This window comes from Phocoena phocoena, chromosome 16, assembly GCF_963924675.1.
Source record: "Phocoena phocoena chromosome 16, mPhoPho1.1, whole genome shotgun sequence".
In the NCBI taxonomy this organism is placed as follows: Eukaryota; Metazoa; Chordata; class Mammalia; order Artiodactyla; family Phocoenidae; genus Phocoena; species Phocoena phocoena.
In genome coordinates this window covers 44,146,539-44,218,627 of record NC_089234.1, presented here as the reverse complement: position 1 = coordinate 44,218,627, position 72,089 = coordinate 44,146,539, and the positions used below count along the sequence as shown (strand labels likewise).

The 72,089-nt window shown below is 38.9% G+C and overlaps 2 protein-coding genes across 2 annotated transcripts; both read right to left on the bottom strand.

Moving 5' to 3' along the window:
- Positions 1-6,582: 6,582 nt before the first annotated feature.
- TFAM (transcription factor A, mitochondrial) lies at positions 6,583-20,763 on the bottom strand. The gene is made up of 7 exons (XM_065894360.1): positions 20,531-20,763; positions 19,841-19,959; positions 18,492-18,562; positions 17,924-18,073; positions 14,359-14,454; positions 8,901-8,957; positions 6,583-7,417 (listed from the first exon to the last, which is right to left on the bottom strand). Exons 1-7 carry the CDS (start codon positions 20,629-20,631, stop codon positions 7,289-7,291), a joined length of 723 nt encoding a protein of 240 aa, XP_065750432.1. The 5' UTR covers positions 20,632-20,763; the 3' UTR covers positions 6,583-7,288.
- Positions 20,764-34,312: 13,549 nt separating this feature from the next.
- UBE2D1 (ubiquitin conjugating enzyme E2 D1) lies at positions 34,313-69,146 on the bottom strand. The gene is made up of 7 exons (XM_065894121.1): positions 68,869-69,146; positions 43,087-43,150; positions 42,962-42,993; positions 40,587-40,664; positions 39,424-39,529; positions 35,944-36,037; positions 34,313-35,193 (listed from the first exon to the last, which is right to left on the bottom strand). Exons 1-7 carry the CDS (start codon positions 68,890-68,892, stop codon positions 35,148-35,150), a joined length of 444 nt encoding a protein of 147 aa, XP_065750193.1. The 5' UTR covers positions 68,893-69,146; the 3' UTR covers positions 34,313-35,147.
- Between the last annotated feature and the right edge of the window lie 2,943 nt (positions 69,147-72,089).

Sequence of the window (72,089 nt, the reverse complement as noted above, 5' to 3'; positions counted from 1 at the left end):
TGCCATGTCAGTAAACAAAGGAGGTCATAGTCATCAACGATTGCAGCCACCTCCGAGGGTGAGCCGGTGAGCCCTGAGGGAACTTAGAAAGGAAACAATACCTGCCATCTAGCAGCCATCGGACTGCAGCCACTCCCCACAGTGAGACCTGAGGAAACTCGAAAACACAGGATACTGGCCCCAGATCGCTGAGGTGCGTATCAAAGGAATGGTTTCAGTGAGCCCAGACTCTTGCATCTTCCCATACGTAGAAAAGCGCTAAATTCCTTAACTTGAGATACCTAGTTTTTAAAATTGTTATTATTATTAACGATAATCTTTTGTTCCGACTACCTGCCCTTTGTTGCAAAACTCCTATATATCCTGGCTTGCCCCTCGCCTCCTCAGAGCAGTTTTCTCAGGGTTACTTGAGATGCTGCCTCTCCGGCTTGAAGTCCTAAGAATGTCAGCCTCATAAAACATAACTCTCAACTTTTAGGTTGTGCATTCTTTTTCAGTTGACACTTGCAATACACAAAATTGTTAGATGAGTAAAAATACAAACTGAAAAAAACTGGTTATCACACACAGCCTCATCTACCTTAGATAACATACACAACTATTTGACGTTTTACACAAATGGGATATTCAAGCAATATTTCAGTAAACGATATAAACATTTTCTTGGTCAATATATTTCCCAGTTCTTCCTTATCAAAAATTTCAAACAAATAGAAAATTTGAAAGATTCAGTGAGCAGACATATCTAGAGTCAATAGCTGATTCTGCCATATTTGCTTTATCTAGATGTCTTTACTTGTGATGAAACTTCAGCCCTGAGTGTGTCATCATGTATCTTCTAAGAGTAAGGACATTCTCCTACGTAATCACAATACCATTATCACATCTATAAAATTTAACCATAAAAAGCATCTAATATTCAAGTCCATGGACTTCCCTGGTGGCACAGTGGTTAAGAATCTGCCTGCCAATGCAAGGGACACGAGCCCTGGTTTGGGAAGATCCACATGCCGCGGAGCAACTAAGCCCGTGAGCCACAACTACTGAAGCCTGCGCACCCTAGAGCCTGTGCACCACAACTACTGAGCCCATGTGCTGCAACTACTGAGCAAACATGCCACAACTACTGAAGGCCATGCACCTAGAGCCCATGCTCTGCAACAAGAGAAGCCACCACAATGAGAAGCCCGTGCACCACAATGAAGAGTAGACCCCGCTCGCCACAACTAGAGAAAGCCTGCACGCAGCAATAAAGACCCAATGCAGCAAAAATAAAAAAAAAGCATCTTTGTTTTACTCTCGCTGTCTTTAGGATTCTCTAACTTTCAACATTTCAATTATGATGTCTTGGTGTGGATCTCTTTGGATTCATCTTGTTTGGGACTCTGTAATTCCTGTACCTGGACATTTTTTCCTTCTTCAGGTTTGGGAAGTTTTCAGCCATAATTTCATCAAATATATTTTCAACCTCTTTCTCTTCTCCTTCTGCAACCCCTATAATGTGAATGTTTGTATTCTTGATGTTGTCCCAGAGGTCTCTTGAAATATCCTCATTTTAAAAAGTTTTTCTTTTTGCTGTTCTGATTTGATTTCCTGTATTCTATCTTCCAGATTGCTTATGCATTATTCTTTATCACTTAATCTCCTGTTAATTCCTTCTAATGTATTTTTGTTTCAGTTATTCTTCAGTTCTGACTGGTTCTTTTTCATGTTTCATAGTTCTTTGAATTTCTCACTGTGTTCCTCTATTCTTTTCCCAAGTTTTTTGTGTGTGTGTGTGTTTTCTGTTTCGTGTGTGTGTGTGTTTTGTTGTTGTTTTTTGTTTTACTATTGCTTTGAACTCTTTATCAGGTAAATTATGTTTCATTCCCCTGCCCCGGGGTTTTTCCCCCCCCTGTTCATTTGAAATATATAACTCTGTCTTCTCATTTTGACTTTCTCTATTTGTCTCTACGAAATTAGGTGAAACTGTTACCTATTATGGTCTTGTAGGCATGTCCTTCTGTGGGAGCCTCCTTATGCAGTCTGTGTTAGCCCAGTGGCTTTGGTGGGAGCAGTCTTCTCCTGGGGTGTGCTGATGGCAGCTGCTTTGATGGGAGGTATGGCTAGTGTCCAAGGGAATAGAGCAGGAGTCAGATGTGAGCTGGGACTTGTCCCAGGCTTAGTGGTGGTTGTCACCCTATTGGGAAGTGGGACCAAGTCCAAGGGGCTTGAGCAGGAGCCCTAAGGAAGTTAAGTTTCTTCCTGGTATGATGGCAGTCTCTGCCTTGGTTAGGGGTGGTGTTGGGGCTGAGGGGTTGGAACAGCACTTCTGAGCTGGCTTTGCTTTTTCTCCAGTGCACGCACACATGCGTGATGGCAATGGCAGGCTCCACCTTGGTCAGAGGTGGGGTCAGGGCCCAAGGGGTTGGAACCCCACCTCTAGGCTGGCTTGCTCTTTCCCTAGTACATTCGCACACGTGCAATTGTGGTGGCAGTCTTTGCTTTGGTCAGAGGTGAGGTTGCGGCCAAGGTGGAGTTTCACTTCTGAGCTGGCTATCCTTTTTTCCCAGTGCATACATGTGTGTTGGCAATGGCAGTCTCCACCTTAATGGGGAATGGTGCCAGTTCAGGCGGGACTGGAGTGGGATCCTGGTGCAGACTGGAGTGTACCCTGGGGTGTCCTGGCAGGCTGGCCAGAGCACCAGACAGTTTTCAATCTGCTGGCCTGTGCTGCGACTGGGAGCCAATCTGTGTGTGCTCTTCAAGAGTGGAGTCTCAGTTTCTTACAGCCCTCCAGTAAGCCCCAGTGGTTTTCAAACCAACTAAGAGGGCTGTCTTCCTAGTGCCAGACCCCAGGACTGGGATGCTTCATATGGGGTGTGAATTCCTTGCTCCTTAGAAACGATCCCAAGCCTGTGACATCCCAATCTTCTGGATCACCAGCTATGGATGCGGATCCTGGCTAGTATGCTTCTCCTCCCTACCAGACTCTGTGTACAACAGCCTTGGTTGTACAAGAGCTGTTCTGCTAGTCTTCAGGTCTCCTTCACGAAGAATTGCTCTATACATAGTTGTATTTTTGATGTGTTCATTGGGCTAGGTGAGTTCAAGGTCTTCCTACTCCATCTTGATCCCACCCTGTCTCCAGATCAAACAGATAATTTAAATAGAATCTTAGAGTTGGGTATAACCAATCAACTTTTTAATGTGAAGGCTGATGGTTGGTAGTCTCTATAGTAAAAAGTCACTGTGTCAGAACTGTATAATTGACCCTGAACATAATGGGTTTGAACTCTGTGAGTCTAACTTATATGCAGATTTTTTTCAACAGTAAATACTACAGTACTACATAATCAACGGTTGGTTGAATCCACAGATGCAGAACTGCGTATGTAGAGGAACCGTGTATACAGAGGGCCAACTATAAGTTATACATGGATTTTTGACCACATCCCTAACTCCTGCACTGTTCAAAGGTCAACGATACTGCCTTCCTTATTCTCCTCTTATACATGACTTGTGGGGGTGGAGAAATGAAATTGGATAAATCTAAAATTAATACGGGCAAAAAAGTAAATTCAATTATTTTCTTGCACATCACATGTAAATCAGACACCATTATGTAATGATGATTTAAATGAAATTAGGGTGTTTTGGGGTTCTTTTGGCAGTACGCAGGCCTCTCACTGTTGTGGCCTCTCCCGTTGCGGAGCACATGCTCTGGACGCGCAGGCTCAGCAGCCATGGCTCGTGGGCCCAGCCACTCCGCAGCATGTGGGATCTTACTGGACCGGGGCACGAACCCGCGTCCCCTGCGTCGGCAGGCGGACTCTCAACCACTGTGCCACCAGGGAAGCCCTAGGGTGATTTTTAAATGTTTAGCTTATTTAAAATTCTTGTTTAGGGTCAATTTTAAGTATGTAGCTTCTTAGCCAGTAAAAAAAAAATTTTTTTAAGTATTTTTTAATGTGCTAGAAAAGAGTTTGTTTCATGTATTTTCCATTAAATATAATCAATGATTTAATCAATTACCAAAAGTACTTTATTTGTGAACAATGTGAGAGACTGATACTAGCTTTGTATAGTTTTACTTTCTGTTTGGAAAGTTTTACAAATTCAAAGTAATAAATATGTTCATTTCTTATTCTTCCCAAAGGTTCAACTTTTTAAAAAAGTATTTAAAAAACAAAAGTATTACTGCTTTAAAATTTCAAAACATACAGTCTGTGCTTATAACATTTTCAAATTTGTCTGTAAGAGGTTGGAGCTTTGAAAAGAAGAAGGGAGAGGGGCTGTGAGGAGAGGAAAGTTACGAGAGTATTCTTGAGAGAATTCTTATAGTAAAAAGATTGATAAAATTACGAGAAATAATGGACACTTATTACTTAACTATATAAGAACTTCTTGCTGCTTTAGCACAACCTGGTGGTGATTAATTTTAGGTATAGTAAATGTCAGAAAAATCAATAAAGTTTTCTAGTTACTTTAACTCTACTTGTAGTAATATCATTTTAATTCAGAAATTTAAATATACACATTCATAGCCAACTATTTAAAAAAAGAAAGTGGGATTTCCAAAAAAGGAGTTAGCCAAAAGCAACAGCAAAATTATATGATTACAGTAGGCTGCATCTGTATCATAATATCCCTTAAACATCAGAAAGTAAAATAATTACACACATACCCATCATCAATTTATTTCAAAAAATTTAATACTGGTACTCTAATGAACAAAAGTATAAACATCTCTTTATGACCAACTGCTCAGAAAAGCATAAACACTGCTTTCATTTCCTCAGCATCTTTTCCCTGGCACTATTCTTTAGCTCTTACAGCAATTACTTTGTTGGGTCAATTTAAGAGAAGTCTAAAAAGTAAGGTGTTATATGACTGGTCACTGGTTACTGATATAAGCTCTTATTCTTTATAACAATAGAATATTTGTGTATATTGTTAAACTGGATGGCATTTGATATATGGCATGCCAGTCTTCAACAGGTACTGAAGTTTATTAAGAAAGGTGTGAAATCAGATTATCCTAATATTTAAAGTATTAATGATGACATTCTTTTAGAAACAAAAACAAATAAAATGATATCATAAAATGGTTTTGCTCTAGCTCCTTTCACTGTTTCATACTTTTTTTCCCTATATTAAGATGTAAATATTTAAGAACTTACCAGACACTGAACTTCCCAGTATATTCGGGAAGATAAGATTTGAATGTGTTTGGTATAAAATGTTACAGGTAAATGCTAAAAGAGCTCAGAAAGTAATTGCAAAGATGTGTTTTATACTACATTTGTCCTGCAGGTGTTTACATAACTAATTTCTCTACCTCACCCATTCTATAATATTCATTACAAACACTGACTCCTATCTGCTCCCTAGGCTCATCTGACGCACAGAACACAGTAAATTATTTGAGTGATTATTTTCTCCATTCTCCTGAGGATGATACAAAATCAGTACCATTCTAGATGCCATAGGGAATTAGGGCTTAATTCTCTCCTGGAAACCTAATTGAGAAAAGCCTGTGATAGACACTAGCACACGTCCTTTTCTTCCCTAACCCTTACTCCCCAAAATACTCTAGCCTCAGACCCAAGGTGCCTATCTACCTAATGGCAGACTTTGTCCTGTATTCCTATCCACAGGGGAAAGTTGTCTGAATACACTCAGCTTCATATATTTAAATCTTAGGCTTCTCTTAAGCTATATTTTTCTCTACAGTCCCTACCTTTGCCAAATTCGGTATGTAAAAAGTCATTTTTTCATGACTTTTAACTTATTTTCTATCCACAAACTACAAAAATCTCCCTTTGTTTCTGGAGATCTAGAATACACAATTTTTTGGCATAATATTTTGTATAATATAAATTTTGAATTATCTTATTCTTGTGGACTGATGATGACAGAATATTTTGCTCAAAAAGCTGGTGAGGATTTTGAAAACCTTTGCTTGACTCTCTTAAGAGGATAAACAAAGGCTAAAGGATGGTAAGGTTTATATGCTAACTGGAAAATTCTTAAGGATTATTTTACTGAGCCATAGCAAATAATTTAAGAGCATCTCATTCCACACTGTACGGGTCAGTCTTTGCAGGCTATCCATCTCTGTAACAACTAGTCAACTCTGTCACTGTTGCACAAAAGCAGCCATAAACAATGAGTATGGCTGTGTTCCAATAAAACATTATTTATGGACACTGAACTTCATATTAATTTTCATGTGCCTTGAAATATTCTTTTTTTTTAACCATTTAAAATTGTAAACACAATTCTTACCTCACAAGGCCATGAAAAGCAGGCAGTGGGCTGGATTTCACCAACAGGCCAGAGCTGGGTCCCGTACATAGGTTTTTGTATGTTATGCAAAATGTTTAAAAATTACAGGCTCCAAATCTAGAGACAGGAGACTTATGTTTTTTAGATCTCTCATTTTAAAACTTATACCAAATAAGTTCTCTACTTTCTGGATAAATATAATCATATAAGAGAAAAAATAATTCAGAATACAAATTCCTACTTTAAAAAAACAAAAAAAAAAAAACCCCAGAAAGCTGTAAAATGAATGTCTCACCTTAAAACATATAATTAGGAAACACTTAAATTTTTACTCTATGCAATATAAAACAATATGCATAGATATGGTACATAATTTTTTAGTTTTTAATTTAGGAAAAAAGATAATGAGGAAAAGGTTTATAAATTTCTCTATCCCTTTTATAAAAGTTGCAACTGACACCAGAAATCTCTTGCATGTACAACCATCAACTCTGACTACAATATGAATTATACCTAGGATTTGAAATTTGCCAACATGAGTTCTGGACGCTCTATTAAAAACGAACAATTATATCACAGAACATTATGGGTTCTACAAGCGTTGAGACACTTTTGAAAAGGAAGCTCCTGCCTCCATAATATAAGGAAACAAGAATATTCTTTCCATAGTCATAGAGTATAAAAAAACTTCACAGTCTGATTTACCTTTATCAAAGGTAAAATAATTCACGGTTACATTTCATGGATTATTTTGATGCTCAGTGGTTCCTAAACACAAAATACATTCCGCATGAACTCTTATCTGTTTGGGTTTTCCAAAGCAAGACACCAATATAAAATGTATTGAATTGGCTGGCAGAAGTCAACGGGCTAAAGAAAAGAAATTAAATATAAATGTTTACCAACTTTTATCCATTTTAATTTTACAACAGCTTTGGGTATTGAGACCTAATTGGTTTCTTGTGTCTATCCATTATGAACATAATTCAATCTTCTATTTTAATACTTCTCAGGGTCACTATTTTGCTGTGTATTTCACTGACCGTCGTACAAGATCATCTCGTCCAACTTCAACCATTTGTTCTTCCCAAGATTTCATTTCGTTATAATAACGAACTTTATCATCTTTAGCAAGTTGAATATATACCTGAGAAAAAGTATAATCATTAAAATGATTTCTTTAGAGGAATCTTTGCAATTAATTTCTGGAATGCCTTCCTATACATACTCTAGAAATTACCTTACTATTCTACATGTATAAGGGAGGATTGGAAATGAATGTTTTCGTGAGATAAAAATTAGATGAAAAAAGGTAAGAGATAAAGATTTTAAATATTAATGAAGTTGTTACAATTTCAGGGCTTGGAGTATGGAAAAGGAACAGGGGCCAGGTGTGACCACCACTGGATACAGTGACACTAAGTTATGAGTGACACTGATTTAAATACCAATTTTATTTGCAGTAAAAAAACTACCAGGGGGCTTCCCTGGTGGCACAGTGGTTAAGAATCCAGCTGCCAATGCAGGGGACAAGGGTTCGATCCCTAGTCCGGGAAGATCCCACATGCTGCGGAGCAACTAAGCCTGTGTGCCACAACTACTGAGCCTGCACTCTAGACCCCACGAGCCACAACTACTGAGCCCATGCGCCACAACTACTGAAGCCCATGCCCTAGAGCCCCTGCTCTGCAACGAGAGGCCACCGCAATGAGACACCCGCGCACTGCAACAGAGAGTAGCCCCTACTCGCTGCAACTAGAGAAAGCCTGCACAGCAACGAAGACCCAACACAGCCAAAAATAAACAAATTAAAAAAAAAAAAAAAAAACCTACCAGGGACTTCCCTGGTGGCGCAGTGGTTAAGAACCCGCCTGCCAATGCAGGGGACACAGGTTTGAGCCATGGGCCAGGAAGATCCCACATGCCACGGAGCAACTAAGCCCATGCGCCACAACTACTGAGTCTGTGCTCTAGAGCCCATGAGCCGTAACTACTGAGCCTGTGCACCACAACTACTGAAGCCCACGTGCCTAGAGCCCGTGCTCTGCAACGAGAAGCCACCGCAATAAGACACCTGCGCACTGCAACAGAGAGTAGCCCCTGCTCACCACAACTAGAGAAAGCCCATGAGCAGCAACGAAGACCCAATGCAGCCTCAATTTATGTATGTATGTATGTATGTGTGTATTTATTATTTCTATATAAATAAATAAAAGAATCTGCCTTCCAATGCAGGGGACATGGGTTCAATCCGTGGTCAGGGAACTAAGATCCCACATGCCTGCCATGGGGCAACTAAGCCTACGTGCCACAACTAGAGAGAAGCCAGCGCGCCACAAGTAGAGAGAAGCCTGTGCACTGCAATGAAGAGCCCATGCTGCAACGAAAGATCCTGTGTGCCACAACGCAGCCAAAAATAACAAATAAATATTTTTAAAAATAAAATAAAATGAAGCCAATTAAAAAAAAAACTACCAAAAGAGAAAAGCCAAATTGGTTCCAAGAACATGAAAATAATTTAAAAATACTTTGTGTAATATAACATTGTTTTCACATGAATCAAGCCTTGCTCTAACATATTCTCATAGATATTCTAACTAGACACTTGAGACTAAAGCCATACTACTTACTTGCTTTTGAGAACTAGAGAGATTTTTCCAGCTTTCATTTATAGTTTTCAGCTTTACCTGTAAAACAACATATTTTTAAGTACCAGATATAGGGATTTCAATGATTAAAGAAAAATATTTATTATTCATTCCAATAACAAACACTCAGATATCAAGAATCACAAAGATTCATCAATTCTTAACATTTTTTCTAAGTAAAAATTATTAAACTGTTAAAATGTACAAATATTAATGATATGAAGGTATTTAAAAAGGTATCTTTTTAAAATCTGAGATATAATTGACATATAACATTAGTTTCAGGTGTACAACATAACGATTAGGTTTTTGTGTATATTGCAGAATGATCAGAGTAAGTCTAGTTAACATCCATCACCTTACATGGTTACAAATTTTTGTGTGTGATGAGAACTTCTAGGATCTACTCTCTTAGAAACTTTTAAATGTGTAGTACAGTATCTACTACAGTCACCATACTGTACCTTACATTGCCAGGACTTATTTATTTACAACTGGAAGTTTGTACCTTTTGATCTCCTTCACCCATTTTGACCCCCATCCCCACCTGCCAACTCTAGCAAACACCAATCTGTTATCTGTGTCTATGAGCTCTTTTTATAAGATTCCACATATAAATGAGATTATACGTTGTCTTTCTCTGATTTTTTTTCACTTAGCATAATACTCTCAAGGACCATTCATGTTGTCACAGATGGCAGGACTCCCTTATTTATGATGGCTGAATAATATTCTACTGCATATACACATTTTCTTTATCCATTCATCCATCAATGGACACTTAGATTGCTCCCATGTCTTGGCTACTGTAAATAATACTTCAGTGAACATGGGGGTGTATATATCTTTTTGAGTTAGTGTTTTAGCACAAGGGTTCCCGTTTTACCGCGTCCTTATCAACACGTTATTTCCTGGGTTTTTTTGATAATAGCCATTCTAACAGCTATGAGCTGATATCTCATTGTAGTTCTGATTTACATTTCCCTGTTAGTGATGTTGAGCACCTTTTCAGGTACTTGCTAGCCATCTCTATGTCTTTCTTTGGAAAAATGTCTATTCAGATCCTTTGCCCTTTTTTTTTTTGTGGTACACGGGCCTCTCACTGCTGTGGCCTCTCCCGTTGAGGAGCACAGGCTCTGGACACGCAGGCTCAGCGGCCATGGCTCACAGGCCCAGCCGCTCCGCAGCATGTGGGATCCTCCCAGACCAGGGCACGAACCTGTGTCCCCTGCAACGGCAGGCGGACTCTCAACCACTGCGCTACCAGGGAAGCCCCTTTGCCCATTTTTTAATCAGTTTTTTTTTTTTTTTTGCTGAATTGTACGAATTCTTTAAATCATTTGCAAATATCTTCTCCCATTTGGTAGAATGACTTTTCATTTTGTTGATGGTTGCTTTTCCTGTGCAGATATTTATCTTTTTGGATTCAGAAACATTAATATTCAAGTATAAACTACATTCTGTCACAGACTAACTTCAAAGACTAAGTGTTTTATTTCCTCTCTGTAGCTTAAAGTTTTCTTCTAAAATTTGTGCCAACATGTTTAGGTGTAGTCATAGGAAAAATACAACACCAGTTCTTATTCTACTTAGCTGAACTTAACTATGTGACTTGGAAAAAGTCATATTACCTCCCTTAGGCTTGGTTCTTCATCTATAAAATTAAAGGGATGCAGGGATCCCATAGCGGGAGGAGAGGCAGAGAGGAGAGTGAGTATGCTTCACACAGCTTGCGCTGTTGCTACCAGAGAGCAAAGACTGAAGGGAAAAATGGGTGGGTGGAGAATAAGGGGCAGAGAAGAGACAGAGGGATAGGAGAAGGAGAATGTGAGAGAAAGAGGGATGTGGTTTGAAAAGTACCTGTTTAAAGCTAGGAGAATATCATTAGTGATTTTAAGGAGAAGTAGAGTTAAAACAATGAACTTTACTATTCTGACCAGAACTTTGACTGAATTTTATTTTCCTATTAAGAAAAAATGAGGTACCAGATAGTATCCGAGCCTATGTTTTGAATATTTTAAACTTACCTTTATAAACACATTTAGTATATTCAGGGACGGTTACTAAATAACTGTTCTCTTAGCTTCGGAAAGAATTGCTTTAATGTTCTCAATTCTTTCATAACATATCTTTTTCCTTATATTTAATCCATAGGGACTTCCCTGGTGACACAGTGGTTAAGAATCCGCCTGCCAATGCAGGAGACACGGGTTTGATCCCTGCTCCGGGAAGATCCCAAATGCCGCAGAGCAACTAAGCCCATGCTCCACTACTGAAGCCCGTGCGCCTAGAGCCTGTGCTCACAAGAGAAGTCACTGCAATGAGAAGCCAGCACACTGCAACAAAGAGTAACCCCCACTCGCCACATCTAGAGAAAGTCCGTGTGCAGCAACGAAGACCCAACATAGTCAAAAATAAATAATAAAATAAATAAATTCAAAAAATATATTTAATCCATAAAGTTTCACACTCAATGCATTAAACAATAATTTATGAAGTTGCATGAATAATCTTTCACCAAAAAAAATAAATCATGAAAAAAATTAAAGGGATGGAAAGACATGTACTTTTGTTGCTTCCTAAAACCCCATTAAATGAGCCCTTCCACCATGTGAGGACACAGTGAGAGGTGCCAGCTATGAACCAGAAAAGGGCCCTCACCATGATGGTGCCTTGATCTTGGATTTCCTAACCTCCAGAACTGTAAGCAATAAAGTTCTGTGGTTTATATAGTTTTTAAAATTAAACTAAAATTTCTTAAGGCATAAAAACCACATGGACAAAGACAACAGGAGAGGGCAGTACCAACACAGCATTTTGGAAGCTGAAAAGCAGGTGGAGAAATGATACCTAAACCCAAAAAAGTAAAAGGCAAATTGCTTTACAATGCAGAATTCTCAAGTAGCTCAGGAATTTGGCAGCACCAGACAGGTATAAAATAGAGGTGAAGGTCAGGCTAAAACATGAGATCGACTGAAAGTCTGTTTAAAAAAGAGGTTAAATCCCCACCATGGGCAGATTCTATGATACTCATCCTCTTAAAAGGGTAAAATAGTTACTCTGTGGATGCCCAGTACAGTTGGGGCAACGGTAACATGCTGGAAACAGGGAGATTAAGTGAAAATGTATATCCCAGAAAGAAATGCAAAAAAGGCCAAGAGAAAACAATACAGAAAAGCTAAGAAAACTAGAGGACCAGTTCAGAAGATGCATAAACAAATAATAAGAGTTCCAGAGAGTCAGAACAAAGAAAAAAGAGAACAAAAAAAAGAGAAGGTCACAGTCAAAAGACCAACAATCAAAACAGCTTTATACTTCTCGAAAGCAATTTAAAAAGCTACCAGAGAAAGGAGCAATATTTTTTAATTTTTCAAAGAACATGATTTCCTAGAATTCTATGTCAAGTCAAACTATCAAACAAATGTAGACATTTTTAGACATGCGAGAACTCAAAAAATTAATCTCCCATGTACTCTTACTGGGGGAGATGCTGTAATAGAATCAGTGAACCAAGAAAGACAACAGAAGAAGCAAAAGCACCACAAGGATGATGATGAAGATCCAGGATGTCAGCTATGCACTAAGCATAGAAGGCAACAACCAAACTGGAACAAATCAGAGGTTCCGGATTGAAACTGACAGAATATTTAATGCATCTAAATGTACTCAAAGCTAGTGAATATTGAAGAATTTGGGTGGAATTATGGATAGTACATAAAAAACTAAGCAAATACAAAAACAAGACATGGGGCTTCCTTGGTGGCACAGTGGTTGAGAGTCCGCCTGCCAATGCAGGGGACATGGATTCGTGCCCCGGTCTGGGAAGATCCCACATGCCGCGGAGCGGCTGGGCCCGTGAGCCATGGCTGCTGAGCCTGCGTGTCCGGAGCCTGTGCTCCGCAACGGGAGAGCCCACAACAGTGAGAGGCCCGCGTACCGCCAAAAAAAAAAATAAATAAATAAAAAGACAATCAATTTCAGGGAAAGTTTTGCAAGAAAGGAAAAATAATCATAGCAAATGGAACACCTCAGCTATGAATATGGTTTACATTATCATAATAATGTTAAGTACTCTATATTGATCTAAACAAAATTATGATAACTATATTGGGGGGTAGGATGATGGAAATGTGAACAGCGGAATAAGAAAGAGTTAAATGTTCATCAAATAGTGAGAGGTAATGCCTAAAATATATGTAATGCTTAGAATTTTTTTAAAAAATCAGGAAGTAACAATACAGAACATTATTTAGAGATATGGAGGTAAATACCACAAGAATCGACTAAAAGAGAATGTATTAGTCGTAAGGAGTAAGGAATAGACAGAGTAGAGTAAGGAATACGACAGCAGGTTAAACTAATATCTTTCATAACAAGTCTTATTTTGATTCTTTAAACTATATGGATGTATTTTTTACATGAATAAAAATGATATAATTGAGTTAATTTTAATTTCCAGGGATAAGGCCCAGCCATGAAGCTTCTGAAGTGATTCCAAGATGCAGTCAGAGTCGAGAACCACTGATTCAGGATTCTCAAGCATATAACCTTCTTATACTAATAAGAAGACTATCAATAAATCCAAGGTAAGTTAGTGACTGAGCAAATTCCAACTAAAAAAATAAATAGGCTTGCTTTTTTAGTAATGCAGGGCCATGGAAACTAAATTTAAAATCCCAAGGGGAGTAAATCAGTAAAAGTATATAGCCAGGAAAAAGTACATCACACATATACATTATTTAATCATATGTTCAACAGGATTTGTAAGATGATCTAAGTAACCCAAAGAGGCAGAGTGGCAAAAAACCTTCATCTCAGATTGACAAGAATTAGGAATCTGAACCGATTTCTCTTACCATGGCTTATTATAAAAGGAAAAATACAATTGTCAATTTGGAGCCTCTAAGAAGGAAATAAATGCAACACTAAGCCACAGCAGGAACGACAAGCTTTTTTTTTTCCTGCACATTCATATGACATTCACATGTGTAATACATTCCTGTGGGCAAAATTAAAATTTTATTAAAGGATGTAACATGAAGCCATAGGTTACACTCAAATCCCAGTACAAAATATTACACCTCAACCCTACTTTCCCAGTGACTGTAACACAGTTAAGAACTGCTGGATAAGAAGTCTCCAGAACTTTAACAACCCTATAAAGCTGAAAATTTTATGTTTTTTGAATTTTAAAAGTTGACTCTCTCTCTCTATATATATATAGGCAACTACATATTCAAATTACTTGTATGTGGTAAGAAAAAGGATTCTTCTTTAAAAGAGATACAAGAAAGAGGGCCTTATTTGTATATAGTATTTGTTTATAGTAATTTACCACTTTTCTTCACCATTTGACATGTGGCACCCCTAAAATTTCCTGTCTAGGTATTTTAAAAATTAGAATAAACAAAAATTTTAAAAATAAACAGTTCTGTTTTACCTGTGATGTACCATCCTTAGCTTCCTGAAAACGTTCAGCTATAAAAATATTATAAGCTGAGCGAGGTCTTTTCGGTTTTCCAAGCATCGTTAACTCCTAAGTAATAAAAATGGAAGAGTGAGATAAAGTTTTAACCTGAGACTTAATTTCACCTACAGAAAAACTTTATTCACTACTATGCATTAAAGAATGTTCTAAAGTGAACATTATGATTCTTATATAAAGTATGTGATTGTTCCCTCTTGGGGTCAGAATTTTTATAGTAATGTTTTGAAAATTCTAATAGATTTTGTGAGTTATGTTTCATACAAAAACATTTCCTTTACATATTATTTTCATGGTCTCTGTGAACTGAATAACTGAGCACATATGTACAAAATCTTTTTGTACACCACCATCTCCTTGGCCAAAGCACTACATGTCTCCACCACAACTCAAGAACATTAGAGTATGTTTAATAATCTCTCATTTCATTTCCTTCCCTGCATGTCTCTCAACCTTTAACCCTCAACAGATATGTTAATTTCAATTCTTTTTACTAGGTATCAAAAGGGGTCAGGGGGATGCATTATCTAATGAAAGATATTGCATCATCTTAACTTATTTAGTTGCTGAATTTGATAGTAATTTGTAAAATGATGGAGCTTTTAATGGCAATTTGGTTACAGTCAATAACAAACCCAACTTTCATTCATAAGTAAAAGTAGGGCTTCTCTGATTTACATGTAGAGATCACTTTCTTGGCCCTGAACCTCTCAGTCAGAAAACTAGGCATTTTACAACTTAACTATGCATTTCCCCTTTTGTTTCTAGAGCTACTGGTAGGGATTTCTCTCCTAGGTGCTTCACCTGCAACTTCCTGATTCCCACACGTCTCACCTACTCTCTAACTAGTTGGAACTGGGAATCTAATGGAAAGAAAAATTCCAACAGAGAGAAAGAAAACACTCAGACTTCAGGTTTCCGGTTCCACACATAAGGAGTTTGGAAGTCACCACTCCATCCTAGCAAGTATAAAGCTGAACAGACTGGAAAATCAACAACTCCTCTTGGATGCACAGAAGAGAGGACACATGGCTAACTGCTGCCCCCAAGATTGAAGAGACAGACAGAGGGGTGAACACAGGGAGTCGAGGCTTACTGCCTCGACTGGGTCTTCGACTGCAGAGACTGCAGAGACTCAGGAATGGAAACCAGTGCTGGGGAGGAAACTGAACTGCAGTTAACAAACTGCTGGAGGCTCCATGCGGACAACTCTGAGAGTTACCCAGTCATAGGAAGGACCTCACATTGTGAGGTTTATCCCCAGGAACTTGACCAGATTCCAACAGTAAATATCAAGAAAAATCCCCTCTTGCTTTCAGCAGGATGAGAGGAAAAGGAAACATTTTGAAATGCCTGAGCATTTTATTATTCTTAACAAGGCCTGCCCTCAGGGGAAACTAGTTAATCAGAACCTAACCTGCTGGTATACTATCAGAGCCTAACTGACTTCAATGAAAGGAAATACCTGACTACAGCTTATTCTAGCCATCCTGCACCACCTACAAAGGGGAGAAAAAACTGAGAAACACTTGTGAACTTCACAGTGCCAAGGCATAGGCTCATTAAAAGACCAAGACCTAATCACAGGACTGTAGAATGCTTCCCTTGTCCCCATGCCTCACCACATTACTAAGGCCTACATACAGCATTTCTTTTTACCCAGCACATCATGTCCAGCTATCAAGAAAAAATTTCAAGGCATACTAAAAGGCAAAAAACCTAATTTGAAGAGACAAAGCAATCCTCAGAACTAGACATGGCAGGGATGCTGTAATTATCAGACCAGAATTTTAAAACAACTGTGATTAATATGCTAAGGATTCTCTTCAGCTTGCAAGAACAGATGGGCATTGTAAGCAGAGATGGAAATCATAAGAACCAAAAAGAAGTGCTAGAGGGACTTCCCTGGTGGCGCAGTGGTTAAGAATCCACCTGCCAATGCAGGAGACACGGGTTCGATCCCTGGTCCAGGAAGATCCCAAATGCTGCGGAGCAACTAAGCCCGTGAGCCACAACTACTGAGCCTGCACTCTAGAGCCACGTGCCACAACTACTGAAGCCCACGCACCTAGAGCCTGTGCTCTGCAACAAGAGAAGCCACCACAGCGAGAAGCCCGCGCACCACAACGAAGAGTAGCCCCCCACTCGCCACAACTAGAGAAAGCCTGTGCACAGCAACGAAGACCCAACCCAACCAAAACTAAATAAATAAATTAAATAAGTGCACAATCATTTTTTTAAAAAAAAAAGAAGTGCCAGAGATAAAAAAAACACTAACAGAGGGAATTCCCTGGCAGTCCAGTGGTTAGGACTCTGAGCTTCCACTTCAGGGGGCACGGGTTTGATCCCTGGTCAGGGTGCAAGCTGCATGGCGCAGCCAAAAAAAAAAAAGGATCCTCGAAAACCCAAAAGCAAAGAGAACAAAGACTGAAAAGAAAACATAACAGAATATCCAACAACCATGGGACAACTACAATAGGTATAACACACATGTAATGGGAATATGAGGAGAACAGAGAAAGGAACAGAAGAAATATTTGACTAGGAAACCCCTTATATCTGCCCAATCCTCATTTCTGGTCCTCCCCACTCTAAATACTGGTTTGGGTGCACTAAGGAGAAAGGGAGAGCAAAAAAGGGAGAGTAAACCCTAGTTCTCAATCCTCCAAATACCATCCCTATGCGGAGACTGTTATTTCTCACTCTTAGTATCTTTTCTGGCTTCCTTTTACTAATTGGATCAGCAGTCTCAGATTACTATCATTGACATGAAATTGGGTGAGTCCTCAACCCGAGTGCTAGGAGGGCTTAAGACATTAGGGTTAGGGAGAAAGATCCTAGCACCTCACATTAAAGGCTAGAATCTACTTTTCCAGAGAAATAGTTTTAACTCTGATGACCCTTTTCTATTGTATACGTACTGGACCAGCAAGTTCTCCACCTCACACCTAATACTACAGAAAGATGTAGTCTAACTATCGAACAGTGGAATTTATAATGGATTAATACCTTAAGCTGGAAACCACTAATTTTGAAACATGTGGGGTTTTTTTTAATGAGGAAAAACAGGATTTCATCCTAAAGGTACTTATTTGATTAGATACAATAGGCACTTTTAAAAATTGTTGAGTTAATTCAGTCTATTCAGCAATATTCAGAATAAAATTCACCATTACCTATAGAACAATTCAAATCAGTAGGTTATTCTAGACAAGACCCAGAAGCAAGATTCTTGCTATTCCTGATTTGGCTGTTTCACAACTCTGTTCCTACAGCTTTCATGCCAGTCCTAACTATATATCTTAAATTCAGATGCACCCAGAAGTAGCAAAAAGGGTTTCCAAAACAGACTCAAAGGCAAGTGGTCCTAGGGGCAGAAGGGAACTATCCTATTTTTTCCTAACTAGAGTACACTTGATGACATTCTGCCATGTCATCAAAATAAGACAAAAACACCTATACTCATAGATATATATATTTGTTATTTGCCAAAGGAAAAGAATATTTCAATGATACTCACTCTCTTTTTTATTAACGCTTTCTTTTTTAAACGTTTCTGCATGATTTCTTTTTCCAAAGACACCAGCTGACTTGGAGTTAGTTGTTCTTTAATTCTGTTTATCTCTTCTTTGTATGCCTGCCAGTCTGTCCTGTAAGCATCTTCATACATCTATAAATAGAAAACTCATATAAGAAGTCAATAAACTGTTGTTGACTAATTAAACATAGCACACCTGTCAGAGAAAGACAACTGCATGACTTCAGTTGGTGGTTAAAGACAGCCTTAACCACCAAGTGAAAAATGTGCTCTTGGATCACATTTATAAGTCACATATTTTTCATATACATGATTACTGAGGTGAGAGTCCAGTAATTAGCCTTCCACCTCAAGTTGCTGCCAACCCTTCATCGCCACTCCCATACATCCATATTCTCATCATTTATGTGGATCAGAACGTATGAAGTTCCTTTGTAGATAATGGATGTTAAAAAAAAAAACTCTGGGTCATCTGGTAACTTAAAGGACATGACAGTTGTTCTTAACTACAGAATAACTGGTCAGCAATGTTGAAAACTTATATGCTTACCTTTTTCTCTGCATCAGGAAGTTCCCTCCATAGCTCAGCGATTTTTTTAATTAGCTCTGAATTTTTCGCATCTATGAAATGAAATAAAGTAAAAATTGATGTCACAATTTTATGTCTCAGGATCAATTTCTAAAGACTTCCAGGAAAGCATAATCCATTAGCTCTAAAATTAAGTATTTTTACAGATACCTCTATACCACACAACTTAATACAATGATTTAGCTTTTTTCTAACCAACTAATTTAAATACGATAAATAATTTAGTATTTTCTAACATTGTTAAAGTCTGTTATCTAATAATTAGGGATTATCACTTACCACCAAAATGGTCTTCAGAAATTGATTACTAGTTTAAGTCACTGCATAATCAGTGTCTACAAGCTTTTTACTTCACATTTCAATCAAAACATTTTTCATTTTTTCCAAGTCTTTCAGGAATTATCAAGTTCATTAAACCTGACTAAACAACAAAATATAGTCTTGATTCATGTAACACCACCTTGTATATCAATTACAGAAATACCATTTGCAAACAAACTAAATTATACTAAAACCAATTCATTATTCCCCATTGCCTTCCTCATCTTAACTGGAATGACAGGGTAAAAATGATTTAACAAACCACTTGTTAGTTTCAACTCCTACATTTTAAAAGATGTGAGTACTGAAGCATGTCTCTTAAACCAGTTCTTTATAAGGTAAGACTATTAACAGCTCATTTGATTTTCACAAGTGCCCTGTGATGTACTGCATGTGAAAAGGCTTTAGAAGTCATAAGCAAAGGTCAGCAATTACTAATTTAGTCATTATCTTTACACTGTAACCTAAATAAAGACCCACACCCTTTCTAGGGAGTCAACAAACCTCCTAACTGGAAATCTTTCAGGAACTCAAGAACTGACTTTCAGTGAAAAAGCTCCTGAAATTAACAGTAATTTGTGTAGAGCTTTAAAGTTTACATAACATGTCCATATAAGTTATTTCATTGCGACTTTATAAATAATTCCCAGTGGCAGAAGCAGGAGCTAAGCAAAAGGTAAAATGATTCATCAATGGTCCTCTGGGCCAATGGCAAAAAGGCCCAAAATTCAGCTTTTTCATCCTCTTTCCTGGGTGTTTTCCACTCTGCATGCTATTTTAAAAATAACTTTCACTAGTTCTCAATTACATTTAAAGCATTTTTATTTGGTAAAAAATATGTTATACCTCCTATTTTACAGAACATCAAACAGAATGGTTATGTTTCTGCATTCACTGGATGCTTTGGTAGAGAAAATCAAGTTTCCAATTTAACTGCTTAGTGGCCTCTTTATTACATCAAAGAAGAGTATATAGCCCAAACTCCTCACCTGGGTTCTGAGCTTTAAATATGGGTAGCTGTTCTTTAGAAAATCGAACGTATGAAGTCATAGGTTTCTTTGGATAACCAATGAAGTTAGATGAAAACCATCTTGGTACATTCGCAAAACTACATACAAATAAAAAGAAAATACCATTGTTAAGCATTTAAGTGCCCATATTCGTAAGGATCTGAACACAGATGCCAAACAAGATGTCCTCAAGATGCTATATATCTGACACCTTCGACAAGAAATATAATGACATTTAAAATCCTGTCCTATCCAGAGGCAAAAGCTTGCAAAACTTAAATCTCAAAGCCCTTACCTCCTAGGAAGGTAAGACAGTGGAGGAAAGCGTGTACACCCCAGCTCCTGGGCCCCGCCTCCTTAATGCCTAGATGAAGGCAGGAGACTCTTGGAGCGACTTCTGAGGGGACGCCGAACCGGGTGCTCCAAGGTTAGACAATAAAAAGGGGCGGGGAGGAGGGGAAAGGTAGCCGGAAGCAAGGCACGGGGTACTGATGCAGTAAGGCCTGGTCTCAAAGCCACCATCCCCGTGGCAAGGTCGAGGTCTGAATCACAGGGCCAACTCGGCCCTGACTTTTTAGAAGGGGCAGAAAACGGAGAAAAGCGTCTACATTCCAACCCCAGGGGGTCCTGAGCCCTGCCGCCTCCGGAGGCGCAGGCGAGCAGTCCTACCTGAGAGGAGAGCGCAGTCGACTGCCACATCCCGCACAGAGGTCCGCTCCTGACTTTCCCAGAGCAATCAGCACGCCCCACACGCCCCGGAGAAGCGCCATTGCATCCGCAGACGAAGCACTGACCAGGCGCCAGTCTCGTACAGCGCCCGGGCACAATAAAACAACTCCAACAAGGACGACTTGAACCCGCGAGCTAACCCCCAAACTTGCTATCAGGCCCGCCACTCGCAAGGCACTATGGGACGTCGGTTAACATCCGGTTTAGATGCGGGCGGGGCAAGGAAGAAGGCGCGGGCGCCGTAGTGGGTTCCTTGGTGGGCGGGACTACGAAGAAGTAGGAGGAACTCGGGGGCGGAGAAGGGAAACCGCCGCACGGCTCAGCAGTTCCTCGAGGGGACGCTGCTGAGCCGCCTCTGCCCCCATCCGCAGCCCGCCCTCCGCAGCCAGTTCAGCCGCTGGCCCAGGAGGCTGAAGGAGGCACGGCAGTGGCCTCACCCGGACACTGTACTGGCTGGCCTGTGACGACAGGAAGGACTAGTACGTAACAGACAATTTTACCACAGTGTAGCTGTGCCGCCCACGCTTCATTGAGGTCAGGTTGCTGGGTGCTACGCGCCCAGCAGAGTCCCTCAGTTCAAGCAGGAGCTGGAGCTCAGAGTCCAAAATTACTGCCGAGGAGGGGGATGGGGCATGGTTGCAAACCTTAAAATGCAGATTCCCAGGCCTTGCAGCAGAGCCAGATTCAGTATGTCTGTGTGGGTCCCAGGTTCCTCAAGGTTTAACAAGTTCTAATGCCAGTGGTAATGGGACCACATTAAAGCAATACCGATCCGGACCATCACCCCATCCACTGTCACTACCGCTGTCGCCGTCTTCAAGCTTGACATCCAACCCCTGCTTAATTTGTGTGGAGGAGACTTTGGCTAGTTAGTTGTCCAGAGACTAGAGTTCTAGCCTCAGCATTAACGTCTTGATCCGGGAATGTCGCATCCCCTCTCTAGGATTTAATTCCCCCACTGCAGCTGAGGACGCTGGACTACGTCAGCGTTTTCCCACCCAAAGCCCTGAGAACGTGTGACAAGTATGCCTTGAGATTTTTTTCTTTTTTTTAATACATTTATTTATTTTATTTATTTACTTTTGGCTGTGTTGGGTCTTCTTTGCTGCATGTGGGCTTTCTCTAGTGGTAAGCGGGGGTGTTACAGTGCGCGTGCTTCTCATTGCGGTGGCTTCTCGTTGCGAAGCACAGGCCCTAGAGCGCGTGGGCTTCAGTAGTTGTGGCACGCGGGCTCAGTGGTTGTGGCTCATGGCCTCTGGAGAGCAGGCTCAGTAGTTGTGACTCACAGGCTTAGTTGCTTCACGGCATGTGGGATCTTCCTGGACCAGGGCTTGAACCTGTGTCCCCTGAATTGGCAGGCAGATTCTTAACCACTTCTTCTTGCCACCAGGGAAGTCCTGCCTTGAGATATTGATAGATGTGCTGTACAACCATTTTCCATGTGGACAATGGCATGAAGAAGATTGGGAAGACCTAAACTAAAGCTATGGAAGGGTCCTTCTAGCTCTCACGTTCCATTTATTTCAAAGATAGCCACCTCCTGAAACAGCCTTTCCTCTGTTGGATAGCTTTGTTAGAAAATTCTTACCAGTGTAATATTGAGCTGAGAGTCTGTAGCTTTGAAACATTGATCCTTCGGTGCCATAGAAAATTAAGCCCACTTCTTCTTTTAAGTGGTAAGCAACTATCACCACTTCCTTTTCACAGATTCTCAGGATTGAAAGGGACCTTCCGGGTCATCTGTTCAAACCTCTCACCCTGTCATGGAAGAAACAGGGCTGGGTTGTATTGTTTGTTTTTTTCTGAGTACATACTATGTACAAGACCACAAACAAAAATAGACACAGCATTCTCCCCACCTGCAGTGAAAACTAGTGGCAGAGGCAAAGAAAGGAAGAGTTGCAGTACAGTGTCAAGATAGAGGTAAGTATAGGCTAGAATTCCTTATAATTACATTTTAGCTAATTTCTGAAATAATTTTTCTTTACATTTTTCTAGAGTGTTTTTATTCTTTCAGATGTTTGATATAAAGTTAAACTTCTTTTGGATATTTAAAAAGCTTTTTGTTGTTTTAAAGTGTCATTTTCATAAATCTTGCTATAAAGTTCTTATAAATCTGATCTATAACATTTCTGTTTTCATCAGATTCCAGTATTCTTTAAAACTCATATACATTGCAGTGATAATTTTATTCCAAACTCAGCATTTACACAGAAAATATAATTCTACCTACTTACTCACATTGTCTTTGAACAAAAAGGCATATGGCTTCATGTATATTTACTTTATAAAACTTGAAGACTTTTCCAGGGTTCTGTCCCTTTATTTTGTTTTAAAATTTCATCTGCTCCCAGTGTTTCAGTCCCAACTAACTTCAACTATCAGTTACATCCTCATGGTTCCCGATTTCATATTGAATCCAGATCTCTCCTTTTACTCTCACATCTATTGGGTTGGCCAAACAGTTCGTTCAAGGTTTTCTGTAGCCGTAAAATTTTACAGCAAACCCGAACGAACTTTTTGGCCAACCCCAATATATAGCCACTGGCATCTTTACCATCACGTTTCACAGAATTCACTATCTTTCCCCTATCTTGAACTCCTTCTCTTGGTAAGAGGCACCAGTATCCCATTGGAATCATGGAAGCCAATAACTTGATAAACTATTATATAATCTCCCTCATTCACACTCCTCACCCATCAACCAACTAATGATAAGTATTGCTGATTCTATTTCATTAGCCCCTCTAGTAAGTATTTCCTCCTCTTCCATCACATTGCTATAGCTTTTGATCAGGCCAGTAGTGTGTTGGTAAATCAGCTTTCTGAAAAGAGAGCCCTAATTTGTAGTTTTTGCTGAGATCTATGGTGTAAATAAATACTCGCATGGCTGATTTCAAACCACCAACTGAATGTCACTGAACCTGAAGTTGGGAAGAGATATATATCATTGGCTTTTTAAGCCAGTACCAGTCAGCTCCTGTATGCCACTGGTTCACAATGGCTCTGCTATCTTTTCCCAAAATCTTACAGTAGTTTTCCTACTTTCTTTCTTTTTTTGGCTGCGTTGTGCAGCCTGTGGGATCTTAGTTCCCAGACCAGGGATTGAACCCATGGCCCCTGCAGTGGAAGCACGGACTCTTAACCAGTGGACTGCCAGGAAAGTCCCCAGTTTGCCTACTTTCAGTCTTACTTCCCTCCAAACCATATTTCACACTGTCACCAGGTCAGTCCTTCTAAAAGGCAAATCCCATTCATTCATTTGTTCATGAAGTATGAATGGAGCAGCAGCTCTGTGCCAGGCAGGCAATGATCACATTTCGGTACTTGAAATCTTCAGTGGCTCATGATTACCCACAGAATCAAGTTTAAATTCTCATATATGGCATGCAAGTCCTCCATGAACTGGCCTTTCTCCTCCCTCTAAAGCTTCATTCCTCCCTTCACCTTTGCTTGAAATAGTTTATTATTTAAATATCCATTTCTTGTCTGTTAATAAATACATCAAAGCACTTCAATTTGGCTCTGAGTTTACCATTGCATTTTGTGTGATATGCCAAAGTTATGGAAATTACTGGATAAGCATACAGACTTAGAAGTTAGATCTAAGTTCAAATCCCGTGCTTGTTATTACCTGTGTGACCTTGCTAAATGACAATCTCTCTGTCCCAGAGTTTTCCTGTCTGTGAAATGGGAACAGTGATAGTTGATTCTTAGGATTGTTATGAAGATTAAATTAGACAGTGTATAAAAAGTTCTTACTACAGTCCCTGACACAGAGTAAAAGCTCAATAAATAATAGCTATCTTTTTTTTTTGACCATGCCATGTGGCGTGTGGGATCTAGTTCCCTGACCAGGGATGGAACCTGTGCCTCCTGCATTGGGAGCACAGAGTTTTAACCACTAGACTGCCAGGGAAGTCCCAACAGTGGTTATCATTATCCTTACATTATTCATAACACTTATTATTAGCTTCTAAATAATTATAGATGTAGTATGGATTGTATCCAAACAAAAAAGTCATATTTGCATCACAGCCCTGTCTTTTATTTTGTCATTTCCTCTCCCGATTAAATAACATATGAATTATATACCAGCATTGGTCCTCTCTTCCTATTGAACTTTTAACATTTCTTAATTATTAGTGGTGTTTTGAGCATAAACACTATGGTAGGTGATGAAAAATTAAAACAACACACACTTAGGTTGGAATCGTTCTTTAATGTTTTCAGAACATCTTTATATAACTGTATTTGATTATATGATTCACAAATTGAAGAAGTAGACAGAGCAAGTATTATCATGATCATGGTTCCCAATTTACAAATGAGAGAAATTAAGTTCAGAAAGCCCATGTCACAATGTTACAACAGTTAATAAGATGTGGAAATGATCACCTGGTCTTCCAGTTCATTGTCTTGCACTTTTCCCATTATATCAGACTATCCCTCAGACTCAGTCAACACATCGCATCATTCCAGCCCCAAATATCTTCCTTGGATCTTCTAGACTATGTGAACTCATATCATTTATTTGTGACATATCATATAGCCCTCTGGTTGTTAATCTTTTTTTATGTGTACATATTTTTTTCCTCAATAGATGGTAAGCTATACTTGAGGACAAGACTAAGTCTTATGCTTCTTTCTGTCCCCTATAATACTAGCATAGTACATTGAGCATGACAAATGGATGGAGGGAGGGAGAGAAAGAGAGAGAGGGAGATTAAAAAATGTAAAAAGATTAGTTTTGCACAAATAATTTATATACAAATTTGGCACCACAGAAAACAGCAGCTACCTGTTAGAAGTGTCATTTGCCAATAGGAGGGACAGTTATGTGTGTCGATGGGAGCAATGTAAAATTTGGGAACATATGTATGAAAGCAATGATCATGGTTTATTGATATTGCACACTCGTAAAGCTGAAAGTAGCACCAATAAATAGCAGCAGCAGCAGTCAGAGACCACGATAATTCCCTGGTGAATAAGAGTTAGATCCATAGTTATCACTTGAAGAAAAAACTATTCCTAAGAGAAAGCAGTCTTGCTTTTGTAATTATAATGGACAAATAATCCAGCTACAATAGGAACAATCACCTAGTAGGTTTAGCATGAGGAATAGACGTAATTCTGAACTCATAAGTAAAATATATTTCTAGAAATAAGGTTATACTATAAACACCACATCTAAAGACAGTGTACTCACCAGCAATTAAATAGCACTGTGATAGGCATTGGAAATGGTACAAAAAGGATAAGACATCGTTCCTGTTTCAACAAGTTTACACTTTGGGGAAATAAAGTATAAACACACACAAGTTATAAAAGTATAACAATTCTTTGCAGCAATATAAGAAAAAAATTATAATCTGAATATCTCCTAACTTTCCTGTAAATCAAGATTTTAATAAAGTATGTGAAGAAAACTACATGTATAATTTTTTCCTTCAAACCATTTTCATTCACTTAGGGTCTGTTATCACCTCACAGCAGTTTGCCTTTTAAAACAGTACACATGCCGTGCAGTGCAGCCAAAACATAAAAAACAAAACAAAAACAAAAACAAACAAACAAAAAAACCCCAACAGTGTACAAAATGATGGAAAGGAGAGAAAAATTCTAAAGAAAGATCTATTGCATGTTAATAGTTCCCAGATATCTAAATTAGTTTATGAATTACTTCTCAATTAGAACAAGGTATGCAACCTTAATTATTAAGAGGGTATCAGAGGGGCTTCCCTGGTGGCACAGTGGTTGAGAGTCCGCCTGCCGATGCAGGGGATACAGGTTCGTGCCCCGGTTCGGGAAGATCACACATGCCGCGGAGCGGCTGGGCCCATGAGCCATGGCTGCTGAGCCTGCGCGTCCGGAGCCCGTGCTCCACAACGGGAGAGGCCACAACAGTGAGAGGGCCGCATACCGCGAAAAAAAAAAAAGGTATCAGAGTTATTTTTAGCCATTGCTATAGCAGTATTATGCAAAATAAATATAGGTTTTCTATTTTAAAGCTGATTCTATGAGTCAGCAGGAGGAAGGACAAGTAAAATGGATAACTATAATTTTATGCAAATTATAAAACCCAAATTCATATTGCTGGATATTCCTGTAAGCCAAATTAAAGAGTGGAAGAAATTCAGAATGATTATATTGAGGGAATAATGCTATTAATAAACAGAATAACCTACCTTGTCTGCCCTCCCATTTTAAAACACTGGATCAATACAAATGGTAATAATTATAATTTATCACTCAACTACATGGCAAGCATGTTAATATATTTTGCTTCTAATCCTTTCATAAATCCTACAAAGTGGAATTATTTGTATTGTACAGGTATGAAAACTGGTATTCAGAGAGAGATATATAGGAAGGATTATCTTCCTTGTTGCATCTTGTTAAAAATTTCTACCTATGAATCCACAGTTTGCAGCTTTGAAATTATATTTGACTCTATGTAAGTGTAATATAGGCAATTCAGTCATGAAGTTGCCATAGTTTTTTTGTTTTTGTTTTTTTTTTCTGCCTGCACTGTTCAGCTTGCAGGATCTTAGTTCCCTGACCAGGGATCGAACCTGTGCGGCCCTGCAGCATAAGCGTGGAGTCCTAACCACTGGACCGCCAGGGAATTCCCAGTTTGTTTGGTTTTTTTAATATTCCCTTACATTTTATTGTTTCTTTTCTATCCTTGTAAAGACTCCTTCTTGGGACTTCCCTCATGGTCCAGTGGTTAAGAAAGACTCCACACTACCGATGCAGGGGGCCTAGGTTCGATGCCTGGTCGGGGAACTTCATCCCACACGCCGCAACTTAAGAGCCCAAATGCCACAACTGAAAGATCCCACATGCCGCAATGAAGATCCCACATGCTGCAACAAAGACCCGGCGCAGCCAAATAAATAAATAATTTTTAAAAAACAGTTAAAAAAGACTCTTTCTTGACTTATTTAATTTGTGTGTTGCTAAAAATAACATCTGAAGTTCCTTTATTTCCTCATTCATTCAGTCATTCAGGCTTGAATTTTTAAAAACTATACACACACATATGCATGTGTGTGCATGCATAAAAAGTGTGCAAAATAATACACACAAAATTGGGTTTAATGGTGATTATACCTTAGTATTGCAGGAATGAGTAGATGGTACTCAATTTTTACTTTATATAGACCTGTATTGTTTTACATTTTTTTCCAAAATACAACGGTAATATTTATCATTTTAAATATATTTTTAAAAAAGACTCCATTCCTAGTAGAAGCCAGTACTATGCTAGATACTGCAATAAGTTCTAAAAATACAAAGGTGACTAAGGCATGATCCATCTGTTTAAATCTGCTGGGAGAGTAGGGAATGGTTTCATAGAGTAGGTGACATTTGAACTGTTTTTTTCAAGTGAAGAAGGGTGGAGGTGCTTTCCAGAAAAGGGAAACAGTATGTGCAAGTCACAGATATGCATGAGGGCATGGTGTCCTTAAGAAGACAAAATATATGTGAAAAGGAGTAGTATGAGACAAGTCTAAAGAAGTTGGGTGGCATTAGGTTGTGAAGGGCTGTGTGTAATATGCTAAGGAGTTTGTTAGCAAAAGATGGACAAATAACTTTTTAGGCAGCTTAAACTCATTTTTAGAAAAACCTCTTTGGTAGGAGCACTGAGAGTGATGGAAGTGAGGAGACTGTAAAGAAGGAGGTAAACTAGGAGGTTATTGCTATGATTCAGGAAAGAGGTTGAGATTCTGAACTAAGATTCTGCCATGGCTCATATGCCAAAGGCATTTCTAGTACAATCAGCAGGATTTCATTCACAGGTGGAAGCCAAGACTGATTCCGAGGATTCTAGTATGACAAATTATTCCAGTTCCAATTCTACACTCTGCTAAATAAATAGCCCCAAACGCATGCTTTTATTACATCATTTTGTTGATTAAAAACTTACACTGGGGCTTCCCTGGTGGCGCAGTGGTTGAGAGTCCGCCTGCCGATGCAGGGGACACGGGTTCGTGCCCCGGTCCGGGAGGATCCCACATGCCGCGGAGCGGCTGGGCCCGTGAGCCATGGCCGCTGAGCCTGCGCGTCCGGAGCCTGCGCTCCGCAACGGGAGAGGCCACAACGGTGAGAGGCCCAAGTACGGCAAAAAAAAAAAAACACAAAAAACTTACACTGATCTGGAACCTAGAAAAATGGTACAGATGAACCGGTTTGCAGGGCAGAAATAGAGACACAGATGTAGAGAACAAACGTATGGACACCAAGGGGGGAAAGTGGCGGGGGCTGGTGGTGTGATGAATTGGGAGATTGGGATTGACATACATACACTAATATTTATAAAATAGATAACTAATAAGAACGTGCTGTATAAAATAATAAAATAGAATTTTTAAAAAAAACACTGATTTCTTACAGGCCATCAAATCAAGTTTTCACATCTAATTAATCTGCCTTCTCCACCTAATCTTTTCTCTCAATTGCACATAGACCAAGGCCATTTTCACTTATTTTTACTTTCTTTGGTTTCTCTTACTTGAATGATTTTTACTTTATTATCTTTGGTTTCTCTTACTTCCCCACTTAAATATGCCATTTAAAATCTTAAGTATCATGAGGCCCAGTTCATTCATTTATTTATTCAATAAATATTTGAGCTCTTGTGGACCAGATACTGTACTAGGTCCCAGGGAGTCAAAAATGATAAACACTAAGGATCTCATGGTTAGTGATACTGATAATACAGCATGGTAAGGACACTTTTAAAGGGTAAGGACACTCCACACTGGGGTAGAGTGATGTCAGCACTATGGCTGAATAAGTTGACCCTTGCTTGCGCCCTACCCCCAACAAAAATTTGGCATCTATCTATGGACAGAAGTGCCTTTGTGAGAGCTGTGAGCATCTCTGCCAAGGGATCTGGGAGGAATCTTGCCCACCTGTGCGTTGAGTAACAGACATACGGAACGTGGTCCTGGTCCTGGCTGTGGACCCTGCAGTGGCCCATGAACTGGCTCCAGCCCCTCATAGCCACAGCCCAGGAACTCCTGCAAAACACTGTCTTAGACAATCACTTATGGATGAAAGAGCCATTGTGGAAGTCCAGGTTTCCAGCAGTGAACTTCCTGGACAATGTTGAAGCAAAAAAAAAAAAAAAAAAATACAAGTTTGGATACATCGGAGAAGGTAAAAGAAATAGTTTGACTTTACTGCATCAACCCTCTCCCAAAGACAGCACAGCTTAGGGCCAAAAGAGATCCTCTGAGCCTGTGATATCTCTAACAAGGGCAAGTGAGAGTGTGTGAGTGACCACCTGGCCTCCCAACTGTGGGGAACACAGAAAGGAGCTCATTTCTCTCTCAGCGCATACATAATACTGAATCATGAACTTCAGGACTGGGGAGTGGGAAGAGGCTGGGATAGAATTCTTGGAGGGCATTAATGGGACACGGCTCACACTATGTTGTGGACTCCATCAAGAAACCATAGCTGCTGGGGACACATCACCCATGGTCCCCCCATCTGGTCCATCTCAGAAGAAATGGAAAAGCTGATCCTAAAATGCATTTTGAATCACGAGGGATGTGAATAGGACAATATTGTAAAAGAACAAAGTTGGAAAATCCACTTCTTGATTTCGAAAGTTACTACGCAGCTACAGTCATCAATGTAGTGTGGTGTTAGCATAAGGCATACAGGTCGTTAGAACAGAGTTCAGAGACCATAAAAAACCTCTAGGGTCAGCTGATTTTCGACAAGGGTACAGAGACCTTTTCAAGGGGAAAGAACAGTCTTTTCAACGAATAGTGCAGGCCTGATTTTTAGAAGGGCTTACCAGGTTGGCCTTCAGCTGGCATCTAGGAATACGGCTTTTAAAACTTTCCCTATGTGATATAAGGTTCTATCTGCTATGCTAGCCTGACTCGACTTTTTAGATAAACAATGTGATTTCAGTGAACACCTGCTTACCTTCTGGGAGCCTGGAGTTTTGGTGGGCAAAGGGTGCCTACATGGTTTAGCCCCTATTAAAACCCCTGAACTTTGCATTTCAAACAGGCTTCCCTGAGCAGAAACACTGTGCCTGTGTTACTGCATTTCACTGTTGGAGGGAGAGTGAGCTCTGTGTGGCCCCTTCAGAGAAAGCTTCATGGTTTCCTTCATGATCTGTCTTTTCCCCTTACCGAGGGAGCTGTATATCTTTGCTGTGTCGCTATAATAAATCTTAGCTGTGAGTATGAACATATGCTTAGTCTGGTGACTTCTTCTATTGACACACTGAATGTGTGGGTGGTCACTGGACCACCTAAACGGGTGTATCAGGAGTGCTTACACAAGTGGTGTCACAACTGTTCCCCACAATATGTATATTAATTTTACAATAAAATCTTACATGCAACTCACAGTGATCTTTTGCACTAAAAAGATTTTAACAAAAGCAAGCAAATGATATGAGGAAGCATAGCTCAGAACATGTGCCATCATAATAAAAGCAACTTCCTCCTGGGGTAAGAAAGGCACATTCCTCCCTCTACAACAGTAGAACCTAAGAGAGCGCTAAGTTTTTTTTAAAAATGTATCTTATAAAAATGCCTCCAAGTGCTAGAACTTTTAGGTGAATATTCCCTCTTCCTATTAGTTCAGTTCATTTACAATTTAAAACCACATTCTTACATATATAACAGGATAATGAGAGCAGAAATTTAAATGTAACATGATACAAATAAGTGATAAAACACTATCGTGTTACAAATTATTTCTATTACCCAAAACGTCAGCTGTCTACATATTTTCAGTTATCACTACTACTGAAAAAACTCCTGGTCAAAGTGTATCAATATACAGTTTAGGAGTTTGCAGATGTCAGTACAAAAAAAAAAAAATTTTTTTTAGAAATGACTAGTTATCTATACAGATGAATTTTTACAAGTGAAATTAGATGAATCTCTACCTGCTGCCCTGTTTGTAAAACACAACTGTCAGAACAGGCAAAGAGAAGCACTGTAAAAAATTAGAACTTTCACAAATAATATGCATTACATTTTAGGGCTATTAAACTGCAATTAAACGTCTGCTTTAAAGAAAATTTTTGGCATAGTTTACATTGATAGAGTGCTAGAAGTAAACTTTTAAAATTCATGTTTGTTATTTTATTATGTTAATAACCACAAAAGATTTAAACAAACTAAAAAGATAAGTGCTGTATCTTAACAGACCAAAGTCAACTAAAAAGATAAGTGCTGTATCTTAACAGACCAAAGTCAACAATTTGAATACACTGAAGCTATATGGCCGTGGCTAGAGTATTAATCACATTTTCCATGGCTAGTCCTAATAAAAATGAGTAACAGGACCAATGATTCTACTACAGAACTCAAATTTTAAAACATAGGACTGGACTCTGAATCCAGTTCAAAATGACTACCAACAAAGGGACAGGATATAAATAGCTTCACCAAGAATCTCTCTTAATCGGAGAGGAAAATTCATTTCCCCAATCTTTCCACCTTAAAAATACAGAACTGAGAGAGCAGGATTCTGTGAAACATCAATGACTGGAATCATGTACAAAGAAGATAAACATATCATTGTGATAAAATAATGAGAAATGAAAAACTACATGTGGTATTGTTTTCATTAAGTTTTAAAAAAAGTTACTCTTTTTATTTTGGGCTGCATTGGGTCTTCGTTGCTGCGCACGGACTTTCCCTAGTTGCAGCGAGCAGGGGCTACTCTTCATTGCGGTGCGCGGGCTTCTCATTGCGGTGGCTTCTCTTGTTGCGAAGCACGGGCTCTAGGTGCGCGGGCTTCAGTAGTTGTAGCACGTGGGCTCAGTAGTTGTGGCTTGCGGGCTCTAGAGCGCAGGCTCAGTAGTTGTGGTGCACGGGCTTAGTTGCTCCACGGCATGCGGGATCTTCCCGGACCAGGGCTTGAACCCGTGTCCCCTGCATTGGCAGGCGGATTCTTAACCACTGCACCACCAGGGAAGCCCCAAAAGTTACTCTGAATATTAACTCTTAGGGTTGCCCTGGTGCTTTGTGTTTGTGTTTCTCACCTAATACCTTTTGATCCTTTGAAATTGCTTAACTGACAAAGTAAATTTAAAATTTTCCCTAACAGAGTTCATGGAGGGGTGGGGGTATAACGTAAAGCAAAAATGAATATTTGTATATGATTTACATATGCATGTGTAAAGCTTGTTCAGGAATTAGAGATAGTTGGGGGGATGAGCGTGAGGCTACCCCTTACAGCCTGTATCATGGATTTATTGTATGTGGCAGTTACGAGTGTTCAGAATCCAAGACTTCAAGAGGTAGGATCGTAAAACTCCAAAAGACTTTCCATTTTCCTCACTCCCAGGAGGTCCTTAAATTAATGGTTGATTTATGGAGGAAGGTCCTTGGCTTCGGATTTACAGTTAGGTAACTGATGTACCCTTTGTTAGAATTAAACAAAACAACAAACCCAAGATACTGATCTGGCTGATCATTATGCCATTGCTGAACTTCTAAGATTTTTAAATTAATTATGAGAACTTGTGCTCACTCCTCAAGAGACTGGTTGTACAATTCAGATGTAAGCAAAGGCAAACAGAGTTAGAGTGTTAGGCAAGTTTCAAAACTTTAATACAGAAAAAAAAAAGACATTTCCAAAAATAAATGCCACACAAAAGTTTTTTAAAAAGTGAAAGATATTCAAGAAACAAAACCCTTTATTATCAAAATATACTAAATACTTAAATCTAATGATGTTGAGTGTTCAAATTCTGGGCCAATGTAGCTTATAATAACATAGTAGTATTCTTCATGATATGGCTGTTTCAAGACATCACTTAATATAGTTACTTTTTAAACCTATATTTTCTTAAACATCCATTTCACAATTCATTTAATTATTTTACATTCATTTATAAAAACACATTTTTTAACAATGGGTTATTTTGTGCTTTATAATAATGAACCATGGTAAAATACTTAAGTGATTTACATTCTTTGCTAATGACTACACCCATCACAGATTTTTGTACACTTATACAGCTACTGAAATAATCAGAAGAGCTACAACTCTTCTTAAAAATGACACTCAAGTTTGGTAAGCATGCTAATAATTAGAGACATTTTTTTCCAAGTTAAAACATTAGAACTTTCTAGCTTTCTTTAAAATCTGCAAAGATAACCTGCTCATTTAAATCATTTTAACTGACAATTTATAAAACAGAGGGAAAGTGTCATTTTAGAATTTTCTGCATAACTTCTATGGTAAAAAATGGATGTCCTCTTTCAAACTGTGATGGCATTAAAATTCTATTTTAGAAATTCTAGATTTTAAAATGTTAAGAAATACAACGTCAGTTATATCTAGAGGGGCATTTTAATGAATTAACCTAATTATTCTTCAGGTCTATAAAGACTTTTCTTCAATGTAGGTGACACTGTCTTACATTCATCTCAGTACCTTAGAAAATAATTCATTTTAGATGTGATCCAAGACAAATGCCAACATATCCTAAATTCTTTTCAATAACAAGGGACCAGTGTATATCATCCTCTAGATTGACAATTTAGTAAACAGATATCTATACAAACCTAAAGCAATAAAATTTATATAATTAATGGTGATTAGTGCCAAATACAACAGACTTCATTCTTACAATTTGGAATTAATTTCCATGCAAAATTTTATATAGAGTATTGATCCTTACTTATAAAGTAATTTTTTATCTTTTTAAGTAATCAAGACAAATAGTAGAAAAAGCATTTTATTTAAATGGAAAAAGCTACATTAAGATCTGTAAAAGGTGTCAATATAATATTGCCTATACAGAAAAAAATTCTGATGTGAATAGCAACAAATAAAAGTTACACGTCTTCCTACTTAGCAGTGCAATTAATTCACATTGTAATAAAGTTAAGTCAAGTATAACAAAATCAAAACAAGTGTTTCTCCATAATCAGTATACTGAGAATTACAGTGTAAAGATCATTTCCGGTTTAAGGAATCTGCAATCAATCTACAGAATACCCTAAGACAAGGGAGACAGACAGTTAATTCATTTCATTATCAGCTGTTGGGTTTTTTCAATACTGTTCACAGGAAAAAAGTAACGAGTTGACATACATGTAAATAGAATATATTTAGTCTATACAGTAAAAAAATACAAATTATAAAGTGAGCTAACAAAGAATGAAATCTGAATACAGATTTATATAACTGACGACATCTTAGACAACACATACAGTATTTTTCATGTAAAAACATCTAGTTTCAGCAAAAAATAATTTGGTTGCTTTTCAGATGCATTGTAGATCTTGTAAGCTGAAGATGCAGATGTCCAAGTATCTTAAAAACCATAATAAATGTCTTTCTCAATGCATACAAAATGATAAATGCTCTCATCACAGTCTCAAGAATATTTTTGGAAGTTTGTTTTGTCTTGCTTCAGAAATACATTTAAAATGGGTAAAAATCAAAGGATTTCATGGTACAATGAAACAGTAAACGGTGCTTGATTTACTGCTAATGTTGAAAAAAACCTAGATTTTACAGTACTCTGGTATATATGAAAATTTTTTTGATTTTACATTGCATATTTCTGAGTCCATTCTCTTGCGTGTCTGTTGTATCTGTAGACATACAAAAGGGATATAGTAAAAACATACAAATTAAATCTTTTAGAAGATCTGTCTATGTAAAACTGTATACCTTTTTTATGCTTAACTGCAATAATCATACATACACCAATTATTGGGTCAATGTGACTTAGGTTCATGCATAAATAAAACAGAAAACATGAGCGATTTTTTAAACTAATGGATCTCTTTACAACCTATATGAAAACGTACCTAAGTTATACACAACGAAATAAGGAAATCAATTTCTAATACAAATTTGTAAATGACAACCCTGAATGGTCATTATCTGTAAAATGCAAATGAATCAATGGTGCCAGCAAGATGTAGCACCTTGAAAATTAGGTCAGTTTAGGGGTAGTTAAGGATAACTTTTCCTGGGAGAAGGTAAGGAATACGATATTCAGTAATTTCCAATTATCAACTTTTTAAATTGTAAATTTACTACTTAGAATTATAAATAGTTTGATAGTTACTATCAAAAAACATGCATACTATGTAAATGCAGAACAAGTACTATTAAATAGTAAAGGATGAAACAACAAGTGGGAAGGGATGAGATTTTTTTGTAAAAGGAGTTAATAGAATTTAAAAAGAAATGTTTACTCCACTGGATAGATAAACCAACTTAACATAAACACAATAAGCATAACTAAATGTACTTCAATACATTGATAGTACTTATGTTTTGGCAGACTACACAGAAATGCACCCAAATAGAAACTAATATAAGCAAACACTTACTTTTCTTTGTCTGATTTATAGATTTGTGCAATATCTGGTACTAAGGGGTCATCTGGATTAGGGTCACAAAGCAGAGAACATATGGACAATAAAACTAGATTTAAAAGAGAACATCATATTAAGTAATGATCTTTCTACTTTATATGAATTACACATGTGAAAATAATTTTACTGAACAGACAATAAACTTACAAAGAAAAAACAAAATGAACACATTAAATTACACTTGAGATTAATTTTGGTTGCCAGCAAATATCTTTAATTTTTTAAATTACAAAATTACCATACAGTGTATATAATACAAAATTATTATCACTTTTGCAATTTTAAATTCTATTTGAATTTCTATTTATTTTAAAAATGTGAACCTCCAAAGTAGCTATTAACTTTTAAACTCAAGAGTTCTCTACAAAAATATTTTTTAGGTAACACACATATACCCCGGATGGTACATAGTTGGAAAAATATTAGAATAGCATCCTAACTTTAGATGTTTCTTAGAGATATTTTTTTACTTTAATAAGAAAACTGTCCACTTTTATTCTACTTTAATGCAGAAAATCTGTGTCCTAAACAGTTCACGGTAAAGCAATCAAATTACAGTTAACAGTTCAAACTGCTTTGGGAGATGAAGCTCATGCACTGTTTTACTTGGGCTTAGAGCTAAAGAAGGAATATCTGTAAGATTATTTTCAGTGAATTTTTTTTATTCCATGTACATTATTTGTGGCAAATGCATTTAAAAATAATAGGCATGGGCTTCCCTGGTGGTGCAGTGCTTGGGAGTCCGCCTGCCGATGCAGGGGATGCGGGTTCGTGCCCCGGTCTGGGAGGATCCCACATGCTGCGGAGTGGCTGGGCCCGTGAGCCATGGCCGCTGGGCCTGCGTGTCCGGAGCCTGTGCTCCGCGGCGGTAGAGGCCGCAACAGTGAGGGGCTCTCGTACCGCAAAAAAAAAAAAAAAAAAAAAAAAAGGCACAGCTATCATTACATAACTTGTATATTTTTAAATATAAATGAAAATTGATAAATTATAGTAGTTGTTTCTTGCATGTTGTATCAAAATACTAATGCAAATAGCTACACTTAAAAAAACAAACAACTAAGTGTCTGAAAAAGAAGGAAACAAGGACTCTGGTTCCTCATTTGTCTGCTTCCATGCCACCACTTCTGAGGGGATACATGGTATCTTTGGAACAACATTCCATCTTCACCTTCCTGTACTATGTTCCTTTATCTTTTCCTACTCTTACAAATCCAAAGGTGAATTTATAAGGAAGGCAGAGTTGATTTTTTGTTTGTTTGTTTGTTTTAAAGAAGACGTTGGGGGTCGGAGTTTATTAATTATTTATTTTTGCTGTGTTGGGTCTTCGTTTCTGTGCGAGGGCTTTCTCTAGTTGTGGCAAGCAGGGCCACTCATCATCGCGGTGCGCGGGCCTCTCACTATCGCGGCCTCTCTTGTTGCGGAGCACAGGCTCCAGACGCGCAGGCTCAGTAGTTGTGGCTCACGGGCCTAGTTGCTCCGCGGCATGTGGGATCCTCCCAGACCAGGGCTCGAACCCATGTCCAGGCAGATTCTCAACCACTGCGCCACCAGGGAAGCCCCAGAGTTGATTTTTAATGACTTGGAAAGGGGGTGCTACGGGCTAACAAAAACTAATATTTCATTCATCTTTTTAATCTTTCATCTGCCCAATGGAATTTCAAGCCTGTATATTAAACCAACTGGGTAAGTTATCTGGGCTCACACCTCCAGAAAGTTTTCTAACTAAACTCATAATAAAAAACGAAATAAGACATTTAAAATATTAAAAAGTGAAAAATGTACAAATAAAGAAAATATAAGCTACTTTATAAAATAGGCAAGAAGGAAGTTCCTCATCTCCCCACTCCTGCTGCCAAGAGCCCTGTGCCCTGATTTCACTATTATGCACACAAATCAAATGTTTTCAGATAAGGAAAAAGTTAACAATATATAACATTCATTTGAATGCTTACTATGTGCTAGTTGCATAGTAACCATATGTGGTAATACTATTATAATCCCCATTTGACATATGAGGAAACTGAGGCTGTTTGAAAATGTTCTTAAAGGACAGTTTCTAGAAGCTAACAAAACTATTTTTTATAAAAAGTGACCAACGGCAGAAGGTAAGTATTCAACATCTGGCAGTCTGCGCTAAGTATTTAGCTGCATATGCTAAATGAATTTCATTTTGTGATCCTATTCCAGGAAACAGAATATTAATTTGAAAACCCCTATGACACAGTATCTTTCCTATATCTAGTGTGTAACAGTTATAGTAGGTGAAAGGTTTTTAAAAGAACACTAGAATCTACATGAACATTTTATAGGGATATGTTAGATCAGAAAAATTGCCATTCATGAATAACTAACCGATCTGAAGGGCTGTTACTTATCTAATACTTGAAAATAATCATGGCTATGGACACTGCTTCCTCTAAACCTTATCAATTTTTAAAACAAGCTATATATTCAGGTAGCATTTATTTAAAAAAATTTTTTTAATGACCATGGATTCCTCCCCCAAATCCTTCAAGAGAAACAGTTTTCTTAAATTTTATAAAAAGGGAAAACTACCAAGTTACTTTCAGGGGGTAGATGGTTCTAACTCAAAACAATAACTCAGGCTCTTTTCTGTTAGAGAAACAAGACAAAATTAAGAGGCTGGCAAAGCAAATAACATTAGCTAATGAAACAAACGGCTTCAGATGCCCTATATACACATCTCATAATTTAGCAAAGAATAATGCTATGCAACTGTGAAAGTTGAGAATCTGCGTGGATTATGTATCAGTCCTTACAATGATGCTACTGATTATTTGAAGTTTAGACTAACATGCTATATATACTACATTACTGTAAAGTGTGAAATATGTCTTTCCTTTTTTTGGCCACACCATGCAGCTTGTGGGATCTTAGTTGCCCGACAAGGGATTGAAGCTGGGCCCTCGGCAGGGAAAGCGTGGAGTCCTAATTACTGGACTGCCAGGGAATTCCTGTCTTTCATTTTAAATCATTTACTTTACCTGCCAATCTGACATTTCCTCTGAGATGAAGTAAAGGAGATGTAAAGCTTTACTCATCATGTCAACAAATAATTCCATTTAATGAATGGGACATCTGGTCCTAAAATCTTATTTTTACTTCTGTGTCTCTCTCTCTGTCCCTGTCTCTTTCTTTTTAAAGATAAAGCCCAAACTAAAGGGGTGAAATGTCAACAGTCTTATCCCCAAATTCCTAGTTCTAACATTTTAAATTTCTCTCATTTCATCATTTAGATCTGTCCATCAACCCCCCCAAGCAAGAGTAATATAAAAGCTATGAAAGCAAAGCAAAAGCAAAGCAGAAGAAAACACAATAGATTGGTTTTTTTAAACTTTGGTCCCTAAGATATTTCTGCTATATTTTTCCTGTCTCACTGTTATCAACTGTTGTAAATCTGATAAATGAAATTACCTTTTGATACAGTCAGAGCTGGTGACCATTGTGACCTCAGGATATCAAGACAAATACTTCCATTACTGTTTATGTTTGGATGGTAAATTTTTGTTGTGAAAGCAATCTAAACGTAAAACAAAACAAAACAAAACTGTGACAATCCATGAACTATGAAAGCAAACAGAACCAATTTGCTCTAGGGTAAAATGTCCTCAATTTTATGTGATCTTAGAGGAGAGATGTATTCAACACAAATTGGATGAGCATCTACTTTATGTGCAAGTGGCTTTAGCTACTGATAATGTGAAAGCAAAGTCAGTTTTCTGCTCTCCCCAACCCCAAGGAACTGAGGAGTATTTTGGAAAGTGTGATAAATAAGTCTATAATAGGTGGTATGACTGGTTGAGTAGCACCTGAAGTAATTAACCATGGCTTTCATCAACCCTCAAAGCAATCCTTTTCTTAATTTGATTATCAATTGATACCTGGATCTAGAAATAGGCTGCTGACCTTATTCCAGAGGAAAGTTGAGGGGCCCCAGCTTATTACCTGCCCTAACAAATCCACCAAGAATTCTAATCTTCCACGAGAGTTGTTACATTGTTTCATATGTAATGTTAATTAGGTGTTTTTAAGAATCTAAAGTAAATATTTCCTCAGTGACAGAATTTGTTAATCATTTTCTCCCTCATTGACACCCCCATCATTTGTTGGCTTCCTCTTTAGATTTAAGCTAAATTTAATAAGAATGTGTTTTAATCTTTCCTACACTAAACAAAAGGGCTATGTCTTTTTACTTTTGTATTCCCCAATGCAACAGAACATGGTAGGTGCTCAATAAATGTTTGTTGAATACTTAAAAACTGAGAAAGAAGGGTCAACCTAGGAAAGATAATCCCCTGAATGGAAGAGTCTAACTCTTGACCATAAAAACTTCCCAAACTACACATATCTAATGCAGAGGGAAAGACAGGTAGGGAAGCTAATTTCTAGCCTAACAGATACTGCCTTCTGTTTACAGACATAATACAATATTTGAGGAAGAAAGCATTTTAGATTCATTGATTTCACAGAACAGTTTGAACATGCTAACCTACCCACAGTCTTTTCATGAAAATATCTCTGGATAGAGAGTAAAACCCCTGACACAGGAGTCACGTCAATCATAAAAATAAAAATACCTTTGGTGGTTTAAAAGGATAGTCTGTCGGAAAATGTACAGTGAGAAAGAAGACTCCACCTTGATATGCGCTATCAGGCTGAAATTACAAAATCATCACATCAGTGTTTTGATTACTATATTTATTATTAGTAACCCAAGATGATTCCCTCCAAATATACCAGTTTGAAAAAAATGCTATCATTTTGTCATAAGTTCAAATCATTTACCTTAAAAACAGGTTTCTCTTTGCAGGCATGAAGGAGGACTTCCCAACAATCATGCCAACATCATAGTTTAAAACAAAACAAAAATAGGACACACACAGTGGAGTGGTTTGACTTGCCCAAACAAATCTGTTCATGAGTATAGACTGTTAAAGATCAGTAAACACACAAGACTGCTGTGAGAAAAGAATAATTTTCTGTAGCAGTAATCAGTATAAAAGAAAAGGGTTGAGGCTAGTGTTTTTCTTCTTAATTATAAAACTTAAGTTCTCATGATCCTTTAAGGGGCAAGAATAGAGATGAACTGAAAGGACCAACTTATGAAAAGAAAAGGCTAAGTGACACTGTTACATAATTTAGACCTCAAATCTTCACTTAGTAGCAGTTTACAAAACAACATGGGAAATGCAAAAAAGCCCCAAACAAAACTAGATAAATTCAGTTTCATAGAATTATCTAATTAGGAATGAACTTTACAAGAGGAATTTAAGTTTGGCCATATCTCTTTATAGCAATTAGGAAATACTTATAATGTTACAAGCAAGAAAAAAAAAGGATGATTAAAAAAAGGAAAAGGGGGAAAAAAGTAGCAAAAATACCTGAAATTCTATTTTAATTCATTTATATTTAATTAAAAGTATCATGTACATTAACATTTTGGTAATAATAGCAAGGCTATCATTACTTCCTCCTTAAGTTTCTACATATACATTAGAGGACTGTACCATATAATCATTCTTACTATACACATAGTTTAATTCCAGTTCATCAAAAATTATAAGGAATGTAGAAAATGTAAGTTAATTACAATCAACAGATATGGTCTTCTTAGATGTTCAAATTATATTATTGAGTGGCATATTTACATTACTACAATAAAGAGGGTATGAGTAACATAATTGTAACCATTTGCTACATGTGATTCACCTGAGAAATATTTGTGATGGGCTATAATTCAAATGGTAAGGGTAAGACTTGATATTATTTTGAAGGTTCTTGGTAAGCAATGAAAATCAAATAACTAGATTCTTATTAAAAGTTGTTAAATATGTTGCACTTCACCCTTTAAAAAACTAACTTAATAAAACAATTTAGTAATTTAAGACACTTACTCAGGACTCCTGCTCTGAAAATTCAATAACTGTTGTATTTTTTAAAAGCTAAGCATGAGGCCATATGATTAAAAACACTATGGCTGGGCTTCCCTGGTGGTACAGTGGTTGAGAGTCCACCTGCTGATGCAGGGGACACGGGTTTGTGCCCCAGTCCGGGAAGATCCCACATGCCACGGAGCAGCTGGGCCCGTGAGCCATGGCTGCTGAGCCTGCGCTTCCGGAGCCTGTGCTCCACAATGGGAGAGGCCACAACAGTGAGAGGCCCGCAAAAAACAAAACAAAACAAAACAAAAAACAACACTATGGCTTACTAGATAAAGATCTTTCAAGGGAGGGAGGAGAGAATGATGTTAACGGAAACATGTTACTAACGCAGTCTTTACTCAGAAAGTAGATTTGAGCTATCAGTGCCCATTCTTATGCAATCAGATTTTTGCCCACAGAAAGAAAAGTCATAACTGCTTCTCAGGTGTAGAAAGAAATAATCTTAACAAAGGTAATAAGTATGAAGAGAAGCCAGTCATAGAATAGCAGGTAATTCTGAGTTCAGGACAATGCAACAAAAGAGGCAAATTCATGATGTGGCAACAATAGAGCCATTGCAATATTTTATCCGTTCCTCTCACACACAGGAACAATGATGAAACTTATTGCAAATTGATACTTGTTACTTGTAGGAATTCCATTATTGGGTTAATTAGACTTATTTCTAACTTACTAAAATGTTGATGTGAGAGTAATTACACTTAGTTCTGAACAACTGACTCTCTGTGTTTAAAAAAAGATAAACACATAGCCTGGTTGCAAATTGTGGGTGATTCATTATTATGCATAATGATCAAGGATTTGGCAAAGTGTTGTAAATGTGTTCCTAGCAAGTATTTGCCACCAGGGCTCTAGAAAATCATCATAAATCCTTTACTCATATTTTGCTTTCTGAGAGATTCAGAATACAAGAAAGTTCAACCCTAGCCAAAAACATCTGATAAAAGGTGAAATGCCAAGAATGAAGGATGGCTGAGGGGATTAATTTCACACAAACGAATCATACTTACAGGCCCCATAATAGTTGCTTGCCAGTGGAACACTGAAACAAACAAAGGAGTTTTGGAGTCATTAACAAGTGTTCAAACCTGTATTATTAATGGTAGCAAAATCCTAGCAAGAGAGCAAAGCTTACAGTCATCTCCCACAGGTCCAGCCGAACAGTGAGCAGGTGGGTCACGCTGTAGATCACTCAATTCCTGAAACAAAGCAAAAATACTTAAGGTTAATTCTTTTCCAGTGAAACAAGCATAATAATCCATGAAGACACAAACTACTCATTTAAAAATCATTTTAGGCAGTTCTATTCACAATATGGACACGTAAAATATATTGTCACTGATGGGTAGAAGAATATGGAATGAGGTAGTAAATTCCTTCATGAGATAGCTCCAAACCCTGAAAAAATTAAATGGATTAAAAATTTGTTTTTCTTTAGCATCTCTAAGACAAACTATTTTTGCGTATCTATTATATGCAGGGTAACTTATGTAAATGCTAGGTGTATAATATATAAAAAACAGACCCTACTTCAACCAGTTTATAATCTAATTTGGGAGAGTGAAGGCTCACAGAGAGATGGATATTTAAGGAACAACATGAAGGTTAAATGGAAAGAAAGGAGAGCAGTTGGGCCATATTTTTAAAGGCTAGCACATTGATTCATATGCTCTTTTCTGCTCTCAAGGAAGCAAAGGAAGGATCATGGAAATGGCACAGCTTTAGTTGGCCAGTCCTAGGCTGGCATTCCAATCCTACCATAACTAGCTCTATGACTTTGGGGAAATAATTTACCTTCAGTTGGGAAGGAAATGATCACCACCAACTATGAAAGGTGTAAATTCAATATAAAAGACTATATATTAGAACTGAAGAACCTAATTTAGTTATGAAGATAAGGGAATGTCTTTGAGAAAGTGACATTTCAGCTGAAATCAAAAGGATGAGTGGGAGTCAGTTTTGGGAGAAATGAGTAACGTGAGGCAGACTGGCATAAGATGAGGATGAAAGAGTAGGCAGAGGCCAGGCAGAAAAGTGAGAACATTATACACAATATTAAGGATTGGGGGTTTTATACCAAGTGCATTGGGAGGGGTTTTAAGATGTAGCATAATCTGATTTAAAAGATGGCTCTGACTGGTCTATGTATTGAATGGATCAAAGATGGGAAAGAGGAGAAGCTACCAGATTAGTTATTACAGGCTATAACAGGCGCTTGGACTGGAGAAGCAGCAGATAAAAAAGAGGATGGATCTGGGATATTGTGAAAGGCCTACTTATCACAGGATTGACGATGAATTACATGTACAGAGGAAGGAGAAAGGTCACGAATATGTATGTTGAAGACTAGCAGCAGCTAATATTTACTCGATGTTTTAGCATCTTAATAATCCTGAGAGGTAGGTGTTATTATGCTTCCCATTTTACAAATGAAGAATAAAGGTGACATGCTTCGCTGTGTACTCACAGAACTAGTATAGGGTGGAACTGGTATTCAAACCCTGGCAGTGGCACTTCTAGCTTTTTAGCTTCTACAGGTGTAGATACCATTTACTGAGATGTGGGAATATACTAGAAGACATGTTGATTTGGAAAGTAGATACACTGAATCTGTGATCCTTGTGAAATCAAAGGAAAATTTATTCAACATACAGGGCTAGAGCTTAAAAGAGGATTAGAACAGAAATCAGAAAAATCGCTGTATATACCTGTTATTTAAAAACTGTGGGACTCATGTAAACATTTTCATGGGAACACATGTAAACAAATATTGCACTCATCAAATCTAAGATGCCATCGATGGTAAATCACATCCTTATTTTATGTACCAATAATTAAGGAGAAACACTGTCAATTAATTTTAAGACACCAACAATTATAAGACGTGTCCAGATTTTAGAAATGTTAAAATGAAAAAGATGTACACCTTAGAATCATTGCAATCAGTTCAGTGTCCTAATAGAGACAAACAAGGAGTAGGGAAAGGCTTTCCTAAGAAAGTGATATATGAGCTAAGTAACCGAGCCAAGTGCAAACTCAAGTCTCCTTCCAAGTCTTCTGGTCTTTTCCAGTATACCTCAGTACTTTCATTTTTGTTTTTGTTGATTTTTCCCCACAGTTCTTGCTGTCCTTCTCTTCCTGACAAGAATTAACTAAACAGAGTTAGTAGCTTCTTTGGTCCTGGTATAGTTAAACAATAAAGAGGAAGATTTCAGTGACAGTTGTTAAAAAGCAGGGCTTTGGGGCTTCCCTGGTGGCACAGTGGTTGACAGTCCGCCTGCCGATGCAGGGGACACGGGTTCGTGCCCCGGTCCGGGAAGATCCCACATGCCGCAGAGTGGCTGGGCCCGTGAGCCATGGCCGCTGAGCCTGCGCATCTGGAGCCTGTGCTCCGCAACGGGAGAGGCCACAACAGTAAGAGGCCCGCGTACCGCAAAAAACAAACAAACAAAAAAAGCAAGGCTTTGAAGCTCAAGTCCAGGTGCCAACACTCATCTGCCTGATGATCTTGGGCAAAACTCTTTTTTTCCTCCTCTATAAGCCTTAGTTTTCTTTAATGCAAAGTGATATTATGACTTGCATCCACAGTTTCTATGACAAACAAGTAAAATGATACATATGAAGCATACAGCAGTCTCTGGCACATAGTAGGCATTCAAATAAATATAAAGTTAATACAGGATTCATAACAACTATCCAATTCTCTAGTAGCTGAATACAATTACTGAACCAGTTTAAATGACTGGGGGAAGAGCAGTTCCCAAGTCATAGCCCCATTTATTTATTTATTTATTTATTTATTTATTTATTTATTTCCTCACCAGGTGGCTTGTGGGGTCTTAGTTCCCCCACCAAGGATCGAACCTGGGTCCCCTGCAGTGGAAGCACAGAGTCCTAACCACTGGACCACCAGGGAATTCCCCATAGCCCCATTTTAGAATAACTGTGCTTTACTTAACTGTTTTCTAATTCGGTCTTTTAGGAGATTGCTTTTGAAAAGATTCATCATGGTGAGTTTTCCAAAGATTAGTGTAGATGGGTAAATTGAACTTCTTGGCCCTTATTTTATTTTTATTTTTTTAAGAGATAATTTTAAAAAATTTTTATTTATTTATTTTGGCTGTGCTGGGTCTTCATTGTGGCATATGGGCTTTTCTAGTTGTGGCGTGTGGACTTCTCTCGTTGCAGCATGCAGGCTTAGTCGTGGTATGTGGGATCTTAGTTCCCCGACCAGGAATCAAACCCGGGTCCCCTGCATTGGGAGCACGGAGTCTTAACCACTGGACTACCAGGGAAGTCCCTCTTGGCCCTTACTTTAACTAGAAAACTAGTTAATAAGAAAATGATAGTCTCCTATGAAACAGAAACAGAATCACGGACATAGAGAACAGATTGGTGGTTGCCAAGGGGGAAGGAGTTGGGGAAGGGGTGGAGTGAGAGGTTGGGGTTAGCAGATGCAAGCATTTTTTTAAAAAATTTATTTAATTAATTTATTTATTTTTGGCTGCATTGGGTCTTCGTTGCTGTGCGCAGGCTATCTTTAGTTGCAGAGAGCGGGGGCTACTCTTCGTTGCAGTGCACGGGCTTCTCATTGCAGTGGCTTCTCTTGTGCAGCATGGGCTCTAGGCGTGCAGGCTTCAGTAGTTGTAGCGTGCGGGCTCAGTAGCTGTGGTTCGTGGGCTCTAGAGCGCAGGCTCCGTAGTTGTGGCGCACGGGCTTAGTTGCTCCGCGGCACATGGGATCTTCCCGGACCAGGGCTCGAACCCATGTCCCCTGCATTGGCAGGTGGATTCTTAACCACTGCACCACCAGGGAAGCCCCAGGTGTAAGCTTTTATATATAGAATGGATAAACAACAAGGTTCTACTGTACAGCACAGAGAACTATATTCAGGATCCTATGATAAACCATAATGGAAAAGAATATATAAGAATGTGTGTGTAGGGACTTCCCTGGTGGCACAGTGGTTGGGAATCCACCTGCCAGTGCAGGGGACATGGGTTCGATCCCTTGTCGGGAGGATCCCACATGCCACGGAGCAACTAAGCCCGTGCACCACAACTACTGAGCCTGCGCTCTAGAGCCCATGAGCTCCAACTACTGAGCCCACGTGCTACAGCTACTGAAGCCCACGCGCCTAGAGCCTGTGCTCCACAACAGGAGAGGCCACCGCAGTGAGAAGCCCACGCATAGCAACGAAGAGTAGCCCCCACTCGCCACAACTAGAGAAAGCCCGTGCTCAGCAATGAAGACCCAACACAGCCATAAATAAATGAATTTAAAAAAAAATGTGTGTATATATATCTATATATACATATAGATATGTATAACTGAATCACTTTGTTGTATAGCAGTAATTAACACAACATTGTAAATCAACTACACTTCAATTAAATATAATTTAAGAAAAAGAAAATAATCTCTAATTGTGGTTAAAAAAACTGTAATGATTTGCATGTATATATTTTACGGAGTAATGTATATGCGAGTAAATCATACATAAATACATACAAATTTATTTTGTTTACTAATAAAAAAAACCCAAACCATGTTTTACATGGAATAGCCCTGAATTGTGTTCAAATGTCAGACTGTTCTTTCAAATCCCTTCAAACTATTATAGAAAAATATTCACTATCATGTTCTTATATTTCTGTGCCCTGATTTTACCTCTTGATAGAAGTTAGACCTAAGGATGAGAAAGATAAAATCTAACAACTGAACTGCAAAGGCCAGGTTCTTTTTTAAAAATTAATTAATTTTATTATTTATTTTTTTTTTTTTGGCTGCGTGGGTCTTAGCTATGGTATGCAGGATCTTTGTTGCAGTATGCGAGATCTTTCGTTGTGGCACGCGGGGCTTCTCTCTAGTTTTCACGTGTGGGTTTTCTCTCTCTAGTTGTGGTGCGTGGGCTCCAGATCATGTGGGCTCTGTAGTTTTGTGGCACACAGGTTCTCAAGTTGAAGCACACGGGCTCAGTAGTTGTGGCGCATGGGCTTAGTTGCCCCGCGGCATGTGGGATCTTAGTTCCCTGACCAGGGATCGAACTCATGTTCCCTGCATTGGAAGGGAGATTCCTTTTTTTTTTTTTTTAATTAATTTTTTAAAATTTTTTTATTTTTTGCTGCTGCTCAAGGGCTTTCTCTAGTTGCAGCAAGCGGGGGCTACTCTTTGTTGCAGTGCACAGGCTTCTCATTGTCGTGGCTTCTCTGGTTGCAGAGCACAGGCTCTAGGAGTGGGGGCTTCAGTAGTTGTGGCACGCGGGCTCAGTAGTTGTGGCTCGCGGGCTCTAGAGCACAGGCTCAGTAGTTGTGGTGCACAGGCTTACTTGCTCCGCGGCATGCGGGATCTTCCTGGACCAGGGCTCGAACCCATGTCCCCTGTATTGGCAGGTGGATTCTTAACCACTGTGCCACCAAGGAAGCCCAGAAGGTGGATTCTTTACCACTGGACCACCAGGGAAGTCCCAAGGCCAGGTTTTTTTTTTTTTCTGAGGATTACAGTTGCCTTTACTTTGTCATTTATCACTTTCAATACTTTATTACTTGTTTTAGAGTGAACATACATTATATATTACACATTATACATATACATCATAATCAGAATTCAAAAGCTTTGTTTTAATTTTTAAAAGGAAGGCAGGTGGGTAGAAAAAGTGAAGAGCTGGGAGCACAGAGCTGGACGTGCTAGGCTCCGTGCCTGGGCCCTGGGCAGTGAACTCACACAGCCTTTCTCCTTTTCTCAGGACCATGTTCTCTGTGAAGCTAAGGCCAGGTTCTTAACTTGTCTATTTAAAGCTCACTTATAGGAAAGAGGCAGCTGATGGTACATCAAACATTCTTAATAGTCACATCAATCATTAAATTACTACTAATACTAACACAAGTGCTTTGGTGAGGAAACTTATGCATCTTAGACTTTTTTAGGAGGGTCTAAATTTCTAATGTTATTTTTATCAAAATATGTGTCTGCTGCTATATTTAAGATGGATAACCAACAAGGACCTACTGTATAGCACAGGGAACTCTGCTCAATGTTATGTGGCAGCCTGCATGTGGCAGCCTGCATGGCAGTTTGGTGGAGAAATGTATACATGTATATGTATGGCTGAGTCGCTTTGCTGCGTACCTGAAACTATCACAACATTGATAATCGCCAAACCCCAATATAAAATAAAAAGTAAAAAAAAAAATATGTCTGGAAATATGCCCTATTACACTGTTTGGAAATACGCAACTGAAACTATGGTGCATATCCACAGACAGAATGACCAACAGAAAACAAAAGGCACAATACACACCCTCCCCTGCCTACAAAAATAGAGACTTTAAATTTGAAAAATGAAAAATTCTGAGTTGTGCTAAGGAGGTGAAAATATAAAACAAATAAAAACTATAACCAAACAAATCAAAACCCCACCTTTTTGCTCTTAGTCTATTCAGAAGCCAATATGCTTTTAGACAAACACAAGAAATCAAGGACCACTTATACTTTTCCCTTTTGATTTAATTTACACAAAGTTTTTCAGAAATCACCCAATTACCTGATTTATGCTTTCTCTACCATAACTGACATTCTTATTTATCTACTTCTAGCATCACAGCCACATATGGAGTACTAAAAATAATTTAATGATTCTTATATTATTTCAAAAGGAAATGCTAGGATCAGTAATCTCTTCCTTTGCTCTTCTCTCCACTCTTTAAGAATTAACACTGAATTATACAAGTTGCTCAAGTCCATAGGATCCTTATAAGATCCAATTTATCCCATGCTGATTAACAGTTAAAGGTCTCAAAGACAAAGCATTTAAAACCATTCATTTTTTTTCACATCTTTATTGGAGTATAATTGCTTTACAATGTTGTGTTAGTTTCTGTTGTACAAAAAAGTGAATCAGCTATATGGATACATATATCCCCATATCCCCTCCCTCTTGAGCCTCCCTCCCACCCTCCCTATCCCACCCCTCTAGGTCATCACAAGGCATCAAATTGATCTCCCTGTGCTCTGCAGCAGCTTCCCGCTAGCATTCCATTTTACATTTGGTAGTGTATGTATGCCAATGCTACTCTCTCTCTTCGTCCCAGGCTTCCCCTTCCCCCTCTGTGTCCTCAAGTCCATTCTCTTTGTCTGCGTCTTTATTCCTGCGCTGCCACTAGGTTCATCAGTACCGTTTTTTTAGATTCCATATATATGCGTTAGCATATGGTATTTGTTTTTCTCTTTCTAAAACCATTCATTTTTAATTATTGTGTGTGTGTGTGTTACAAAAGCAAAACAAAGCAAAACAGTGCTTTGTAGGGAAAAACAAGAGAGAGCAATGAATAAATAGTCAAACATCCATAAGGCGATTACCCAAACCAAACCACTGTCACCGTATTAGAATACCTCCATCCATGGCTTTGGCGGGAAATAAGCATGTCACTTGCTGTTGGAGGAAGTGTTAGTTGAGACAGAACCTTTTGGAGGGAAATTTGGCAATAATTGTGAAAGTGGAAAATGCATATGATCTCTGATGCAGGAATTTCACCTCCTAGTAATAATCATCCAAACAGACAAAGATCTATATATATATATATGGATGTTTAGTGAGGCATTCTGTGTAATTATGAAAGACTGAGGATAACCTAAAGGCCCATCAATAAGGGAATGGTTCTATGACATAATCATACTATGATACCACAGCCACTAAAAAAAATGAGATACAGGGCTTTCCTCGTGGCACAGTGGTTGAGAGTCTGCCTGCCGATGCAGGGGACATGGGTTCGTGCCCCGGTCCGGGAAGATCCCACATGCCGCGGAGCGGCTGGGCCCGTGAGCCATGGCCGCTGAGCCTGCGCGTCTGGAGCCTGTGCTCCGCAGCAGGAGAGGCCACAGCAGTGGGAGGCCCGCGTACTGCAAAAAAAAAAAAGAATGAGATACGTATATGTTGACATCAAAGAACGTTGTATAAAAATAATATAGTTTTTGGGCTTCCCTGGTGGCGCAGTGGTTGAGGGTCTGCCTGCTGATGCAGGGAACACAGGTTCGTGCCCCAGTCTGGGGGGATCCCACGTGTTGCAGAGCAGCTGGGCCCGTGGGCCATGGCCGCTGGGCCTGCGCGTCCGGAGCCTGTGCTCCGCGACGGGAGAGGCCACAGCAGCGAGAGGCCCGCGTACCGCAAAAAAAAAAAAAAAAAAAAAAAAAAATATATATATATAGTTTTTGAGTGAAAAATATATGTGGCAAAAGTATGCTCAAGAGATCCCATAATACTATACATGCATAGAAAATAAAAAGAATACACACCAAACTATTAACAGTAGTTATATCTGGCAGTGGGCCGTCACTTTTTATTTATGTCTTTTACATTGTTTCAATTTTTTTTTTTTTTTTTTTGCGGTACGCGGGCCTCTCACTGTTGTGGCCTCTCCCGTTGCGGAGCACAGGCTCCGGACGCGCAGGCTCACCGGCCATGGCTCACGGGCCCAGCTGCTCCGCGGCATGTAGGATCTTCCCGGACCGGGGCACGAACCCATGTCCCCTGCATCGGCAGGCGGACTCTCAACCACTGCGCCACCAGGGAAGCCCTGTTTCAATTTTTTACAATAATTTTTTCAACTTTTTAAAGAAAAAATAATGGTTTTACTCAGGTTCTTATGCATTTTAAGAGAGATGAAATGACACTGTTTTTTCCCCACTACGTATATTATAAGCATCTTCTCTTTTTTATTAAAAAATTTTGCAAGACAAGGAAAGACTGAGAAACTGTCACAGATTAGAGGATATATATATATATATATATATATATATATATATATATATATACACACTAAGGAGACACAACAACTAAATCCAATGTGGGATCCCAGATTGGATCCCTGGACAGCAAAAGAACAGTGGAAAAACTGGTAAAATCTGAATTAGGTCTGTGTTTAGCTTACAGTACTGTATCACTGTTACTTTCCTCATTTTGATAACTGTACCATGGTTATATAAATTGTAAAAATTAGGGGGAATTAGGTGAAGGATATATGAGACCTTTCCGTACTATTTTTGCAAATTTTCTGTAAGACTAAAATTATTTCAGAACAAAAAATAATGTAAAACTGTTTTTTACATATTCCAAAACTTAATTCACTATTTTCCTTCCCAAGCTTGCTTCTTTTTCTGTGTTCCCTATATTTATTAATGGGATTATTAGTCTCCTAGCCACCACGCTCATTTTGACTCCTGTTTCTCTAGTTCATCTTGTCAGAGGAAGAGTATAATATATTCTACCTTAATACCTATTACATTACCTCAAAAATCTATTACAGTTCAACTATAATTGCTTCCCAATACTCTATGAATTACTTGCATAACAATCTTCTAAAAGCACAGCTCGGTTTATTTCATTTTTCTGCTTAGAAGATGTCAGTGGCTCCCCATTGCTTATTAAAGACCAAACTCAACCAACTCTTTTCATTATCTAGTCCTAACCCTACACTTTCAATTGGATTCCCCTTCACAAACATCCCCAGTAATTCTCCAAAGAATGCCCTTGGGTTTTCTAAAACACTTTCAGGAGGTCTGTGAGGTCAAAATTAATTTCATAGTAAAACTAAGATATTTGCCTTTTTCACTCTCAATTATCTCATGGGTATACAGTGTTTTCCAGTTTAAGAATATTTGATACTGTAACAGATTGAATGCATGAGCAGATGTGAGAATTCAACTGTCATTTATAAGCCTGACTATAATGAGATCTGAACACGTATAAAACAATGACACTCTACTTTTATTTGTTTTGGAATATACAGTTATCTTTAATAAAAATTTTATTATTTTAATATGCAATGGGTTTATTGTTATTTTTAAATTACTAAATAATTTTAAATTTCTGTTTTAAGTTCTCATATGGGAAATATTAATACATATAGCCTATACAAACAAAAGCTCTTTGAGGCACTCAATACTTTTAATATAAGGGGGGTCCCGAGACCAAAAAGTTTGAGAACCACTTAGTCAGGTCTAGCCTGCGGACTTGGATGTTCCCTGTACATGACTAAAGTTTTCTGACCTTCATAATTTTCCTTCTCTAAAAATAACCTTCCTTCTAACTCCCTGTGCCCAAATTTTATCCATTCTCCTCAACAGTGGCTGTCTTCTCAATGACCACTTTAAAAATATGAGTTTTGGAGTCAGACCTGGCCTTGCTACTGACCCTTACTAGCTATGTGACCTTGGGCAACTCACTCAACCTCTTGCTCAAATGCCTCATATGGGAACACCACTGGAAGAACTATACTGAGAATTAAATGAAAACACATAAGTGAAGTAACTAGCTTAATACCTGGCCTATATAATAGATGCTCAAGAAATTCTAATTTCCTCCTTCCCTTTCCTCTTCTCCCAGAATATTATTTTAAAACTAAGACTTTTTTGCATTTTATTCATGAATTCCTCCACAATACTTAGAACAATGCCTTTCATATAAGGTGCTTGATATTGTTTGAGTTAAACAATATAATTTAAGGAATAGCTTGATACAACCCCTATGGAGAAGAGTACGGAGGTTCCTTAAAAAACTAAAAATAGAAGTACCATATGATCCAGCAATCCCATTCCTGGGCATACATCCAGAGAAAACCATAATTCAAAAAGAGTCATGTACCACAATGTTCATCGCAGCTCTATTTACAATAGCCAGGACATGGAAGCAACCTAAATGTCCATCAACAGACGAATGGATAAAGATGTGGTATATATATACAATGGAATATTACTCGGCCATAAAAAAGGGATGAAATTGTGCCATTTGCAGAGATGTGGATGGACCCAGAGACTGTCATACAGAGTGAAGTAAGTCAGAAAGAGAAAAACAAATATCCTATATTAATGCACATGTGTGGAATCTAGAAAAATGGTACAGATGAACTTACTTGCAAAACAGAAATAGACACACAGGTGTAGAGAACAAACATATGAATATCAAGGGGAGAAGGCAGGGTGGGATGGACTGGGAGATTGGGATTGACATATATACACTACTATGTATGAAACAGATAACTCATGAGAACCAACTATACAGCACAGGGAACTCTACTCAGTGCTCTATGGTGACCTAAATGGGAAGGAAATCCAACAAAGAGGGGATATATGTACACGTATAGCTGATTCACTTTGCTGTACAGCAGAAACTAACACAACATTGTAAAGCAACTGTATTCCAATTAAAAAAAAAAAAAAGGAAGAGCATGATCAGCAGAGCATAGATACCTCAAATTTCTATTTTTCAGAAATGCAGGGGCTTCCCTGGTGGCACAGTGGTTGAGAATCCGCCTGCCCATGCGGGGGACACGGGTTCAAGCTCTGGTCTGGGAAGATCCCACATGCCGCGGAGCAACTAAGCCCGTGCGCCACAACTACTGAGTCTGCGCTCTAGAGCTTGCGAGCCACAACTACTGAGCCTGTGCACCATAACTAATGAAGCCCATACACCACAACGAACAGTAGCTCTTGCTCGCCGCAACTAGAGAAAGCCCACGCGCAGCAACGAAGACCAATGCAGCCAAAAATAAATAAATAAAATAAATTTATTTTTAAAAATGTAAATGATTAGATTTGGCAGTAGAATCAGAATTAATCACTCCCCTATGTAGATATGTGGACTGCATATAATAAAAAAAATCTTAATAACAAGTGTTGAGAGAATAGTGCAGGTCACTTAAAAAAGACTGGGGTGGCCTTTTAAATAACATATAATAACATCTAGAAATGAACCTCAAAAGAATATTAATCATTAAGGTATCAAAAACACATGCCACTGCCACAACTATTTTCAATTTACAGAATGTATGATATTCTAGCAAAGTGTCCAAAGCCACACAAAATTCTTGTGAGTCTTTTTTGTTGTGGTTCTTCTGATTTAGAAGACCGCAAAACTCTAAATATGCCATCCTTATTGTTTAAGATGCTGCTGACCTACTTTCAGGACGTAGCTTTGGGCTGCTTTTCCAAGAGGAGTTAGGGGTTTGTGCTGAGCTGACCTAGTCTCAAAGTTAAGCTGTCTTCCAAACACTGGCAATCCTTGGCGACAGAGCTACACATACTCAGAGCTGCAGTCTGTGGCATGGACTGAGTTTTTTTTTTCTTACTTGTTCCAAGCTCAATTTAACCAGCTGAACTAATTATAGCAGGAGTTTGTTTATTAAGCACTTCCACATCCTTTCTAATAGGGATCATGACTCTGATTTTATACTCTCGTCCCAACTCCAATGTTTTAAACATTTATTTTTAATGGTATAAGATTATGATAGTAATAAAAATCCTCACAAGTCACTAGTCAGGCACATTTGTTGATGATTGAACTGGGGCATGAAATTCAAGGAGAACTCATTTGTGGAAAAAAGTAACTCTATAAGATATATTGGGTTGGCCAAAAAGTTCGTTCGGTTAGTGAATACATTGTTCAATAAAGTTCTTCATGAAAATGAAAAACGTGCCTTTTATTTTTACTTAAAACTAGATGAACTTTTTGGCCAACCCAACAGTTTAAAAGATATAGGTTACAAGTAGTTGTGCCTCCAAGAAAATACATATAAGAGTAGCTACGAGCCTCAAGGGTCACCTTCTGAATGTGTTCATTAAAGTTTAGATCACTCAAGGGAGCCCTAGAAAGAAAGTTTCTCCTAGGACAGAAGTGTGATATAGGAAGGAACTGGTATAAAATATCTTGACTGACACAAACTACTTTCTTTCTTTTTTGTTAAATTAATAAACTACTTTCTAAATAAAAAATAAACTCAAATATGAAACATTAAAAGGTTGTAAGAGCTGGGAAATTCTGAAAAGCCACATGGATTGCCTCAGAGTTTCTTTCTTACTCCACCCCTTTAAACTTGTGGCGCACCACAGTAATCGAACACAAATAACCCTCGTTTTACAAACGAGGATTGCTGGAGCATAGAAAAAGATCATGTTTTATTTACTTATTTATTTTAATTAATTTATTTATTTTTGGCTGCATCGGGTCTTCATTGCTGGGCGCATGCGGGCTTTCTCTAGGTGCGGAGAGCGGGGATATTCTTCGTTGGGGTGCGTGGGCTTCTCATTGCAGTGGCTTCTCTTGTTGCGGAGCGTGAGCTCTAGGCACGCGGGCTTCAGTAGTTGTGGCACACGGGCTCATTAGTTGTGGCTCGCAGGCTCTAGAGCGCAGGCTCAGTAGTTGTGGCACACGGGCGTAGCTGCTCCACGGCATGTGGGATCTTCCCGGACCAGGGCTCGAACCCGTGTCCCCTGCATTGGCAGGCTGATTCTTAACCACTGTGCTACCAGGGAAGTCCCAAGATCATGTTTTTGGTTTTGTTTTTTTTATAATTTGCCAGTTATTACAAGCAGCACTCAGGGCTGCTGCATTTGCCCCACAGGCCATGTGTGCCAACTCCAAGGGGCGCCATTCACATAGATTTCAATGTGAGTGGTGCTCCCTGGGGCTCTACAAAGCTCCATTACAGAAAGCTGCACATTTTAAAAATGGACAGCATATCCTTTAAACCCAATTTAGGATATTATCACTGTTCTGAATAAACAAATAGCACTTCTGATGTAGAAGCAAAAGTGATGGTGTTTGACATCTGAGTGGTACTATGAGCACTTATTTTAACTTCATCAATGTGCTGAAAATGGAAAGAAAATGGCAAACTTGGAATTCAAAAATTAAAAGTGAACACAGTGACATTCTAGTGGAGGGAAAAGGAAAAATTTTTTCAATAGGTGGTGCTAGGTCAACTGGGTATCCATATAGAAAAAGAAAAAAAAGGGACTTCCCTGGTGGTGCAGGGTATCCAAATGGCCAACAAGCATACGGGAAGGGCCGCAGCTTCATTAGTCATCAAGGAAATGCAAATTAAAACCAAAATACAATGTCATTACAACCTCCAAAGGTGAAAATTAAAAAAGAAGAAAAGTACAAATGTTGACAAAGATGTGAAGCTACTGGAACTCTCATATGTCACTGGTGGAAGAGGAAAAATCTGACAGTAATCATTAAAGGTGAACATGACCCAGCAATTCTACTGCCAGTTACACAGAGAGAAATCATATAATGTAAAAGATGGCTATCAAATAATGAGACTAGTTATAACTCCATATATGAAAAGAACTCGTTATAGTAAACACACTGTGGGTATACATGTATTTTGTGTATCTTTTAATTTCATTTCCAGTGGCTTTTTAAATTGAAAATTGAAATACACAGTTTTAACTTCTGTCTTCTTTTAAACAAAGTAAGCTTAAAACAAACCAATCTTATACTTAAACATAGACCATGCAATAAATATCATCAATATGGTGAAAGTATGCCCCCAGATAGTCTGTATCAATGAAGCAGTTTTCTATTCCAATCTGACACTCATAAAAATACTAACTAAATTTCAAAATAAAAATACAAGATACAATAATGAAAGGCAGATTATAAGATATTGTCCCTATCTAGATAGTGTCCCTAGACTGGCACTATGAGTCCACAAAAACATGTACTTAAGGAATTTATATAGCCTTACATGGCTAAGCACCTCTAGTCTAGTTCAGATTTCTATATCAAACTAGACACAAAGAAAAGTACCGAGAGGCCTGAAACTGAATTTTAAACTGGCACAGATGGCATGTTTATAACATCCCCACAATATGCTGAGTGTTCTCCATTAAACCAAACTAGACACAGTCCCTGCCTCTAGGGGACTTAAAATCTAAAAGTAGATGAGGCAGCCTAATTCAAAGAAAGTAAACAAATAAAAGGAAACAAAGAAGGGAATGTAAGAGCAGAGAGGCCTGCATTAATCTCTCAGCTCCCCGAAGGGTAACAGGCCAATCTGAACAGCGGAGAAGGAAAGCTAACAAGTCAGTTTCCTTATTTACCATCATACTTAATATGACACTATGCAGTAAATATTCTCTAAAAAATTGTGCTGACCAGACTGAAAATGCTTTGTTGTTCTCTAGTTTCAACATTCAGAAAGTCTAAATCTCCTTAATAGATATAATATATACCCCACTGGGTATGTGTAAAGGACATTAAACAGCCCATGCATAGTGACTGATTTACAGTCCAAAATCTAAATTACTGAATCCAAAGCACATGAAAGCATTACTTCAAAAATCCTGGCTCAACAGGCAATTAATTAATGTGACACAACCATCTTTATATCAACACTTCTAAAACAAGACAGTGATTCTTACTGGATTGCATTTTTTATGTTGTCTCTAAAGGGATGTATGAGCTATAATTGGTTTGTCTGTAAATAAACACTTCATGGGCTTGTAATTCAGACTCTGATCTCCTTATCCAGTTGACTAGAGCTATTTCAATAGGGAAATGTCAAACAATTCTCAGAAATATCTCTGAATACAGAACCCCTCTAAACCCTTGAATTAAAATATCTTTATTTTAAACTGTGAAGATTCTTTCCTGAAGACTTCAAAATGCTGATGACATCCAATTAATTAAGTTATAGGAACCAAATTCACTTCAATAAACTGGTCCTGGCTGCTTCGCTGTCTCTTTGGATCAGGTATCTCTGGCAAAGGCTGTTTATTAAAAATAATGATGATAATGCAGCCAAATTCCACACAAAAGGAAGATGATGAAGAAAGCAATGACACTACTGACTTTGCCACATCAAAGTAATATTTATTAAATTTGAACTATAAAGAGCACAATTTAGAATAAATGTTTGAGGTCAGGTTAGGGACATTATCTACCCAATATCTCAGATCTGAAACCACCTTCCCCCATGCTCTCTAGAGCAGCCATAATATGACTTTCAATTTCCCAAAATGCTACCTTGCCTGTAATTTAAAACATGGCTTCCTTTTAAAGGGAAGACTCAACAACCTCCCTTTATATGTAGTATTTCCATCATAGGAATTACATAAATAAAAATATATTTTAGACAAATCCAAGGTATCCCAGTAAAAACTTGTATTTGAATCTACTTTATGAAGTATTATGGTAAAAATGCACTTATTCCAGGAACCCAAACTCTAAACCTTGAGATCACCATGATTCCTTCTTCCCTTCATGCCCCATCGTCTATACAAATCAGTACCAAGTTGTTTAGATTCTCCTTTAGTCCAGATCCTCCCACTGAAAGGGTTCTAGAAGGAGGCCCATCCTATAGAAAAACTGAGGTCCAAAGGGCAGACGAGTTGGAGAAAAGCCAGAGGAGAGACATTTCAGGATAAGAAGCCAAAGGTTTGAACCAGGGAGACACTATTAAAGAACTGGTCAGTAGATGGAGGGGTCCGAAGAGACTGCCCAGATTACTGAGCCTTAGAGATTTGACTTGAAAGGCCAAGCAGGGGGAGGTACGGTGGGTCAGACCAATTCAAAAAGGCCAGGTGGTACAAACACCCACAATTTTCCTCACATATCCCCTTTTCCAAATGCCCTCTGCCACCAGGCTGGCTCAGACCCTCCTGGACCTCATTTGAACAAGTGTAATGCTGTCTTAACTAACCTGCTGTCCTCCTACTTCTCTACCAACATACTGTGGTCAAAATCATCTTCTTGAAGTACCATGTCAAACCCTTTCAAAGTTTTTCCATTAGCCTTAATAGAAGATTTATAAATCCTTAAAATGGTTTCCAGGATCTGACTGCTCTCTAGCCCCACACTTTCCCCCAACATTCTCTGCACCAGTCACAGTGACTTTCAATTCCCCAAAATGCTGTCTTGTCTCTAGTTTCAAACATGACTTCCTTTTAGATAGAAGACTCCTAATCACCACCCCCCTCAACTTTCACTTTCATGTCTCATCTTAAACATCATTTCCTTAGGGCGGCTTTCCTTGAACCCTCCAAAGGGTCCCTGCTATATTCCCATGGCACTCTTGTACTTCCCTTTTCGTGATGTACTACAAATCTATAACTACAAACAGTAAAGAATCTTGTGTTCTATGAGGGCAAGAATGTATACCTAGCAATAGGATTAAGAATGTTTCTTCTTTACTCAAAAATCTTCAATGGCATCCCCCAACTCCTGCATTAACTACACATTTGTCAGCATGAGTCTTCAAGGCCCTCCACAGTATGAACTTTTATGGTCTAATATTTTCTGAATGCTTCCCAAAAGCATGATTATCTGTTCCCTTCCAAATAAGCCATGTACTTTCCAGTGCCTTCATTTCTGTAGCTTCCTCTATGGACCTAGCTTCCCTGTCTTAAAAAATGCTATTCTTCCAAATATGCCATTCTTCCAAAGCTATATCCAATTCCACCTTTTCCGTATAATTTTTCCTAATTTCCCCCAAATAAATTTGGCCTCTCCCACCTTTGACTCCCCTCCTGCTCAAATGTTGTATTTTCCTTATGGTACTTTCCTAAGTCTACCTAGTTGTTATGGTACATCTCATATCCTTACTAGTTTAAAATTTCTTAGATAATGTTGGTTATACCTTGCTTTTCCATATTCTCCTTATCACATTTTGTATATGCCTTATATACATAAGGTGCTCTGTAAGTGCATTAACTTGAATCTTAAAAATCTACTACATGTAAAGCAGTTGTGTAAGGCAGCTGTCTAAATATGTGGATAAAATAATCTTTTAAGCACAAAAGATACCTTTGAAACAGATGGATGCTAAATGGAATTAGAAAAGCACATTATGTTACCCATACAAAAAAAGAAATACATCTTATTTGCATCTCAAATAAATGCTCTTTAATCAAAAAGTACTATATCTTTAGAGACTCATTCATCTTATATTATACATTAAGATGCCCACATTTATTTCAATTCTGACAATTTAAAATAAATATAATTTTAGCTCAAGTTTCATGCAGCAGTAGAGCACAGTGTCACTGCTCAATATTTATTTTTGTGACCATTTTTGCTGTTTGCTGGACAAAAGGAAAACAGCAAATAACATTATTTAGATGTGCTTAAAATTGTAAGTCAGAAAAGACCACAGAAGTTATCTAGTTCAACTAATTATATTTCTAGATAAAGAAAATAAAGACTACGAGTTTCTTGGCCAAGGTCACAAAGCCAAAGCCAGGACACAGGCTCAGACCATCTGACTTCCACTCCAGCACTCCTCCCACTCCAAAACAATACTCACCTCAAGGCTGTAATAACTAGAGCACATTATTTTCAGTTGACATTGGAGCCAACAATACTCCAGTACTGAATGAAGGACATTTGCACATTTTCAGTCATGCTCAAGAGAAACAAAAGTGTGACAAATGAAGAAATGAAACGGAATTCTTATTATCTTTTCCCAGGAGCCTTCTTTCTTATAAACGGTTAGAAATGAACACTACTTCACAAGCTTTGAGAGGGTCTGTGTTCAAAGACACTCTGAAAGGCGAGAAAAACATGATAGGAAATTACATACATAATAGAATTTTGACACACGATGGAACATGCAACACAACATTTTAAATGCTACATTATCAAAAGTTACTATTTATTTCATAGTAACCAAGAAAGATTGGTGCTTCAGGGAAAAAGAAAAAAGGGAGCAGCCTATTTCTCAAAACCCACTTAAAGCACAAACCTATCTACCAATATGTACCAAATATTTACCTTCTTACAGTTCTATCCCTAATAACTGGCACATAGTAGGTACTTAATAAGTATTTTCATAATAAAGTAATTAATCTCTCTTAGTATCACCCAGTACTATTCTTGAATACTGCAGCTGTACATCAGTGACTATAAAATGCTGCTACTTGTAGCAGAAAACAATGAGCATTGACAGTTTGTATCAAACAGAAATGTTCTAAGACTAGAACATTTTACAATGTGTGTGAATCTATATCTGTGTATGTGTGCTTGTATGTATGTATATAGGTTCATTTGTTTTCTCTCTATATACATATGTACACATATATGTATATGACATGTATTTTTGACAATAGTGATTTTACCTAAAGATCTTATGCTATGGGACAGTGATTTTCAAACTTTCCTTACAGTAAGTCATAATAAGAAAAACATTATATACCACAACCTAGTACACATAACACATACACGCACAGGAATACATGTACATAACTAAAACAAAGATTTCCTGAAACAACACCATTACTATACCCAAAGCACTAATGTTTTCTATTCCATTTTTTAAAATGCAGTTTGTGTCCCCCTAAACTGATTTTGTCACCCCTGCTCTGAAAGCTCATAAAAGTGGGAGAAGACACTAAAACATTGGCAAGGTGTAAATGTCTTAGTTTGGCATTCATTACTTAAACATAGCCTACGCTGTACAGACACCAAACGGACACTGGCAAAATGAAGACTAGAAATTATTGAACACTGTTCATTGAAAAGCTATGCTGAAAACCGGAAGGATGTTATCATTGTGTAAGTAAAACATAGAGACCACATTCTGGGCCATAAAACAAGCCTCAAAAATTTTAAAGGAGTCAATAACAGATATTCTGATCACAATGGAATTAAATTAGAAGTCAATAACAGAAAGCTCTGTAAAATCCCAATTATTTAGGAAATAAATAATATATTTTTAAATAACTCAAGAATCGAAAAAGAAAACAAAAGGGAAATTAGAAAATATTTTTAACTAAATGAAGATGAAAATACAACACATCAAAACTTGGGGGAAGCAAAAACACCAGCAAGAGTTTTACTAGTTTATGGGACTTCCCTGGTGGCGCAGTGGTTAAGAATCCACCTGCCATTGTAGGGAACACAGGTTCAAGCCCTGGTCCAGGAAGATACCACATGCCGCGGAGCAACTAAGCCCGTGTGCCACAACTACTGAGCCCGTGTGCTGCAACTACTGAAGCCTGCGTGCTCTAGGGTCCGGTGCCGCAACAAGAGAAGCCACCACAATAAGAAGCCTGTGCACGGCAATGAAGAGTAGCCCCAGCTCGCCGCAACTAGAAAAAGCCCACACACAGCAATGAAGACCCAACTCAGCCAATAGTTAATTAATTTATTTAAAAAAATAGTTCAATCAACATACATTAAAAAAAATAAATTAAAAAAAAAAAAGAGTTTTACTGGTTTAGAGAAGAACAATGAGCCCAGGCCACCAAGTCTGCTGGGTTACCTCTAGAGCAATCCAAACTACTCACAAAAGGAGGGTGGCCACCTGGAGTGAGAACCATCAGGTTAATTTTACTGCGAATGAAGTTTAAGGTGAACAAACCCCCCACCTCACCCCAGTTAGAAAGGCTTTCCTAAATCTGAAAGAAGACTAGGAATCTAATGCTGTCAGTGAAGGAGAAGAGCCACGCAAACAGGATAATATGAATACAGAACAATGGGGGAAACATCCAGAAAGAGGAAAGACAGGAAGCTGCAGAGCATGGTGTGATCCAACGGGCAGTGCTAGATGGAGTTTTTCAGGATGGTTTCCTCCCCATACTACGGATAACTCCTGGAACATAGGAGCCTCTTACTATTGTCTAATGTATGTAACTGAACCTTCACAGATTCATCCCAAGACCAAATTAAATGCAGAAAAAACCCCTCAGCTTCTAAGAGGCCATCTAGATCAAAGCAGGCCAGAATCAGAACCTGTTTGGCCTTCATTTGTTCTGAGGTGGTCTGCGGACCCCTCCAATCCTGAAACCCTGCAAATCTGGGTTATATTATATATTCCAGTATTTTTTAATCCAGCACACAGGGTTAAGAGGAGAGAGGACAAGTATCTCAATACTTAATTTTTTAATTACACATAGCATCAGTTTACCCACTTTTTAAAAAAGGGGTGCGGGGAGCTAATACATTACAGACAACCATTAACTCAGTTTGATGCAAAGTATTAGGCTGATCATTTTGATTAGCGGTGCTCATTAAATACATTTCCTACATGTATTTCAGGGAACTAAAATGAATAAGGATGCTATTCTGCTTTGCTGGAAGCGATCCCACATCCTGCTAGGTTTGGTTTTTATAACATTGTGCCTGGCTTCCTAAAGCAGGCATAAACAGCCTTATTAGATCTATGCTATTTATTTCCACAGAGAAGAAACCTCAGAACTTTTAAACTAGGATAGGTTATCTAATCTTTTTACACCTTTGTTGTGATAAAGGAAGAAAAATATATGATCTTGGCGGCAAAAGGAAGATTGAATTTAATTACAAAGATTTAAAAGCAGAAAAATGCATACAGTGGCTTTTTAGAAAAAGAACACTTTCTTCCTTTCATCTCAAGGCAAACCATTTATCTACCAAGAAGCATGAATAGTGTGTTCTTTTTAAAATGTTTTTAGAAGTCATATCCTTTTTTACTGAAGGAACCTGGAGTCTTAGACTTAATCTTGTAATCTGAAAGTCTTTCTAATATATCTGTGTAATCTGAACTGTTGACTACTATTCAAAGCCATTATACGAACTAAATAGCTAGATCAATTCGTAAACCATTTTCTCAAATGAAAACCTCCCAATGAAATGATACTTTTGACAGAACATTTATGAATTACACCAATTTTTCTAAATCCTTTTGGAGGAGAAACATTTTAAGTGATGGAATAAAGATGAACAAAGTTACATTATTCTTTTACCATGTTAACCGGTCTAGTGCACATTACCTCAGAGCAAAAACTTACAATGCATAATCAACAAGCTGAGTGATGCATCAGTGAAAATGATTAAATATGCCAAGGTCTTAATTATAATACCACATTACATTTGTACAGAATATTCCAGTTTGCAAAACACTTACATCCATAAACTCATTTGACTCTATGTCCTTCAGTTTAAGTACAATAGATAGAAGATGTGAGTCTACCTGGATATACTGAAATAGTTAAAAGCAGGGACTCTGGAGCCAACTGTCTGGTTTGGACTCTTAGTGCTGCCACTTACAATTACAAAATGTGATTCTGAGTACATTACTCAACATCTTTATGCCTTAGTTTTATCATCTGTAAAATGGGGATAATAATCGTTTCTACCTCTTGGGCCCACTAATGATTAAATCAATTAATATATGTCAAGCACTTAATACAGTATCTAGCACAGAGGAACCATTATATATTATACATGCTGGTTGTACTTATCAGCAGCTGTATGGATAGGGAAACAAGCTGGTAAGTCACAGAGCCAGGAACAGAAACCAGAGCTTCTTCTCCCATCTGATGCTCCATCCACAAAGGGCTGCGGTTTTTTTTCTGTTTGTTTTTTTGAAGTATCCTAAGGTTTTCTACACTGACATAAAATAGTTTAATGCAGAAGTGTACAAAACAAAAAAATTCAACAGTTCAGAATACTTATAAAGTATTTTAATTTATATATACATTTTAAGTTAAATTGACTATTAAAAATACAAATATTCCATTTTGGCAGCAGAACTATATACTGAGGAATAGTCATCTGTGTTGCTATATTTGCAAAACAAAACTCAAATCTAGAGGGAAATATACTAAGATGATAACTGTGTTAGAACTTCCTTTCTTTTTTTTTCCCTTTCTGGTTTTCAAAACATTCAGTATTGTGATATAACATTTATAATTAAAAAAAATTATTTCCAGGGACTTCCCTGATGGCGCAGTGGTTAAGAATCTGTCTGCCAACACAGGGGACACGGGTTCAAGCCCTGGTCCGGGAAGATCCCACATGCCACGGAGCAACTAAGCCCGTGCACCACAACTATTGAGCCTGCACTCTAGAGCCTGCGAGCCATGAGTACTTAAGCCCATGCGCCTAGAGCCTGTGCTCCACAACAAGAGAAGCCACCACAATGAGAAGGCCACGCACCCAACAAAGAGTAGCCCCCGCTTGCCGCAACTAGAGAAAGCCCACGCGCAGCAATGAAGACCCAATGCAGCCCAAAAATAATTAATTATTTTAAAAAATGATTTCCAAAAAAAGTTTACCAAGGTATGAAAATAGTATTCATAGAATAAACACTTCAAAATTAATTCTAGAAAATAATAAATGTCCAGCTGAAGAACTGCCCTCTTTTTTCAGACATGTTTTAGGGGATCTTTCCTCAGACTTTGTTCAAATTTTTTCCCTTTAGTGATTCAGGTGACAGTGACAACATCTTCCATTGTGTCTAAAAATAAGGCATGGGTGTGTAAATTTATGAGCCGAAATGCAAAACTGGCATTGGATGTCTAAATCAGAGTATTAAATCATTTAGCATACTCTAGCATAAAAACATATTTTGAGCACTCATATCCACATGCTTTGTATATTCATACAATTTTAATTCAACTATCTTTAATCTTTTCAGATGAAGTGAAGTTATGAACTTTTAAAAACATGCCAAATCACTTCTTAAGATATTAACCTGGACAAAGCACTCCACTCCAAACCTCAAGCTCCTTCTCTAATAAGGAGAGTAGACTAGAATGTCAGTCAGTGGTTCACAACCTTCTTTCCACCCCAGCGCATCTGTGGGATTCAACATCTCTCCATTTACAGCAGTGGGGACAGTCTGAAAATGTCCCACAGGTGATTCTGATACACTACCTTGTAACAGGAGTCCCCAGCCCCCAGGGGCTGGATACTGGTCCATGGCCTGTTAGGAACCGGGCTGCACAGCAGGAGGTGAGCAGTGGGCCAGCGAGCGAAGCTTCATCTGCGGCTCCCCATCGCTCGCATTACAGCCTGAACCATCCCCCCCATCGCTCGCATTACCACCCCCCATGGAAAAACTGTCTTCCACGAAACTGGTCCCTGGTGCCAAAAAGGTTGGGGACCACCGCCTGTAAGCTATTCCCCTGCCCTCCACCCCACTCCACTCCTGCAGAGTTCTTTAAGGTTCTGCACAATTCTAAAGCTTGCCACTGTGGGTGCACAAAAATCACAACCCAATGACCTGGAAGGTACCTGACAGTGTTACTTTATTACATTTTAAAAGAAAGGCCGAAAGTTAATTATGCGTACTCTTTTGTTGAAGCATGCAAGATTCAAAAAGAATCTGTAAACTGATGATATCAAAGACAGCTTTGTAACTTAACTGTTCATATGGCAAACAGCACAGCTCCCCTGGAATTTGCTTCTAGTCAAGGAGGTAGGTAAAGAAAGAGGAAAAGTGGGGAATCAAATTAAATGCCTCTTGAAGTTGAAAGAATGGCTGGAAAAGAGATTTGTACAAGTTAACTTTTCTGATAACAGAGAAGAAAAGCCAAAGACTGATATGCAGAGATGAGATATTATGTGATCCCAAATTTTTCTTTTTTTTTTTTTTTACAGACAACTCTGTTATAAACTAATAATAACCCATAGCTACTAAAAATATGATTTTCATATATGCCATATTATAAATATAAGCCAAATATACTGGCTTAGCATGGTGATTGATAATTGCCCAGTATATTTACAAATAGTGTCAATTTTCTTTGAATGCTTACTTACTGTGGACAAATTCTACGCTATTTAAAAGCTACTGGATGTGCGAAGTCTTGTGAAAAATTCTCACAACTAGGGAAGAAGGAAATGGAATCTTAAGACTTCCTTGCAAAAATGTGTTTACCTCAAATGTGAGCCAACATTACATCATCATTAATAAGTACACAAGACATGGCAAAGATGCTGTGTGGCTTCAAAATGAGAATTATCTACATGAAAAAAATGTGTAATTGCATTATCTTCAAATCAGAAAACACATTAATCAATAAATGCTGATGATTAGCTATGTGTATTGTAGTGAGAGGAACCTTAAAAAGCACAAAAAAATAACAGTATTTCACAGATTTAGTATTTGACCTCTCCCCCACCCCCGGCAAACTGGCTGGGTCTGAAAGTTGCTGTCCTCTGTACCAGAAGATGACACCAAGGGTAACTGAGAATACAATGTATACATCTCTATCACTGCTCTGTGGATTCATGCCTGAAAAAGTTGACACAAATTTTTGGTAGCATTTCTTTTGAAATTCTTTGCAAAACATGCTGTCCACTGTTGGCTTAACTTGCTGAACGCACTACCCATTAAAAAAAACAAATTCTCAGTGTTCTCCACATGAACCACAACAGTAAGAACCTAAAACTTGTGTCAGTGAACAGACGTGATAACCCAAAAAGAAATAAAAGTGAAGAGAAAGAAAATGCCCCAACCTCAGTTTTGTAAGATGTTCACATTAGAGACTGTAGCAATAAACATTATGCAAGAGAAGATAATTCCTAACACTGAGTTGGGATGGATAAATATTTGTTTAATGAACATACACATTTCTTCCTCATTCTATAGCCATGTGTCAAAGCATCAAACAATTTAATTTGTGGCAGTTTCTGTTGTGTCACAAACTTTACATATAAGTTTATCACGAGGGGAAAAAAAACCTGCTTGGCTTCACTCACGATGAATCACAGCCAAGAGGTCATCTTGTTGTGTATCAGCAACTATGTTTTCACTACAGCTATGTGACCTAAAGTGGCAGCAGGAGAGGCACCAAAATAGAAGAGGCAGGAGGTTTCTCCTGGTTTCTCGGCCCCAAAAGAGCTTTTCCACCCCATTCGGGCATCTGAGCAACAGCCAACCGCAGAGGAGAGAAAGAACAAACCCAACAGCTCCGCGGAGGAAGGCCGAAGGCCCAGGCCCTCCCGGGAGCCCGGGGAGGCAAGCACATAAAGAGGACGGGCTTAAGAAACAGCGTGGAGAAAGCAGCATGACAAGGGCCAAAACTAGACGGGTGTAGGGCAAAATCCAGCAGTGACCGAGCAGCACAGACTGCGGGAAGGTCTGGAGACCAAGGAGGCTCTCCAGCCCGGGCTCGGGGCTCAGCTCCGGCGCGAGCGCACAGCGGGCCCCCTGCCTCCAACAAACCTCCAGCACACGGGACCTACCGCTGCTCCCACCTCACCTGTCGGGTGCCCGCTGGCCCCGCCGGCGTCTCTGGCCCCCGGTCCCCGCCCCGGCCCATCCTCCCTTCACGTTCCCTCGCGGCGCGTCTCTAGGGGCCACCGCCGGGGTCAGCGTGGGCAGGGGACCGAAGCCCGCCCCGCCGCCCCAGGCCTGGCCCCGGCACTCACTTTCTGAATCCGCTTCAGCGCCATGGGTCAGGGAGGGCGGCTGGGATACCGGCCGGCTGGGGGCGGCTGCGGGGCTCGGGGGCGTGGGGTCGTCGCGGGCCCGGCTCGCCGGCTCCTCAGCTGGCTCAGCCGTGTGAATCCCCAGCTCGCCGCTCTCTGGCTCGCTCCGGGCGCCGGTGCCTATTCCTAGGGCGCCCGAGCGCGAGTGTGCGCGAGTATGCGGGCGGGGACGCCGGCGAGACTCTTTTGTTTCCGCTTTTGCTTCTGGGAAGGAGCCTGCGCCCGCCCCGCCCCGCCGGGCACACTGGGAAGTGTAGTTTCTGCGCCCTGCTCGGCCGCCGCCCCGGGCCGGACTGGTTACTCACCGCTGACCTCGACCCACAGCGTGGGCTCAGAGCTGCCGGCTCTGGAGTTGGTCCCTGCAATTGGATTTTGATCAAGGTACTGAACCTGGAGTTCCCAGTCTGTAAAATGAGGATAACAAATTAGCTCGAAAAACATGTACCGGATTCGAATATGTGCTACAGCTAGTCTTGTTATTTTTACCTTTACAGATTTCACTGTTCTCAAATATATAAATTGCCTAAATTTCTCACACATGCACAGACTCATTCCAGTTATGACGCCTTACTTACCTCCTTAGTTTCTGTTTCAAAAGGCCCCTCTTCTGTCCGACGCTAATCTCGCATGCCTGCTCCTCCTTGGAACTGTGAATTCTGAGCTTCGTCCTCACTCTTGTCTCCTTTTCCGTTGGCAGTACAATACCTGCTCAATCCACATAGTCTACTCGCACTCCTCACTCCCCCAATTCTTATGAACTTGTGTCCCCTTTAAAACTTGCCTTCTGCTTTCAGCAGCAGAATTCGGTTTTCACCAAAGTTGAGCTTGAGCTTCTAATTCCCGAATCCAATTCATTCCTTTTCCTCTGTGATGTTTTTGACCCATTTGATTGCTGGCTACCCTTTCGCTTTTCAAAACGCTCACCGCCTCCCGCTTCCGGAGCACCAGGGTGGTTGGCTCTTCTACTTCTCTGACTTACTCTTTTCTGTTACCAGCTCCTCTTCTCAAGAGTTAGAGTGCCCTAGAGTTCCAACCCCTGATCTCTCACCATCACTATCTTCCTAAAAAGTAGACTTCGTGTCCTCCCATGTCCTGGGAGGCCACCCAGCATGGCTGGAGGACCTTGGGCTTCGTAGATTGACCCCCTATCCTGGAGTGGGATCCCAACTCTGACCCCTACCACTGTGTGACCGTGTAGCTACATAAACTCTCTAAGCCTCAGTTTCCTCATGTCCAAAGCGATAATAATCTCTAGATATGTTATTGTAAGAATTCACTGATATTAATGTAATGTGCCAAACACAGTACCTAATATGCTGAAAGTGCTGTATAACAATTATTTCCTTATTTGTTTTTATCTATATGATGATGCCTTTAAAATCTGTCTTTCCAACCAAACCGTCACCCCAGTTTCAGACTTTTATGTCCAAAAGTCTACTGGACATGTGCACCTTCCTCCCCTGTGGCCAGGAATCAGAATGTGTTACCAGGTGAGGGCTGGAGGAAAGCTTTTCAGGAAGTCCAGAACAATAGCTACCATAGCATTCTAAAGGCTTACAAAGAGCAAGCAGCAAAAATCCATTCATGTAACTTAAAAGAAAATGTCTAGGGAAATAGGATCGTGAAAGAATGGTAGAAATAATTAATGGAATCTGAAACTTAATTTAGAAGCCTGTCATTCCCCCTCCCCGCCCTCCCACCCAAAATAAACATAAAAACTAAACCTGGTCTGGAGCCTGGCTACTCTCTTACTTTCCTTTCCCTGAGGTCTCGCTTCTCTCTGCACGCTGGCCTGCCCTCCTTTTTCCAGCTCCCGCCTTAACTTCTCTTGTACAAGGCATGAGCTCCCACCACCCTTAGCCCACTTTTTGACAGTCTTCAAGCAACTGCTCCTGCTGCTAAATGGCCAAGCCTTTTGGTACTCCCTATTTATCTCCCTAAAAGGAAGAATTCCATTGACACAACTCATCTTTTTACTCCAGGCTATACATTTTCAGCTAGTGAGCAAAGTACATGTAGATTGACTTGGATTAGTTGGCCACCCATGGTCAAATCAGCTGTGGGAAGTTTGAAGTACTGTGGGGCAAAGAGGTTTCTGAAACACACCAGCAAGTTCATATCATCCTGTAGAGAGGTGTATTGGGGCTAGCTTGATGCACCATCTTTGTGCTCCAGAAAGTTGGGCCCTACCCCAAACATTGCTCTTCCTTTTTATAGGGCAAGCATGAGAGTGTCCTTGTAAATAGGGGAGAAATAGTCTGAGCTTGGGCATCAGCTGCTTTGGGGAGTTGCATTCCCAAGCTGGTAGCATTTGGATAGTATCATGTAGGAAGTGAGGCCATGCTCAGCTGCTCCCACTACGGGGAAGCACTAGTTGCAGGTAGCTCATTACCAGGAAGCCCAGAAAAAAACCTCCAGGGTCATTAAGTGGACAGTCCTGATAGGACAGTCCATCATCACTCCATAGATAACAAAAACACACACTTACGCAGAGGCTACAATCAGGGCAATTTCATTCAAAAGGCCCGGACACTGGCATTAATTTCTCCCTCTTGCAGGTTATCCTACATACTGCTAAAAGATGCAGTAGTCAAATCACTCCATTGCTTAAAAACCTCTATTGGTTTGTATCATGGAAGTCCAATGCCTCAGCTTACTGCAAAATACCCATCCCAATTTGTCCCTAAATGCCTCCTTTCAGACTTTAGCTCACACACTATAGTTAATTAATGTCACGTGTCTTTGCACAATGCATTCTCTCTGCATAGAACGACCTCCCACCCTGCACCTGACAAACCCAACTCAAATGATACAGACTTTGTGAGAGGGATTGCGCTTCTTTCAGAAACTCATATTTGAGGATATGGAGCAGCCATTCTCAGCACTTGGAATACAGAATGGCCGCGGGATGATGTTAATCAGGAAAAAGAATGGTCCAGGGGAAGAAGTTCAATTAAGTAATTAAGACATTTGGAGAAGTCTCTGGAGAGGTTCGCTGACCAAGTAAAAGAAGTGACTGAAGAGCTTCTTGGGACTGGGTGGAGTGTGCTGAGTCTTTGACAGACTCAAAGCAACCATCTGGGCAGTTTTTGAAGACCCTGGAGAAACTGACACACTGATCTGGCCAGAAATTTTCAGAGTAGAGTGAAAAGAAAGGGTTC

Excerpts from the sequence above, each read along its gene's own strand:
- TFAM (XM_065894360.1), bottom strand. The coding sequence starts at position 20,631 with ATGGCGCTTCTCCGGGGCGTGTGGGGCGTGCTGATTGCTCTGGGAAAG. Across the intron at positions 14,455-17,923 it reads AAGCGTTAATAAAAAAGAGA|GAGTTAACGATGCTTGGAAA; the intron begins GTGAGTATCATT and ends TTTATTACTTAG. Across the intron at positions 7,418-8,900 it reads TCTCTAGTTCTCAAAAGCAA|GTATATATTCAACTTGCTAA; the intron begins GTAAGTAGTATG and ends ACTTTTTCTCAG.
- UBE2D1 (XM_065894121.1), bottom strand. The coding sequence starts at position 68,892 with ATGGCGCTGAAGCGGATTCAGAAA. Across the intron at positions 42,994-43,086 it reads TGGACCTGTGGGAGATGACT|TGTTCCACTGGCAAGCAACT; the intron begins GTAAGCTTTGCT and ends TGTTTGTTTCAG. Across the intron at positions 36,038-39,423 it reads AGCTCTGACTGTATCAAAAG|TTTTATTGTCCATATGTTCT; the intron begins GTAATTTCATTT and ends TTTTAAATCTAG.